This window comes from Papaver somniferum, chromosome 11, assembly GCF_003573695.1.
Source record: "Papaver somniferum cultivar HN1 chromosome 11, ASM357369v1, whole genome shotgun sequence".
Classification (NCBI taxonomy): Eukaryota; Viridiplantae; Streptophyta; class Magnoliopsida; order Ranunculales; family Papaveraceae; genus Papaver; species Papaver somniferum.
This window is the reverse complement of record NC_039368.1, coordinates 130,204,590-130,276,678: the sequence shown is the minus strand read 5'-3', so window position 1 is coordinate 130,276,678 and position 72,089 is coordinate 130,204,590. Positions and strand designations below refer to the sequence as shown.

General features: G+C 37.9%; 6 protein-coding genes across 9 annotated transcripts in view; 4 read left to right on the top strand and 2 right to left on the bottom strand.

The window, feature by feature from the left end:
• Positions 1-20,259: 20,259 nt before the first annotated feature.
• Positions 20,260-21,866, bottom strand: LOC113325168 (F-box/kelch-repeat protein At3g06240-like). The gene is made up of 2 exons (XM_026573386.1): positions 21,590-21,866; positions 20,260-20,912 (listed from the first exon to the last, which is right to left on the bottom strand). The coding sequence occupies exons 1-2, from the start codon at positions 21,864-21,866 to the stop codon at positions 20,260-20,262; spliced, it is 930 nt and encodes a 309-aa protein (XP_026429171.1).
• Positions 21,867-36,212: 14,346 nt separating this feature from the next.
• LOC113320540 (putative RING-H2 finger protein ATL21A) lies at positions 36,213-37,754 on the top strand. Its single transcript, XM_026568443.1, has 2 exons — positions 36,213-37,036; positions 37,134-37,754. Exons 1-2 carry the CDS (start codon positions 36,352-36,354, stop codon positions 37,550-37,552), a joined length of 1,104 nt encoding a protein of 367 aa, XP_026424228.1. The 5' UTR covers positions 36,213-36,351; the 3' UTR covers positions 37,553-37,754.
• A 346-nt stretch (positions 37,755-38,100) lies between these two features.
• LOC113320111 (putative RING-H2 finger protein ATL21A) lies at positions 38,101-40,617 on the top strand. 3 transcript variants are annotated; one of them, XM_026568051.1, is made up of 3 exons: positions 38,101-38,811; positions 39,314-39,376; positions 40,137-40,617. In XM_026568051.1, the coding sequence occupies exons 1-3, from the start codon at positions 38,106-38,108 to the stop codon at positions 40,256-40,258; spliced, it is 891 nt and encodes a 296-aa protein (XP_026423836.1). In that variant the 5' UTR covers positions 38,101-38,105; the 3' UTR covers positions 40,259-40,617. The 3 variants fall into 3 exon arrangements, with proteins under 3 accessions (XP_026423836.1, XP_026423837.1, XP_026423835.1); XM_026568052.1 differs by lacking the exon at positions 40,137-40,617 and adding an exon at positions 39,468-39,629; XM_026568050.1 differs by lacking the exon at positions 40,137-40,617 and having other exon boundaries at positions 39,314-39,892.
• Positions 40,618-64,918: 24,301 nt separating this feature from the next.
• On the top strand, positions 64,919-67,434 carry LOC113323165 (arogenate dehydrogenase 2, chloroplastic-like). 2 transcript variants are annotated; one of them, XM_026571435.1, is made up of 3 exons: positions 64,919-64,982; positions 65,905-66,015; positions 66,106-67,434. In XM_026571435.1, exon 3 carries the CDS (start codon positions 66,159-66,161, stop codon positions 67,272-67,274), a length of 1,116 nt encoding a protein of 371 aa, XP_026427220.1. In that variant the 5' UTR covers positions 64,919-64,982; positions 65,905-66,015; positions 66,106-66,158; the 3' UTR covers positions 67,275-67,434. The 2 variants fall into 2 exon arrangements, with proteins under 2 accessions (XP_026427220.1, XP_026427219.1); XM_026571434.1 differs by having other exon boundaries at positions 64,976-65,015; positions 65,905-67,434.
• Positions 67,435-69,915: 2,481 nt separating this feature from the next.
• On the top strand, positions 69,916-70,442 carry LOC113323052 (cytochrome c oxidase copper chaperone 1-like). The gene has a single exon (XM_026571297.1). The coding sequence runs from the start codon at positions 69,961-69,963 to the stop codon at positions 70,168-70,170; it is 210 nt and encodes a 69-aa protein (XP_026427082.1). The 5' UTR covers positions 69,916-69,960; the 3' UTR covers positions 70,171-70,442.
• A 630-nt stretch (positions 70,443-71,072) lies between these two features.
• Positions 71,073-72,089, bottom strand: part of LOC113325167 (ankyrin repeat-containing protein ITN1-like) — a 1,772-nt gene continuing 755 nt past the window's right edge. Inside the window, exons 4-5 of the mRNA XM_026573385.1 lie at positions 71,628-72,076; positions 71,073-71,504 (exon numbers count right to left, since the gene is read on the bottom strand). Of these exons, the coding sequence (XP_026429170.1) occupies positions 71,073-71,504; positions 71,628-72,076 (881 nt within the window). The remainder of the gene's footprint in view (positions 71,505-71,627; positions 72,077-72,089) is intronic.

Sequence of the window (72,089 nt, the reverse complement as noted above, 5' to 3'; positions counted from 1 at the left end):
TAGCCCAGGCATACCCAAAACATTACACCCTCACTTCCTATTTATAATCAGAACACCCAATTAGGGTTTTTACACCAAACCCCCAAATTTAACAAAATTAGGGTTTATAGGAATTTGCGAAAAACTCACCATACCCTCTGAATTTGCTGTCCCCTCTACAATTGAGCGCTGACCCATGCTTCAACTTGCTTCTGCTACTCGAACGCTGCTCCAATTTACTTCTTCTCTCCACTGTGAAACCCTAGTTCCATCTCTGTCTTGGATGTAGCACCTAAGAGTGGTGGGTGCTAAGAACAAGAAGGAGAGTAACTAGGGTATGGTTGTTCTGATGATGGTCGGCTGGGGAGGTGATGGTGGCGATGGGTGAGGTGAGGTCTGCAACTGTCGGGGGAGGAAGAGGTTTTTGGGGGAATGGAATTTTGGGGAAGAAGAAGGTGGGTGTTTTTTTTGGGTCGATGGGTTTGATGTTTAGGTGTTGGTCAGGTGCAGCGGAGTTTGATGAACAACGAGTGGAAGGCGTTGGATCATCAACTTCAGATTGAATCTAACGGCAAGATAGAAGAAGGCTCTGAGCGACCGTTGGATTAAGTGATACAACGAAGCTGACGGCTCCAGATGGAGTTAGGTACTATGGTGTTTGACAGGAGCTTTGGATTTTGATGCACAATGATGCGGCGACCGTTGGATGACAAGATGGATCCAATCTGACGGCTCTCATGGAAATGGGTATGGATAATGGAAATGGATTTGGGTAAGGATTTTGGGCCTTGGGTATGCCAAGCCCATATCTTCTTTAAGAACAATTCTTCCTCTTCAAGCCCACTTCTAATTGATCCGGCTCTTGCAAACATCATTCTTCGCTTCCTCCTAGCGGGAGTCTTTTCCGTTCCTTTGCTCTTTTCGCTCCATGAGATAACCAGGTTTATTTAGTACCTAAAAATGCAAAATTAATTAAGAAAAGTATTTATTCTTGAAAACAACGAAAACACAGAAAATGGGGTAAAATGTAGAATTAATGCACGAAAGATGAGTTAAATGCCAAGAAAAATATATAGAAATATGCACTTTTTAGCACTCATCAAATACCCCCAAACACGAATCTTACTTGTCCTCAAGTAAAACAAAACTAAGGAAATCCTACTTATACCACTGTCGCTGGTCTCTCGAATGCATTTAGCGTATGCAATAAGCCTTTTAAACCACTAAGTGTCCCTAGTGGACGAGTGAAGTCTCGTGAAGGTTTGCTTAGAACGTACCTACAAAGTTCTAGGACAAAATATAAGCTCAGATTCCATCAAATGTGACATGTGCAAGACAGTTTAAGCTCACAGCAAAATGGAGATGTCAATCTAGCTATCTAAGGCACAATCCTAGCACTGATAACAAATAAAGACATGCGATAAGAGTGTAAAGTGTATCTACACATGCGTAAAGAAAGATCGGATGTTATGACTACTAATCACCAAGAGATAGTTTCTCAGGCTAAGAACCAAGGTCGAAATCTAGCTAGCTGTCCGGACTTTACGAGAATTGTGAATGAGTTGGAGGTATTTCACAATTACTCGCGTTGTACATCAATGGCATACACACTTACTTGCTTATTACAATAAAACACAAAAGATGACTCTTTACATGACTCTTATTTACATTGACTACTCTCTTTTATTCTTGGAACAAGAGAGGATGGAATTGATAAATACTTGATTGATTTTTTGATTTTGATTTTTTTTTTTTCTGAATATATACATCATTTTTTTTTTGATAAGGAAACACTTTTGATACATATACAAAAGGAAACAAAAGATTACATGACACTTTGCAAGAGGTAGCCCTTTTTGATGCACCCAGTTAAATTCGATGGTTGTGTTTCTTAATGTAACCTCCACCTTCTATCCCAACCAACCAAAGAACAAGCTAGTCAAGTTTCGTTCAGTATTCTAAAGTGATTGGCAACTAAAACTTCCGATAGAACACCTCAAGGATGAGGCTATACATGTATTGGTAGATCGTGCGCGTGCAAGTTTCTTATCACTATGTGAATTGTGCTAGAATCAGGGTGCCTAAATATCTAGACTAAGACTCCTAATAAAAATACATATTTTCACAAGAGTCAACATTTCAAGGTAAATAAGCTCCATTTTTATGTTTTTTTCAATTTTTAATTTTTAATTTTCATTTTTTCATTTTTTTCAAAAAGAAGGAGTTCTTGTTTTCAATTATGGCATATTATCAAAGTATCTACTTTTCACCCCCAAACCTAAACTAAACATTGTCCTCAATGTTTCAAAATATGAACAAAATTATAATACAACATATAAAGAGGATCATGTTGAGTAGAGAAAAAGGAAAGAGAATACCCGATTTTGGCGAAAGCAAGATTAGAACTCCGTTATTCAAGGCAAGAATCCAACATATGTCAGCCGAGATCATATTGGATTAGCGAAATATATACAAAAGGAACAAAAGGGTTTTAAGAAATTTTATCTACTGAATTATATACAAAAAATTCACCATACACTAACAATCTAAAGAGTTGAGGATCAACCCAAAAGACAAAGTGTAGAGGTTTCAACAGCTTCACACAAATATAACAGGAAAGAAACGCAAGTGAAACTGAGAAACAAAATGAGCTACCCCCAAACCTGGATTTTTCAACGGATAAAATTTTGGAAACAAAATCTCGCAGTTTTGGGGGTTCATCATGTACAAGGTCTAACTCAAAGTGAACTGTGCTAGGGACGGGCAAACATGCTAATTCCAACTGTGGCTCCTCAAAGATATTATACTTAGATGCAAAATAGTCCAAAAGGACTTGGGAAGCACACAGTTCCAAACCTAGATTAGGGACTCTCAGAAAAGTCGGTTTGACAATATGGGTACAAACCAAATCTAGGTTGGGTGGAAGGCCATCAGATTGTGACTTATGTAGGAAGATAGGCACATCATTACTAATCACATCAACATCTCCTAAGTCTTCTACACGTGTCACAACATGCTCACAATCATCAAACAAATTGGCAAGATCACAATCAGAGTCATCAACATCATCAACAGATTTATTCTCATGCATCGGCAAATCAGGAGAAATATCACAATGTGACCTAGGTAGAGAATCAGACACATCAAATATATTTTCATGCATATTAGCATTAGTGTCTACAGAAGATTCAACTATTCCTATGTCATGCTCATCTTCACAGAATAATTGTACGAATCCCATGTCAATATCAAAATCATATGAATTACAATGAGTATTAGAAAAAACAACATTCATGAAGGTCGAGGGCGAGAAGCCATATGTTTTTGAACCAACAGGTTCCACAATATTTTCATGTTCTTTTAACATATCATCATAATCATCATAATCATCATCATGGTAGCATGCATATTGGTCCTCATTAACAGTGGTGGTGTCATTAGTCGATTCATGTTCCTCTAAATTAGGTTCATATTCAACATCATTTACAAGAATGGGACTAGACACTTCATTAGGGACAACATACATTTCCTCATGAATTTCCTCCTTTTGTAGGTGAAGCAAAATCTGATCTAAATATGCATGAATTCGTGATGTAGATCTATCAAAGTTTTGCTTGCTGAGTCTGAGAGCTTCTGTGGTGGAGTCTAAATTCATGGGAGTACAAAATTCTTCATGTTCAAATTGTGGTGAATGGTACATGTGTGCATGGTCATTAGGGTTTACAAAATATTGATCGCAACCCTCAAAGGATTTATTATGGTCCCAATGACTACCATTCTCACAATTTATGGGCATTTCATACCTTCGATTTTCTCTAGATTGCCTAAAATTATGCAAAATATGACAATTCTCAACAGGGTGGTCTAAACTACCACATGCGGGACATGCATAGATTTCAGGTTGCCTATGAAAATTAGATGTGACAGATTCCTCATATGATTGCATTTCTAAAGCTGCGATTCGAGCTTCTAATTGATCGATCGGTGATGATTGTGTGAGTGAGGCACTAGCAAAATGTTCATTTTCACGTTGTGGTGAATGATGCATGTGTGAATAGTTATTAAGGTTCATGTATTGAGGTTCGGGACTTTGAAAATGTCCATAATAATTCCTATAATTATTGACATCATGGTCTATGGGAGGTTCATAATGTGGAGTATGTAGGTTCAGTTAAACTTGTTTAGGTTGTTTGTTGGGTTTTTGAAACCCAAAATTTTGATAGGGACAATCCCACAGTTAAGCTCAAATACAAACCCAAAAGTTAAATTAAATTACAAGCCCAACAAAAAAAATGGAAAAAAAATTATTACAAGCCCACAAATTAAAAATGGAAGCCCACAGGTTGGGTTCTCTTAATGGGTTTAGGCTTACTTGCTTAAGCACAACCCAGCTGCTCAGTTTTGTTGCAAAAGCCCAGTTGGGCTTTGGATCACAGCAACAACAGCTCCAGCAGGAGGTAGCAGCAGGAGAAGCAGCTCAGTAGCACCACAAGTCCAGCAGCACCACAAGCAGTAGCTGAACAGGGGCAATGTTGCAGGCTTGGCAGCAGCAGCTCTACAGGTTCAGCACAGAAGCAAGCTGCACAGGCCAGCAGCACATGGAAGAGGATGAAAGTAGCATCAAGTGGCAGGCCCAGCTGCAACTCAATCAGCAGCAACAGCAAGGGCTCAGCCAAGCAAAACAGAGTCACAACAGCACAGCAACAGGAGCACCTGGAAAGCTCAACAGAAGCTGTTAAGAACAACAAGAACAGCAAGGGAAAATGATGCAAAGATGAAAAATTATGCAAAGATGAAAATGCAAGTTATGATGCACTAAATGCTTATACTAAGATGCAAAGACTTCACTACACGACACCAAGTCCCCGGCAGCGGCGCCAAAAACTTGGTAGGCGAATATTGATGTGTATATAAGATGAATAAATGGATGCCTACAGTGATACCGCAAGTGCACGGTGTTGTCGCAATGAGTGTACAAGTACGGGTCGAATCCACAAGGACTTGGGGTGTTATGAAGTTTTCCTAGCTAAGCTAGATCTCTAAGTGTAGCAGTGGCAGTGAGATAATGAAACAAAGGCAATGAGCCTAATGCAGTGAAGTGACAGCAAGGAAGTAAAGGGAATCAAATAAAAGAAAGAAACAGTAAAGGAAAGAGGGATTTTGGGTGAAGACTAGGGATTAGATTCCACCATTTCACCTATACTAAGTTATCCTAGTTCCACATAAATCTTGTCCCTTGTATAATTATCAGTGAGCTTCTTGGCTCAACTGACTAACTAGATGGCAGTGGAGGTTCTTTTCCTGCTGCTCATCAAAGGGTGGTTCCAGGAGGAAGGTTAATGTCACTAAGATAATTCTAATCCTAGTAGTAGCTGCCTTCTCACAATGCAACTACCCACAGAGAAGCCACTTAGATGTTTTAACAACCTAAAGGATGTTCTAATCACAACTAAAGTATTCATCCTAAGTACTAATTGTCTGATTTAGAGTACAATTAGTCAGAGGATTCATAATAGACAATTAAGCATGAGCTGTAGCACAATCACATAGTGGTGTTCTAACTACAATGCATACATGATATGCACTGTGAGAGCAAAATGTAAAGTGCTTTGATTAAGACTATCCTAAACATTTCAAGCACAACAAGAATTATGCTTATAAATGAATGAAACTTAGCAATGGATCAAAGGGTTTCCTCATCACCCTAGCTATGAGATTAGAACATGGAAATTACACTTGAAACAACATTGCATTCAAACAAAACATGAACTGAAGATAACACAGTTGAGGAACTGGCTAGTCCAGTCCTCTTGAGTGAAGCTCTGGCTAGCCCAGGCATACCCAAAACATTACACCCTCACTTCCTATTTATAATCAGAACACCCAATTAGGGTTTTTACACCAAACCCCCAAATTTAACAAAATTAGGGTTTATAGGAATTTGCGAAAAACTCACCATACCCTCTGAATTTGCTGTCCCCTCTACAATTGAGCGCTGACCCATGCTTCAACTTGCTTCTGCTACTCGAACGCTGCTCCAATTTACTTCTTCTCTCCACTGTGAAACCCTAGTTCCATCTCTGTCTTGGATGTAGCACCTAAGAGTGGTGGGTGCTAAGAACAAGAAGGAGAGTAACTAGGGTATGGTTGTTCTGATGATGGTCGGCTGGGGAGGTGATGGTGGCGATGGGTGAGGTGAGGTCTGCAACTGTCGGGGGAGGAAGAGGTTTTTGGGGGAATGGAATTTTGGGGAAGAAGAAGGTGGGTGTTTGTTTTGGGTCGATGGGTTTGATGTTTAGGTGTTGGTCAGGTGCAGCGGAGTTTGATGAACAACGAGTGGAAGGCGTTGGATCATCAACTTCAGATTGAATCTAACGGCAAGATAGAAGAAGGCTCTGAGCGACCGTTGGATTAAGTGATACAACGAAGCTGACGGCTCCAGATGGAGTTAGGTACTATGGTGTTTGACAGGAGCTTTGGATTTTGATGCACAATGATGCGGCGACCGTTGGATGACAAGATGGATCCAATCTGACGGCTCTCATGGAAATGGGTATGGATAATGGAAATGGATTTGGGTAAGGATTTTGGGCCTTGGGTATGCCAAGCCCATATCTTCTTTAAGAACAATTCTTCCTCTTCAAGCCCACTTCTAATTGATCCGGCTCTTGCAAACATCATTCTTCGCTTCCTCCTAGCGGGAGTCTTTTCCGTTCCTTTGCTCTTTTCGCTCCATGAGATAACCAGGTTTATTTAGTACCTAAAAATGCAAAATTAATTAAGAAAAGTATTTATTCTTGAAAACAACGAAAACACAGAAAATGGGGTAAAATGTAGAATTAATGCACGAAAGATGAGTTAAATGCCAAGAAAAATATATAGAAATATGCACTTTTTAGCACTCATCAAATACCCCCAAACACGAATCTTACTTGTCCTCAAGTAAAACAAAACTAAGGAAATCCTACTTATACCACTGTCGCTGGTCTCTCGAATGCATTTAGCGTATGCAATAAGCCTTTTAAACCACTAAGTGTCCCTAGTGGACGAGTGAAGTCTCGTGAAGGTTTGCTTAGAACGTACCTACAAAGTTCTAGGACAAAATATAAGCTCAGATTCCATCAAATGTGACATGTGCAAGACAGTTTAAGCTCACAGCAAAATGGAGATGTCAATCTAGCTATCTAAGGCACAATCCTAGCACTGATAACAAATAAAGACATGTGATAAGAGTGTAAAGTGTATCTACACATGTGTAAAGAAAGATCGGATGTTATGACTACTAATCACCAAGAGATAGTTTCTCAGGCTAAGAACCAAGGTCGAAATCTAGCTAGCTGTCCGGACTTTACGAGAATTTTGAATGAGTTGGAGGTATTTCACAATTACTCGCGTTGTACATCAATGGCATACACACTTACTTGCTTATTACAATAAAACACAAAAGATGACTCTTTACATGACTCTTATTTACATTGACTACTCTCTTTTATTCTTGGAACAAGAGAGGATGGAATTGATAAATACTTGATTGATTTTTTGATTTTGATTTTTTTTTTTCTGAATATATACATCATTTTTTTTTTGATAAGGAAACACTTTTGATACATATACAAAAGGAAACAAAAGATTACATGACACTTTGCAAGAGGTAGCCCTTTTTGATGCACCCAGTTAAATTCGATGGTTGTGTTTCTTAATGTAACCTCCACCTTCTATCCCAACCAACCAAAGAACAAGCTAGTCAAGTTTCGTTCAGTATTCTAAAGTGATTGGCAACTAAAACTTCCGATAGAACACCTCAAGGATGAGGCTATACATGTATTGGTAGATCGTGCGCGTGCAAGTTTCTTATCACTATGTGAATTGTGCTAGAATCAGGGTGCCTAAATATCTAGACTAAGACTCCTAATAAAATACATATTTTCACAAGAGTCAACATTTCAAGGTAAATAAGCTCCATTTTTATGTTTTTTTCAATTTTTAATTTTTAATTTTCATTTTTTCATTTTTTCAAAAAGAAGGAGTTCTTGTTTTCAATTATGGCATATTATCAAAGTATCTACTTTTCACCCCCAAACCTAAACTAAACATTGTCCTCAATGTTTCAAAATATGAACAAAATTATAATACAACATATAAAGAGGATCATGTTGAGTAGAGAAAAAGGAAAGAGAATACCCGATTTTGGCGAAAGCAAGATTAGAACTCCGTTATTCAAGGCAAGAATCCAACATATGTCAGCCGAGATCATATTGGATTAGCGAAATATATACAAAAGGAACAAAAGGGTTTTAAGAAATTTTATCTACTGAATTATATACAAAAAATTCACCATACACTAACAATCTAAAGAGTTGAGGATCAACCCAAAAGACAAAGTGTAGAGGTTTCAACAGCTTCACACAAATATAACAGGAAAGAAACGCAAGTGAAACTGAGAAACAAAATGAGCTACCCCCAAACCTGGATTTTTCAACGGATAAAATTTTGGAAACAAAATCTCGCAGTTTTGGGGGTTCATCATGTACAAGGTCTAACTCAAAGTGAACTGTGCTAGGGACGGGCAAACATGCTAATTCCAACTGTGGCTCCTCAAAGATATTATACTTAGATGCAAAATAGTCCAAAAGGACTTGGGAAGCACACAGTTCCAAACCTAGATTAGGGACTCTCAGAAAAGTCGGTTTGACAATATGGGTACAAACCAAATCTAGGTTGGGTGGAAGGCCATCAGATTGTGACTTATGTAGGAAGATAGGCACATCATTACTAATCACATCAACATCTCCTAAGTCTTCTACACGTGTCACAACATGCTCACAATCATCAAACAAATTGGCAAGATCACAATCAGAGTCATCAACATCATCAACAGATTTATTCTCATGCATCGGCAAATCAGGAGAAATATCACAATGTGACCTAGGTAGAGAATCAGACACATCAAATATATTTTCATGCATATTAGCATTAGTGTCTACAGAAGATTCAACTATTCCTATGTCATGCTCATCTTCACAGAATAATTGTACGAATCCCATGTCAATATCAAAATCATATGAATTACAATGAGTATTAGAAAAAACAACATTCATGAAGGTCGAGGGCGAGAAGCCATATTTTTTGAACCAACAGGTTCCACAATTTTTCATGTTCTTTTAACATATCATCATAATCATCATAATCATCATCATGGTAGCATGCATATTGGTCCTCATTAACAGTGGTGGTGTCATTAGTCGATTCATGTTCCTCTAAATTAGGTTCATATTCAACATCATTTACAAGAATGGGACTAGACACTTCATTAGGGACAAATACATTTCCTCATGAATTTCCTCCTTTTGTAGGTGAAGCAAAATCTGATCTAAATATGCATGAATTCGTGATGTAGATCTATCAAAGTTTTGCTTGCTGAGTCTGAGAGCTTCTGTGGTGGAGTCTAAATTCATGGGAGTACAAAATTCTTCATGTTCAAATTGTGGTGAATGGTACATGTGTGCATGGTCATTAGGGTTTACAAAATATTGATCGCAACCCTCAAAGGATTGATTATGGTCCCAATGACTACCATTCTCACAATTTATGGGCATTTCATACCTTGGATTTTCTCTAGATTGCCTAAAATTATGCAAAATATGACAATTCTCAACAGGGTGGTCTAAACTACCACATGCGGGACATGCATAGATTTCAGGTTGCCTATGAAAATTAGATGTGACAGATTCCTCATATGATTGCATTTCTAAAGCTGCGATTCGAGCTTCTAATTGATCGATCGGTGATGATTGTGTGAGTGAGGCACTAGCAAAATGTTCATTTTCACGTTGTGGTGAATGATGCATGTGTGAATAGTTATTAAGGTTCATGTATTGAGGTTCGGGACTTTGAAAATGTCCATAATAATTCCTATAATTATTGACATCATGGTCTATGGGAGGTTCATAATGTGGAGTATGTAGGTTCAGTTAAACTTGTTTAGGTTGTTTGTTGGGTTTTTGAAACCCAAAATTTTGATAGGGACAATCCCACAGTTAAGCTCAAATACAAACCCAAAAGTTAAATTAAATTACAAGCCCAACAAAAAAAATGGAAAAAAAATTATTACAAGCCCACAAATTAAAAATGGAAGCCCACAGGTTGGGTTCTCTTAATGGGTTTAGGCTTACTTGCTTAAGCACAACCCAGCTGCTCAGTTTTGTTGCAAAAGCCCAGTTGGGCTTTGGATCACAGCAACAACAGCTCCAGCAGGAGGTAGCAGCAGGAGAAGCAGCTCAGTAGCACCACAAGTCCAGCAGCACCACAAGCAGTAGCTGAACAGGGGCAATGTTGCAGGCTTGGCAGCAGCAGCTCTACAGGTTCAGCACAGAAGCAAGCTGCACAGGCCAGCAGCACATGGAAGAGGATGAAAGTAGCATCAAGTGGCAGGCCCAGCTGCAACTCAATCAGCAGCAACAGCAAGGGCTCAGCCAAGCAAAACAGAGTCACAACAGCACAGCAACAGGAGCACCTGGAAAGCTCAACAGAAGCTGTTAAGAACAACAAGAACAGCAAGGGAAAATGATGCAAAGATGAAAAATTATGCAAAGATGAAAATGCAAGTTATGATGCACTAAATGCTTATACTAAGATGCAAAGACTTCACTACACGACACCAAGTCCCCGGCAGCGGCGCCAAAAACTTGGTAGGCGAATATTGATGTGTATATAAGATGAATAAATGGATGCCTACAGTGATACCGCAAGTGCACGGTGTTGTCGCAATGAGTGTACAAGTACGGGTCGAATCCACAAGGACTTGGGGTGTTATGAAGTTTTCCTAGCTAAGCTAGATCTCTAAGTGTAGCAGTGGCAGTGAGATAATGAAACAAAGGCAATGAGCCTAATGCAGTGAAGTGACAGCAAGGAAGTAAAGGGAATCAAATAAAAGAAAGAAACAGTAAAGGAAAGAGGGATTTTGGGTGAAGACTAGGGATTAGATTCCACCATTTCACCTATACTAAGTTATCCTAGTTCCACATAAATCTTGTCCCTTGTATAATTATCAGTGAGCTTCTTGGCTCAACTGACTAACTAGATGGCAGTGGAGGTTCTTTTCCTGCTGCTCATCAAAGGGTGGTTCCAGGAGGAAGGTTAATGTCACTAAGATAATTCTAATCCTAGTAGTAGCTGCCTTCTCACAATGCAACTACCCACAGAGAAGCCACTTAGATGTTTTAACAACCTAAAGGATGTTCTAATCACAACTAAAGTATTCATCCTAAGTACTAATTGTCTGATTTAGAGTACAATTAGTCAGAGGATTCATAATAGACAATTAAGCATGAGCTGTAGCACAATCACATAGTGGTGTTCTAACTACAATGCATACATGATATGCACTGTGAGAGCAAAATGTAAAGTGCTTTGATTAAGACTATCCTAAACATTTCAAGCACAACAAGAATTATGCTTATAAATGAATGAAACTTAGCAATGGATCAAAGGGTTTCCTCATCACCCTAGCTATGAGATTAGAACATGGAAATTACACTTGAAACAACATTGCATTCAAACAAAACATGAACTGAAGATAACACAGTTGAGGAACTGGCTAGTCCAGTCCTCTTGAGTGAAGCTCTGGCTAGCCCAGGCATACCCAAAACATTACACCCTCACTTCCTATTTATAATCAGAACACCCAATTAGGGTTTTTACACCAAACCCCCAAATTTAACAAAATTAGGGTTTATAGGAATTTGCGAAAAACTCACCATACCCTCTGAATTTGCTGTCCCCTCTACAATTGAGCGCTGACCCATGCTTCAACTTGCTTCTGCTACTCGAACGCTGCTCCAATTTACTTCTTCTCTCCACTGTGAAACCCTAGTTCCATCTCTGTCTTGGATGTAGCACCTAAGAGTGGTGGGTGCTAAGAACAAGAAGGAGAGTAACTAGGGTATGGTTGTTCTGATGATGGTCGGCTGGGGAGGTGATGGTGGCGATGGGTGAGGTGAGGTCTGCAACTGTCGGGGGAGGAAGAGGTTTTTGGGGGAATGGAATTTTGGGGAAGAAGAAGGTGGGTGTTTTTTTTGGGTCGATGGGTTTGATGTTTAGGTGTTGGTCAGGTGCAGCGGAGTTTGATGAACAACGAGTGGAAGGCGTTGGATCATCAACTTCAGATTGAATCTAACGGCAAGATAGAAGAAGGCTCTGAGCGACCGTTGGATTAAGTGATACAACGAAGCTGACGGCTCCAGATGGAGTTAGGTACTATGGTGTTTGACAGGAGCTTTGGATTTTGATGCACAATGATGCGGCGACCGTTGGATGACAAGATGGATCCAATCTGACGGCTCTCATGGAAATGGGTATGGATAATGGAAATGGATTTGGGTAAGGATTTTGGGCCTTGGGTATGCCAAGCCCATATCTTCTTTAAGAACAATTCTTCCTCTTCAAGCCCACTTCTAATTGATCCGGCTCTTGCAAACATCATTCTTCGCTTCCTCCTAGCGGGAGTCTTTTCCGTTCCTTTGCTCTTTTCGCTCCATGAGATAACCAGGTTTATTTAGTACCTAAAAATGCAAAATTAATTAAGAAAAGTATTTATTCTTGAAAACAACGAAAACACAGAAAATGGGGTAAAATGTAGAATTAATGCACGAAAGATGAGTTAAATGCCAAGAAAAATATATAGAAATATGCACTTTTTAGCACTCATCATGAACAAAAAAAGAGTATTCCTTCATAGGTTTCAATCTGGTGGATCCAAATGTTGTGATCATGGATTTCCATCACGAGTATCATTATTATGCATGCGAAGTGACCTACTATATTAAAAGTAGACAATACGAAATACTTCGTTCATCTCATGCTCTACCGGATTGTTATTACTACATACCGGATACACGAATTACGGTAGCACTACAGCCAACAATCATTCCAACTGTTACAAGTTAGATTATTCTCTTATCCAATTACATAGTTTTTATGTCTTAATGACTGTTTATTTCTTTAGTTTGTTTGTCTTGTTTTCTTTTACATTACTGTGGGATTTAAATGTTTGACGTATTCATGGGATTTAAATGGTGGAGTATTCATGGGATGAAAATATGCTTGGATATTTTCATTATTATTTAATATATTTTAATTATCTAGAAAGATATATTGTAATTAATTAAGATGTTTTCATTTATTAATAATATTTTAGAAATATAATTGTTTATTTAGGGATTTTATATATTAGTTTAGAAATCTCGTATTTTAAGGAATAAGTATTTTGATTATTTATCTGGAAGTTATCTATATAAAGAGCTCCATGTTTTGATATTAGAGGGGAAGATTTTGATTAATTGAAAAGTAGTATTTTCCTTGAGAGTGGTATCTCGGAAATATGTGGTTTTAGATTTTAATTTTATTCAACGCTTCCGCTCTGATACCATCAGTTGGTTCAGAGACAGGCAACGCTCCTGCATCATGTTTCGAGGAAGAAATTATGATGTTGTTCGAAGAGCCGCTCTCAGCGATGAGAAAGAGAAAGCGGTAATAGATGATCTAGAACGGAAGGTTAAGGCGCTCACCCTCCAATTGGCTGAAATGCATCATCAGCAAGAGCCCCATCATGGTCCTAGCCTACAGCGAGTGGAGGAAGTGACCGGTGATGAACAAAAAAACTTCCTTGGCGACAAGGAAGAGGGATTTCAAGGAGTTTCACATGATCCACGAGATTCGTTGGAGTCCGGATTAAAGCTTGAAATCCCAAGGTTTGATGACATTTTTTCTTTTTCTGTGGTTGAGAAAAATAATGGTGGAGTATTCATGGGATGAAAATATCCAACGCTTCCGCCCTGCATCGGTTGGTATCTCGGAAACATGTTGGTCTGATACCAACTGATGCAGGGCGGAAGCGTTGAATAAAATTAAAATCTAAAACCACATATTTCCGAGATACCACTCTCAAGGAAAATACTACTTTTCAATTAATCAAAATCTTCTCCTCTAATATGAAAACATGGAGCTCTTTATATAGATAACTTCCAGACAAATAATCAAAATACTTATTCCTTAAAATACGAGATTTCTAAACTAATATATAAAATCCCTAAATAAACAATTATATTTCTAAAATATTATTAATAAATGAAAACATCTTAATTAATTACAATATATCTTTCTAGATAATTAAAATATATTAAATAATAATGAAAATATCCAAGCATATTTTCATCCCATGAATATTCCACCATTCTCCCCTTCTCAGAAAAAATTCGCCCTCGAATTTTGCCAGTATTAGTTCTTGTATAAATAATTCGTCCATGAAAATATTTATAATCCGTCGACTTAAATAATCTTGGCATAATTGCTATTGGAATCAAAAATATTTGCGCTTTGAAAATGTGAAGTTGATGTCGTTGATCCACCTGACTACATAAAGCTTTTAGAGAGTATGAATCAACATAACTAGAACATAATATGATCTCATCATCAGGATAAATATCATAAATTGGTGGTAGATTCCAATCCACGGAAACATTATTTTTCTCAACCACAGAAAAAGAAAAAATTCCATCAAACCTTGGGATTTCAAGCTTTAATCCGGACTCCAACGAATCTCGTGGATCATGTGCAACTCCTTGAAATCCTTCTTCCTTGTCGCCAAGGAAGTTTTTTTGTTCATCACCGGTCACTTCCTCCACTCGCTGTAGGCTAGGACCATGATGGGGCTCTTGCTGATGATGCATTTCAGCCAATTGGAGGGTGAGCGCCTTAACCTTCCGTTCTAGATCATCTATTACCGCTTTCTCTTTCTCATCGCTGAGAGAGGCTCTTCGAACAACATCATAATTTCTTCCTCGAAACATGATGCAGGAGCGTTGCCTGCCTCTGATACCAACTAATGCAGGGCGGAAGCGTTGAATAGTATTAAATCCAAAACAACATGTTTCCGAGATACCACTCTCAAATAAAACACTAATTTTCATTAATCAAAATATTCTCCTCTAATATCAAAACATGGACCTCTTTATATAGATAACTCCTTATCAATTAATAACCAAATATTTTATTTAATTATTAAAAATACTTACTATCTTATCTAATGGATATTTTCTAAACTAATAAAATACTAAAATAAATACTATTAGATACTTCTAAAAGTTACCTAAATAATAAAAGAGAAAATATCTTAATTAATTAAATATTATTTGCTAAATAATAATAATAAATCAAAGAAAAATAACAATAAACGAGTATATTCACTTTCTCTAAATACTCCACCATTTGGTGGAGTATTCATGGGATGAAAATATGCTTGGATATTTTCATTATTATTTAATATATTTTAATTATCTAGAAAGATATATTGTAATTAATTAAGATGTTTTCATTTATTAATAATATTTTAGAAATATAATTGTTTATTTAGGAATTTTATATATTAGTTTAGAAATCTCTTATTTTAAGGAATAAGTATTTTGTTTATTTGTCTGGAAGTTATCTATATAAAGAGCTCCATGTTTTCATATTAGAGGAGAAGATTTTGATTAATTGAAAAGTAGTATTTTCCTTGAGAGTGGTATCTCGGAAATATGTGGTATTAGATTTTAATTTTATTCAACACTTCCGCCCTGCATCAGTTGGTTCAGAGACAGGAAACGCTCATGCATCATGTTTCGAGGAAGAAATTATGGTGTTGTTCGAAGAGCCGCTCTCAGCGATGAGAAAGAGCAAGTGGTAGTAGATGATCTAGAACGGAAGGTTAAGGCGTTCACCCTCCTATTGGCTGAAATGCATCATCAGCAAGAGCCCCATCATGGTCCTAGCCTACAACGAGTGGAGGAAGTGACCGGTGATGAAAACAAAAATCTCTTTGGCGACAAGGAGAAAGGATTTCAAGGAGTTGCACATGATCCGCGAGATTCTTTGGAGTCCGGATTAAAGCTTGAAATCAAAAGGTTTGATGATATTTTTTCTTTCTCTCGAACTAAAGAATATGAAGTTATCGTGGATTGGAACTCACCACCGGTCTATGATGATTACCCTGATGATGAGATCATGTTATATTCTTGTTATGTTGGTCCATATTCTCTTGAAGCAGTATGTAATCAGGTGGATCAACGACATCAACTTAACTATTTCGATGCGCAGGTATTTTCCGGTTCAATAGTAATTATGTCAATATTATTTAAGTTGAAGGATTATAAGAATTTTCATCGAAGAATTATTTACCCAACTACAAATACTGGCAAAATTCGAGGGAAAATTTTTTTTGAGAAGGGGAGAATGGTGGAGTATTTAGGGAAAGTGAATATACTCGTTTATTGTTATTTTTCTTTGATTTATTATTATTATTTAGAAAATAATATTTAATTAATTAAGATATTTTCTCTTTTATTATTTAGGTAACTTTTAGAAGTATCTAATAGTATTTATTTTAGTATTTTATTAGTTTAGAAAATATCCAGTAGATAAGATAGTAAGTATTTTTAATAATTAAATAAAATATTTGGTTATTAATTGATAAGGAGTTATCTACATAAAGAGCTCCATATTTTGATATTAGAGGAGAAGATTTTGATTAATGAAAATTAGTGTTTTATTTGAGAGTGGTATCTCGGAAACATGTTGTTTTGGATTTAATACTATTCAACTCTTCCGCCCTGCATCAGTTTCAAACTCATCTCATTCTGTGCTATTATCACCCTACTAGGTTACCATTGTAGTCCACAATGGGATGGCATCTGGTTGTGTTTCTTATTATTATTCGGAATTGGATACTGAATTATCAATTGTTAAGATGTATTCACATGAATGTATAAGAGATGTATCAGATTAATTAGCCAATCTACATGCAGGTAACGAGTATAAAACTATTAATGCATAAGTCAGTGAAAGATTAATTGTCTGAATTTGTAGACAGTCATGTCATAAGGTCAGCCATATATATGATGTATTTCTATACTTATGGCGGAAAATTGCTATGCATGCTTTTCTTACAACGCGTGATTTTTAATCATGAGTTCGTGTAGTTAATGGCTATGATACTCTAGTTGTTGCAGAAGGCGATGTAACAGTTCCAAAGGACATTGGTGAATATGATGCTGCCGAGATTCTTGCAACAAAGAAAAATTATGACGGATTAAATGTTATCATCCATGCCATTACCCCATATCTTCAGCACCATGTGATTATGTGCAAACATTTTCCTTGACCGTATTCCAAAATGGTGGTTCAAAAGAAATCTGGTTCAATATTGTGGCATTTCCACTAATGGTACAAACAGTTGCCTTGACTGGAGACTGGACGGAGGGCACCATGGATGGAGGCTGGCTGACAACATGAGCATAAACTTGGCTGTAAACTGGACAACTGCCAACATGGCATTGACGGTTGATCAAAGATTGACCGGACTTTGACGGATGACTGAAATTTGTCCTTGACCACTGACCGGTCATTGACTTTGACCGATGCCTGTATTTGACTTTGACCATTAACCGGTCATCAACTTGATGAAAAAATGTACTAGTGGTAGCTATGTCAGTTGGCCGGATGATAAACTTGTATGATGGCAAAATGGTGGTTCAAAAGCAATCTGGTTCAATATTGTGGCATTTTCACTCATGGTACGAACAGTTGCCCTGATATAAAAAATTTGGTGAGGATGATCATCTTCCCGTGTGCCTCTAAAAGTGTGAACAACCTTGTGATTTTATTACTTTTGAGAGCTAACACCTAGAACTTTTGTCAATGGTAATAAAATTACTAGGTAATGACACCAATGACCTGAGTTCGAAACTCGCAGACATCAGATTCTTTATCGATAAAAAAACAAATTTACTAGATCAATAAAAATATAAAACCACCAAGAAATTTCTTTCCCTCAAAATACGAAAAATAGGAAGGCAAAACTTAACCATCTAGGGTTAGCCCCGTTGGTCTTAAATTATAGGAAACTTCAGAAATTCAATATCTTGTGCCCGAAGTACGTGCTCCCTGCTAGTCTTTATTATAAGAAACATCATAGGAAACTTCGGAAATTCTACAAATATAGAGGGGCCGTCAGGGGCACTATCGGGCAGTATGATATAGTTGGTTTATGGCACGTAGATAAAAACCGAACCCAATTCTTCCCAGAAAAACAGATTAAAAAAAAAAACAAAAAAACTAACCTAATCTTCCCAAAAAAAACTGATTAACAAAAAGAGTAAGCAGTGAATGAAGATGCGTAGCTCTTTGTATGAATTATCATCGTCCATCAAGCCACATCCACCACAACATGAACAAGAGCATCAAGTAGATTTAACGGAAGATGTTTTGTTCGAGATTTTTCTTCGTCTTCCTTTAAAATCAATATACAAGTTCAAGTGTGTTTCGAAATCATGTTTATCACTTTTGTCAGACCCATCTTTCGTTAACAAGTATGTTATGAAAAGTTGTGATGGTAGCATCCCATGGTCACTGGTTAACCGACATCATTTTAATTTCATGGATTACTCATTCGATGATTCCATTCATAAGCCTACATTCTTTGTAACTATGTCTACTCAACTTCATCATGAACTTATATTTAGCCAACCAGGTTTTTCTTTCGAGTTTTTAGATTCTTACATGCCCAAACAAGAAATAAGGGGCGTATTCCCTTTGGCTTCAAGTTATGGTTTACTTCTTTATTCATCAAAGGAATATGGCTCTCGAGATTATTTCATCTGCAATCCATTCACTAGACAGTTTGTCTCCCTCCCTCGGCCTACACCAAATATTGAAACAAAGGGTATTAATGGGTTTTTTTACCAATCTTCTACGAGAACGTATAAGTTAATACATATCGAAGATTCTTGTATATGTCGCAGTTTTAATCTCCAGAGTTTCTCATCTGATACCGGTGAATGGAGTACTCATCAAGTTACATGTTCTCACGAGATGCATATAAATAACTACCTTGACCCAAGATCATGTTATAACCGCATCCGCGCAACATCACACCTCCACATAGTTAATTACCATAGTGGAACATGGTATTGGATAGATGGTAGAGGATATCGAATGATTGCCTACTGCCAAAACGGTGGTGGTGGTCAATGCAGGCTATTTGACTTGCCTGAGGGGAGTAACAGGGTTAAGTTTGAGCAACAATGTCTTGGAGAGTCAAAAGGGCTTCTCTATTATGACCAAATTGAGAAAGTTGGAGAAGCAAGCACTGTCAGTGTCTGGGTGTTCCAAAATGGCTGCTACAGTAACGGATGGACTAGGAACTTGGTGTGCAAAGATACTAAAATAGAGGATCACATATATGTAATACCAACACAACGAACAAAAAAAGAGTATTCCTTCATAGCTTTCAATCCAGTGGATCCAAATGTTGTGATCATGGATTGCCATCATGAGCATCATTATCATGCATGCGAAATGACCTACAATATTAAAACTAGACAATACGAAATACTTCGTTCATCTCCGACTCTACTGGACTGTTATTACTACATACCGGATACACGAATCGCGGTAGCACTACAGCAAACAATCATTCCAACTGTTACTAGTTAGACTATTCTCCTATCGAATTACATAGTTTTTATGTCTTAATTTCTGTTTATTCCTTTAATTTGTTTGTCTTGTTATCTTATTACATTCTCAACGTAGTTATATTTACTCTTCAAATGGGTTTGAGATTCAAATCATAAGCGAAAGAATTCATGAATCGACTGGAGAAACAGTCAGTGTAATAAATCCCCTGGTAGGCTTCCTTGCTAGTATTACGAGTTCATGTCAAAGTTCAATTTTATTTAAAATTTCAATAAAAAAAAAGTTGATAATTAAAATATCATAAAAAAATAAAATGAAACCGAATAACATAAATAGTACTACATTTTTACTTTCGTCTTTTGTTCTTGGTGACTTCATTTGCATTCCCTTTCCGTACTCTTTGCTTCTTCGTGACTTCATTTGCATTGCCTTTATGTATTCTTTGTTTCTTCGTGACTTCATTTGCATTTCCTTCCCGTACTCTTTCTTTCTTCTTGATGTAATTACCAAACCCTTCCCGTGCGAAAGTACCTTTAATTGATACTAAACTCTCTACATAACTCAGCGGTAGACTTGATGCCATATCAAAACCGAGGATTTTCAGAACTTTTGTTAAATTATTCTTGGGGTCGTACAAAAGTTTATTATAGCCACCATCTATCAAGAATTCACCGTTTGTAAAAGACCATAGCACCTTCAAGGAACAATTATCCATATCCCAAGATTTAAAGCTGAAGTGTTTAGTCCAAGATTCTCTCACTCCATAATCTTGCATTAACCCGACATCAATCGAAGGTTTTTGTTATAATAATCATCATAAACAACCAAACACAGACGGTCTTCCAGGAGCCCCAGATGGTCAAATTTATGATTAGTAACTTCTTTTGGATATAAGAAATCCACAAATCTCTGGTTGCTGATATTAAAAGAGACTATAACTTTTGAACTTGTTGATTTGATAGATCCTGGCCAATGAAAAGCTCCATTTAAAAGCCAAACAGACCAGTTACTTGAAAGAAAATAGTACTGGTTTATGCTTTCGATAATTTTCCAAGAGTCGGATCCTAATGTATAAACCTCAACTTGAGAATAATCACGGCTGGTCAGATTGGCCACAATTCTTAACAATATGTAATCGTCAAGGTGGCAGTCGTAACCAAACCCATACCTCACTCTCAATTCTCCTTCTCCAGCCAGCACACGGCCGCATAATGCTAGCTTATGCTCACAAGTTGAAGGGTTCCAAAGACAAAATCTGTAATTTGATACGCATATGCAAATCACACCATTACAAGATCCCACTACTTGACTACCATTGCTCCACTCACGCTGGAAATCGTAACCATCCATTCGAATAGCTCCATCACATGTAACAGTTCTTGTAGACAATGATGATGACGATGACGATGATGATATTGAAGCGTAATCTATTGAATGACAAATAGGATCTTTCAAATGTTCGAGAGTTATAAGCATAAGCCTAGGGTTTCTTTTGTGGTAAAGGAGATGATCCTTAATAAATTTAGGGTTACAAAGAAGTTCGCACAAAAGTTTGCATACACGCCTACAACTTAAAATATCTTTTGCAGGTAACTTTAAAAGAATATATACCTGAATCTCTTCCGGCAGTAGCCTCAACATTTTCTTCTGTTCACTTCTCTTTCTTATTCCTAGCTAGGGTTCCATGAGAGTAGGAGGATCAAAATGGTGTGTATTATAGTCATATAGCAGGAGGTTAGGGTTAGAATGTAAAAAGGATTTATTACATTTATATTTAGAAGGATATCATTTGAGAATCCGGACAACCGGCAGCTGGACTGGAGAAAGATTTTATCCTATAAATATACGAATTTCTAAGCTTTTTCTATATTATTAGCAAAAGTATCAGGGTTAAATGATATATTGGATTACTAGTAAATAAAAACAGTTTGTAACAGAACTTATACAAAGCCTTTAGTTGGTAACTTAGCAACAAGCTGGGTTCCAACACCTCTTTGAATAGCAATGCCTAATTTATGAAAAATAAAATTACCAAAACCACTACTAGCATCGTTATTAACAATACAATTCTTCAGGCGCTTGAAAAAACACAAAGTATCTTCACCAAGTTCCCCAAGAGTAGAAAACGCTAAGACACCCAAACCATATCCAAGTGAAGCATACTTTTCCAAATTTTTAGCTTGCTTGCGCAAAACCGCCTTAGAAATAGCTTTATCTGGGACAAAAGAACGAATGTGTTCACCAGTGAAGGGCGAGACACCTTTGACAGCCATGCAAACATCTTGACCATTCTCCCAGTTGAGAACAAGGATATCAGTAGGCCTCAAGTCCTTGCCATCATCTGACACCATACCAAGAGAGACTTCCTTGCACGCAGGCATGTTAGCTTTGTAACAAATATCAACTACAACATCTCGATAAAAAGATCATGTCGAAACTTACTTCCACTATCTTTAGCACGATGAAGCGCATGGTCCCCAAAAATATCCATAGATTTGTTACAGCTAGAGCATAAGCCATTCTCAACAAAAAGTGGGATGCCAAGGCGATAGCAAAGTACAGCTCTGAACTGTCTAGACCCGAGGCATTGATTAAGCCCACTAATGGGGACAGCCAATAAATAATCCTGAGCATGCTTAACACGGTTACACTGCCACAAAATGGTATCTCTTGCAGACATAGAAAATTGGTCTGGGATTTGCTTCTTAACTGCATCAAAATAAGTGACTGCCAGAGAGTGCATGGAAGGGGGCAGTATCATCGACACAATAAGAAGGAGGTAATCCACATACCTGGATAAAATTCTGAAGAGTCAACTGATAAGCAGAACCTTTGCCTGTCAAGAAACAAATCCCAGAGCTGGAAACCTAACAAGCTAAGCTCCAACAACGTACTACTACATTAATTGAACAGGTTGTTGTGCTAGCCTACCAGCGGGCCTCATGGATAACCTAGCCAATAAGCCGAAACGGCGGGAGGGGGGCTAATATTAATATCATTTAATCCTAGGGTTGTATTTATCAGCGAAAGGTTAGAAATAGAGGGAGCTAATTTATGAGGAGGGAGGGAGGAAAATCTTCTGAGAAGATAATTGAGGAGAGGAACAGGTAGATGCTTTTGTCTCACTTCTTCATGGTTACGACCTATCAATATATTATTCCATTCTAATCCTTAGGATAATTGTTTGTTTTGCTCAGTTTGATTGATATTAAGTCGATACTGAAAGAATCTTGGTATAAAGATTAAAAGTATTTTACTTAGGGAGCGGGAAATAATTTAGGTATAAGGCTTGTCCCAGAATTTCATGGGACTTAATAAAACAATATAGCAATTTTGGGGAGCGTTAACAAGTCCTTCTCGAATTCTCATCACAAGCCTTCCCTTCCTGTGCGTTCTTTATCACTCATTTTTTTCTCTTTTCCATTATTTGTTCAGATGGCAGATCAATCAGGACAAGGACAACCACAGCCTACACAACTACCAAATTTTATAGATTATAACATGGTAATTTTGCTATTTCCCTTTTCATTATTTTCATTTATCTTCTATTAATATAATATAATATTCTATATAATAATCTTTTCTTTCTTTTTTTTCGTTATATGATTCAGATGATCCTGCACGCATTGATCGTCTTAGAGCCAAGATTTCGCCATGGCGCAGGTTTCTATCAAATTTTAGCTCAAATCGAGTTGTTATATAGTAAGTTACCACAATGTCACCCATCACAAGTGGAGAATTGGCTGAAAATAATGGTTACAAGTAAACAAGTTTTCAAACCAACAATGGATAGGTATATGATTCTGTATACAACTAAACTGCACAAAACGTTCCTAGCACGATTAGAGGAACAAGGACAAGAAGTACCACCACATGTGACAGATTATAATACGGTAATCTTATTAAAATTTTATTTTTTTCTCTTTTTTTTTCTTTTTTTTTTTAAAATAAAATAAATATATATATTGTTTTCTGAATAATGTTAATAATTTTCTGTATTTTATTTTATTTTATGATTCAGATGATCATGCACGCATTAATTATCTTGGAGAAACACAATCCCGATGGCTCAACTCCTTTAGAAGTTGAAAACCAAATCTGGTTGTTATATGAAAATATACCAGATTCGCATCCATTACAAGTGCTGAATTGGCTGATAATGATGGTTAGAAGTAGACAGGTCTTCAAAACAAGTATTGGTAGGTTTCAGATTTTGTATACATGTAAACTGTACAAAACCTGCCTACGGCTAACTGAAGTAAATAGATAGAGATGAGAGCAAATGACGTGATTTATCAGCTGTTCGTTTTCTTAGTCACAAATCACAAAAAAGTTAGTATTATTTTCATATATTACTTTGTTTGACTGGGTTCGGGCGTAGTTTGTTATATTTTTATTTAATTATAATTATCGAGTATCGATTGAGCAAAAGGATCCAAGACGAGGACCAAGGCTCGAAAAATGCAACATTGTGAACTCAAGTGTTACTCTAGGTTAAAGGTCAAGTCACGGTAGAGGTGTGAAAACCTTGAATTCAAATGGATGTCTTCTTATACAGTGGTTGTTTCTCTTTCGTAGTGGTTGATCTCTTTCATGACTTGTCGTATACTCGTATTCGTTAATCATATTGGTTTGATCATATAGTATAGCCTCAATTCCCTTAGAGCAACCACAGTCACGAGACAGACCAAATACCAAATTCCAGACTAAAAACCAAAAAAGTTTGGTATTCTCGGTGTTCAAGCGCAGTGGGTGACGACCAAAATTTGGTGAGGCGTAACTTATACATCCGCTTGAAGCCAGACGGAATTTATACTAACGTTTCTTGGTGGGCGTCTTTTTAACATGCGTCTCAGTGAAACGGATGTATTACGTGCGCCTGATTGAGGCGCAGTTTTAATTCACGCCTGGCATTAGACGGCGATGGAAAATGCGTCCCAGTAGACGGAGACGGTATGTGCGTCTGATACATACGGAGATATAAATTGCGTCTGCATCGGACGGACACAGAAGGTGCGTCTGAGTGGGGCGGAGATGAAAGGTCCGTCTATGTGGGGCGTTTATGGAAAGTCCGTCTGAGTGGGGCGTTTATGGAATGTCCGTCTGGGTGGGGCGTCAATGTAAAGTGCGTCTAGAAATATACGTTAAAGGGCAAGTCCGTCTGATTATCTCCTCTTCTCCTCCTCTTTTCACAGAACAAGAACAAAAAAGACGACGAAACCTAAGAAAAATTCTAGGGCAAAAATTCAGCTGCAATCTCATGTTATGAAGATTAATCTATGTTTCCGTGAAAGAAACAAGTTTTCTAATAGAGGTATGTAATCTAAAAAACGTGATTTTAGGCGTACATAATACATGGTTATCATGAAAATTCAGGTATGCAATACATGGTTATCATGAAAAACGTGAGGTATGCAATCTCATGTTATGAAAATTCAGGCGTACATTAAAGATACGTCTCACACAGGCGTGCATAATACATGCGCCCGGACCAGGCGTACATTAAAGATACGTCTACACACAGGCGCTCACGATACATGCGCCCGAACCAGGCGGTTTTTATAACTGCGCCCCACTGGGACGTACATTCTAATTACGCCTGCTGTGGGGCGTACGTATTATCTCCGTTTTGTCCGGCGGTGGTTATAAATACGCCTCACTCATACGCTCTTTATACATCCGCCCTAATTTCATGCGTTCTTTATACTTACGTCTGGTGTGAAGCGCTCACTATAACCCCGTCTGAATTCATACGCTTATATTAAGCCCGTCCCAGTATAACTGATTTTAGTCTGGGTCGGCGACCATTTTTGGTCTCAAACCCTAATTATCCGGACTAAATATAGCTTTAGTCCGTTCCATTGCGGCTGATACAGAGACCAAATTTGGGTTTAGTCTCCAAATTTGGTCGTGACTGTGGTTGCTCTTAGCCTTAGTTCTGCTAAAGTACACAAATACATAAAGTTCATGTCGTGCAACCTTAATTCTCCTGGTTTCTTTGTATTTTTGCAGAATAGCATTATTTACTTATGTACCCATCTCATTAACAGCATTGCTATCCTGCTTCCCCAAAGTTTTTACTATCTTCCAAATCGCTTCCGCGGGTTTTAGTAGTGTCCGGGACACTTGCGCTAAAACTGCAACGGTATCCAAATTCGCATGATGTATTTTTTGACTGAACAGACCTATTGGCTAAGATTGAGAATCACAGGCACAGAGTACCCGGGTCAAGAAAGTGATAAGCCTGAAATTTTTAGTTTTCAGCCAGACAGAAAAGCTAGCGTAGAGGAGAATAAACTCTACAGAATCACAGATCTTAAGAATCTACCACCGCTGTTGAGTCTTAAAATTAAACAATTAATCTCATCGTAATAATTTATTAATTTGAGCTTATTCTTTTCTTCAACAGAATGACAACTTCGTTCATTACTTCATTCCAAGAGTGTATGCTTGCTCATGGGGCCAAAAGTGGCCAACTCCCTAATCTTTTCTACGACTTTTTAAGAAACATCAATGAAAACCAAAGCAAAGCAATGGTTTGAGTTTGATTTGCACCTTGATGTAACTTGGATTATAAGTATAATGTTAAAGTAGTGTCGACTGATCTTAGGAGGCAAATTAAATTAAATTTATCTTTCATTCATTTCACGTGTTTAACACCATCAGCTAATGAGCTTGCTAGTGGCCACTATGATAATGTTAGTTTAGAATTTTTGCAGCTAATTAACCCTTTTATAGATAGTTTGTTCCACTTTTTCTCTTAAATGCGTGACATTTATAGAACCAAATAAAGATCATTGAATTTGAATGTGTAAATCCACTAGTGAATTTCTATTGTTCATTTCTAGTTTAAGAGAGATGGTCTGACCACTTTTGGTTTATTTTTTAGGATATGACCCTTCAAGAAGCCGAAACAGTTGCTCTTTCGATATTGAAGCAAGTGATGGAAGAGAAGGTGAGGTTTCTGCATTTAAAAACAATAACATGTTTTAAGATGACACCTCATGATAAGAAAGTAATGATGTTTTAAGCAATGCTCAGCAAAGAGATTCACCCTGTTTGCAAGAAACTTATGCAAGATGTAATGGTTCTTCACTTTTTGGTTAATATGCAGTAGTTGTTTGTTTGATGTTTTTACTGTACTCTTCGGGTGCTTTTAAAAAAATTAGCTTCGCATGTTGACATCAGAAGTTATCCACCAAATCCCATTTTTTTATAAAATTAGCTTCGTATGTTTTTACTGTACTTTTGTGACTGCTGAGTTGTAAAAGGCCAGAATTTTTCAGGCCTTTTGGCATTAGGCGTTTTGGCGCCTATTCCCCTATTTTTGACCGAAATCGGAGTTAGTTCTAAAACAACATTAAGCTTCTAATATGGTTTACATACCTTGTCTTCTCTTTCAGCCGATGGGAATCTGTGGGGATGATGAGCCCGAGCTGACGTTGCATGGTCTTGTTCAGGTATGTGTCATCAGTACTTTTGAGCCCTTGTATTGTGACATTCTACTAGTATAAAAAATGTGCATAACCTTATCCTGAATTTCCTTTCAGCGCCATATTAAATTGAGCAACCTGGAGAGAAATCGCAAGTTGAATGACCTGGACTCCAACCAAGTTGTGATTTCCGTCAAAAGTGTGAGCAGAGTAGCTGAGTTGAACATTGGCATTGCATTTTACTTTTGGGTATATAAGGCATAGAAGGCAAAATGATGAGTGCATCAAGTGAAGCATAAATGGTGAATTCTTGTAGTCTAAGTGCATAGTGAAGGCCTGTAAGCTTTTAGTTAAGCATTTAACTTTTTGAACTTAGTATGGAAGTTTTTAGATTTTCTTTGGACTTGAGATACTTTTTAATGGACTAATACTGATGTTTTGATCTATCTTGTTGAACTTATCTTGCTCGGTCAAGTATAGTAAATCTTCTGGCTTAGAGCGTCTCCAGTGACGACTATAACCCCAGACTATACCCATACAACTTTAGCCGTATTTTAGTCAAGTGCAGTATAATGAATGACCCACTGCAGGGCGTCAGCTGTAAAAATCATATCGTACTATCTCTGAATTCTCTGCATCGATTTCATCAATTAAGTTTGAAATACCAAATTGAAGTGAGCTTTTTCAAGCATTTTCTCCAACCCTGTCACGGGCTATATCGACCATGGTCAATGCTACTTACTAGAATCACCCCATAACTCTTTTGGAATATCCCTAAACCCCTATGACCGCGGACTGGTTTATCCATGTACATGTCGGACCTAACTGATTTATTATCCAGAATTTCAACCTCGGAATCCTCATCTTTCTTCTTTTCTATATCGTCTATAACGTCACGTATAGTATGAAATTGTAATTGAATTCAACTTTTCACTTCCAAAGTAATTATTAATTTTAACTATAAGTCTTTTTCAGTTTAAGATTCAGCTGGGCTTCTTTCTTTTGTCAAAGTAGTGGATGATATAGTTAGCTGTTGCCATCAAATTATCACCCCACCATTGCAACAAAATCCCATTAGTGGATGATAGTTTGTTTCCAAATTCCTGAATTTACAGACAGAGCACCGCTAAACTTGTTGAAAATTCGTTTCTTCTTTTCTATTTCAGAGAAAAATATCAAATATCAAGTACTTATTGAATAACCGTAGCTAAAAAAGCTTGATTGCTTGAGAGTGTTTCTTAAGTTCTCACTGCTTTTGCACACAATGCATCAATTATTCACATTAAAATAGCATAGTTGTTTCACCACTAAGAAAGTGGTGGTCAAGTTCTTGCCATTTTTCAAAATCAGTTTAAGAAAATCAGTTCCAAAACTCTCATTTTGGTCGATAGATTGCCTATATAACCACACACTTTCTTCATATTATTTTGAAGAATAACCACACTAACACTCTTTCTGAGTCAGTGTTGTTTGAAGAATGGTAAAATATCAAACCAGAATGAGAGTTTGGATTTTGAGTGTATTCATCTTGGCAGTAGTGTTCTTTGTTGATTCAATTGAGTCAGCGCATCAGGTACTTGATCAAATATGCCTTGATTTTAGCAAGTTCTTTTAAGAATACAGTAACACGTGCTCTTAGCACGTGTTGTCTTTCCATCCCAGACATCAATATTAATTGTTTTTTTTCCCTGTATTTTCTAGTTTCTTCTTTTTACATTTTTCTCTTTCTCCCTGAATTCATTTTCTCGGTGGATAAATATATCTAATATCAATCGATCAATGTCTAACCGATTTCTGATGATGATTTCAAGTTCGGCTGATTTAAGTTTTTTGGTTTTTTAACAATTTCGGATTTATCATGTAGATTTCTGAGAGATCATCATTGTTGGAAAGTATTATTGGAAAGGATTTTGGATCTGGTAAGTATTCCTTCAAAATTGATGTATTGAGTTTAAATTATAGTTATTAGGTTCTGTTGATACGAGATTTTGGCCTGGTTTAAGGGAAATGTTTATTAGCACTAATAATGTCATAGTGCAAGATATAACTGAAGTGGTGCAGGATAGGCCTTGTAGCAGTGTAGGATAACACTCTAAAGTTCTCACATGTTATTCACATGATCAGCCAGAGATTTTCTCTATTCAGTCTACACGTGTAATTTAGGAATAAATCAATTGTCGAATTCAATCTAAGTTTATTTATTGGCTGTAATGAACTCTCTCTCTCTTTGTAATGAAGCTCAAGCTTCTCTGAGACAATTTGATAATGGAGATTACTATTGATGCTATGTTAATATGGTATCAGATAGGTTAGAGTTAGTTTCAACTCTATATCGATCCAAGCTTCCGATCTGTTTGTCACTCGACTCTCCTTTATACATCCTTTCATTTCAGAGAAGCAACTTTGATCGGTTGATTCACTCGATCCATCTGGGTCTTCTTTTCTGCTCAATTCTGCTCAATCTATTACCCTTACTGTCTTCTTCATTGAAATCTGTTTTCAATTTCTTCAACACCCCGTTCATCTATCTGCAATTTCAGATCTGAAATTTTTCTTTCTCATCAACAATGGAGAATCCTACCTCCAATTCCTTTTCCAACATTCCCCTCAATCAGTTAAACAACTTTGTCCATCTTAAACTCAAGGAGGACAACTTCATCACCTGGAGGCATCTTATGCATCCTGTAATTCATAAATACAAACTTATGAAATACCTTGATGGTTCCTACCCTTGTCCTCCACAGTACACAAATGCAAGGAATCAGCTGAATGGGATTGAAAATTCACTATACACAGACTGGATTGATGAAGATTCTTCCATTATGATGTGGCTTCACTCCACCATCTCAGAATCTGTCATTCCCTACTTTTCAAGAGCAACAACTTCTCATGAGCTTTGGGTCAGCATTGAAGAAAGATTTGCAAGAGCTTCTTCCACTCACAACATTCGATTGCGTACAAAACTGCTCTCTGTCACTCAAGGTAACAAACATATATCTACCTTAATCAATGAAATCAAATCACTCTCTGATCAATTAGTTGTTGCTGGTGAGGTCATTTCTGACAAGGAATTAGTAGTGATTACACTAAAAGCTTTGAATGTTGATTACATACCCTTTGCTACTTCTATGAGACATCGAAATCCTCCTATTACTAGTATTGAATTGCACAACAATCTGCTCAGTGAAGAAGTTGTTGTCAATGAAAGAGCAGCTACACTTAAACTTGAGACTGATACAAAAGCTTTCATGGAAAATAGTGGCAGACCTGCATATATAGGTTCTTATAATAACTCTAGAGGTAACTTTAGAGGCATAGGTTATAGTGGTGGTCGTTATCCAAATCCTGCAACCTTTCACAGGCCAAATCCTGGTAGAGGCTACACTCCACCTGTAAAACAAGCTTGTCAACTCTGTCTTAGAGAAGATCATCTGGCACCAAATTGCACATAACGACTCAATTTATCCTACAAAGGAAGACCACCCCCGTCCAACTTAAGTGCAATGTTAGCTGCTGTTGACATCTTTAACACAGAAGAATGGATTACAGATAGTGGAGCAAACAACCATATTACTCCAAATGCTTCTAACTTGCAAGAGACCACTTCCTATGATGGCGGTGAACAAATTCAAATTGATAATGGTGAAGGTATGCCTATAACTCATAAGGGACACACTAGTAAGCACATTCATGATCATTCATTTCATCTCCATAATGTCCTTGTTGTCCCCAATGCCTCTCAAACTTACTGTCCATTCATAAATTTACTTCTGACAATAACTTCTCCCTAACTCTTGATTCTCATGGCTTCCTTGTGAAGGATCTGAGCTCTGGGAAGACTATTTTCCAAGGACCACATAGAAATGGCCTCTACCCAATATCCTTCAACAAGTCCAATTTTTCTCTCTCCTCCACCACTAGTGAAAGTGTTCTCCTCCATAGAAGATTTGGTCATCCCAGTTTTCAAACTCTTCAGAAACTTTGTAATTTGCTGTATTTCAAATGTTTTTAATAAGTCTTTTTCTTGCTTAGGTTGCAAACTCTGTAGAAGTCAAAAACTTCCTTTTCAGATTTCAACTACTACTGCAACTAAACCACTTGAGTTATTACACATGGATCTTTGGGGTCCTTGTCAAGTAGCTTCAACTTCTGGAAATTAATATTATGCTAATATTGTTGATGAATTTACTAAGTATTGCTGGGTTATTTCCTTACATGCCAAATCTGATTTTAAACAACTTTTCTCTTCATTTGTGCATAGAATTGAAAATCTTCTTTCTCACTCAATAAAAACTATAACAACTGACAATGGAGGAGAATTCCTCAATAAGTTCTTAGCTATCTTTTTTGATCATAAGGGTATAACCCATGAACTTTCTTGTCCACATGCACTTGAGCAGAATGGTGTGGCAGAAGTTAAACACAAACATCTGCTAGGTATCACTAGGACTTTGTTGTCTCAATCTGGTCTTCCTCATGAGTTTTGGGTTGATGCATTACACACTGCAAACTACTTAATCAATAGACTTCCCACTAGGTCTATTCAATACTCATCTCCCTTTCAACTCCTCTTTGACAAAAATCCAGACTATAATTTCTTAAAAGTGTTTGGATGTTCTTGCTACCCTTGGCTTAAACCCTATACTACAAATAAACTGGAACCTAGAAGCAAAGAATGCATCTTCTGGGCTATAGTCTCCAACATAAAGGCTACAGATGCCTAGACCCTATCTCAGGCAGTGTTATTATTCTTATCTTTGTAAATCTCATCTAGTAGTTTTATTATTAGGTGAACGAATTGTTGATCCATCCATTGGGGTGAGTGTAATTTAGGCAAATTGTTATCCAAGTGCTATATGCACCTTGAAGAAGAGTGTATCCCCAAATTGGGAGAATTGTGTGTAACCCATTGTTTGATTATAGTGGAAGATATTCCCGTGGTTTTTTACCCTTCACCTTGGAGTGGTTTTTCCACGTAATTGCCGGTGTTGTGTGATTGCTTCTTATATCTTCATAGTTGTATTATTTCCGCATTGTATTTCATTGCTTGTGTGGTTTTTGTATTGAGCATAACGACTCGGATTTTGCAAGTCTCCCCCAACACCTCCGGCATAGACTTATTTATTTTTATAAAACTGAATTTAATAGTTCATCTTTCAGGCCCAAGTTTAATAAGCTAGTCCATAGCTGATCTAGCATTATTTTTATTTTTTTTTCTTCTCAAAACCGTCAAAAAACCAGGGTTCAAATATTTTCTATTAGAGCATCTCAAAATGACTGTAGTGTGCTTCCTACGTGGTTGATGTAAGAAGACATCCTTTGAAAATTTAAAGCCTAATATTTCCAAAATTTTAAGAATATGAGAAAGATAATCTGAAATTAGAAAGCCAATGCAACAACAAAAATGGGAAAAAAAATCAATTGGTGAAAAAGAAATCTCTGAAATAGAAGAAATCAAAGAAATGATGAAATTGAGAAAGTAAGTTATGATATGGACTCAATATACTACTTTATTTTGTTGTTTGAATGTTAGTCAGAAAAATTGAAATTGCGGATTGTTGTTCTATGGTCGTCATCGTATCTCTTCATCTACCTTGACGAATTTTCATGTTTATTTATAGTCGTTATCTTCGTAAGATGAATATTATGACGACCTTTTTTTCCTCTTAAAAGTAACATTCACGGAGTCGGTATGGTATTCATACAATTACCTTGATGATTGTCGATGTGGAACGACAAATCGTCAGGTTTTAAAAATCTAAACCATGACGACCAGTAACTGCCAAATACTTGTTTTCTTGTATTCAATTAAGTTATTAGTCATCAAGGTTTTGAAAACCTGGTTTGCTGACTACGTGGTGGTTGTAATTTTGGTGCAACTTGGCGATTAATAAGTGTCAAATACTTGTTTTCATGTGTTTAGTTGTGTACTTAGTCGTCATGTTTCCAAAACGTAACATGCTGACTAGGTGTTGGTCGTCAAATTGGTGCATTTTCGACCATGACGACGATGAACTGTACAAAAAAAAAAACAATGTTTCTTGTGTCCCATTTTTTTTAAAGTATATGTTCATTTTTCTTCTGGTCGGTATGCTATTTTTTATAGAGCATGGGGACTTTTCATTCATGGAAATCCTGAAACTGTTAATTCCTAATGTTCAATTTCATCTTGTGAAGTGTTTGACTAGAATATAATTCATTTTTGTTACAAATTTTTCAAAAATCAAAGAAAAATTTTACCAAAATTTATAAGTTAAAATCTAACCAAAAAAAAAAATCAAAATGTCCACTCACCAAATTTAACCCAAAACATTATTAACATAACTAATTTAATAGATGAGTGCTAATTGATCGGAGGGCACACTAATCATTGTTAAAGATACATGGATAAGGAGTTTTGGGTTTTACTATCAAATGATCTTATTTTGCCTTTATTACCTTTACCCTATTAGTTCGGGTTACTCTAATACGGAGAGTCAAAAGAACATGATTAATTTCCTACCTGAGATCAACAATAATTTTAAGGCTTGAGTTGGAATGCGCTAAAACCAACTAGATATTAGGGGTCAGCAAAAACATTCAAACCAGTGAATTTGATCCAACTTGATCCGCATTTTGGCGGGTGAACACAGGATCCATTTCTTAGCCGATTGGACACATGTGATTTTTTTAAACCAATCATTTTCATGGGTGAGATGCGGTGGAGCATCACCCATCCGTTGGACACCCGATCCTAAGAATAGTGATAATATAGGTTTATGAAAATTATTATGCAAAATTAGTAGATAATATATATAGTTTCATATTAAGATGCATTAAAGTTCCTCAAAGATATTAAAAAAGTATCAATTTTATATTGATCGAAGGCCCTTATGTCAATAAATATTATAATTTTGGTTGTTGGAAAGATATTATGTTACTCTTGTTATGTTAAATATTAATATTATTCATCTTCGACTTTACTTGTTTTCGCTTGTATCTTTTTTGAATCCGCAAATCCATCCGCATCCAATCCGCTCATCCATTCACCTGCAGGTGTCAAATCCAACGGGTAATGATTTGGACGTTGATCAAGATCTCAAATCCGCCATTTAGACGAACTGGACGCGAATGATATCAAATCCACCCATCCATTGCTCACCCCTACTAGTAAATATGTAAGTTTAAAGTTTTGGTTTGTGACTGGTTGAAGCCTTAAACTAGGAGAAGCCCAATTTTAGTTTCGCTGTACATTAGATTCAAACTGTTATTTTCATTTAACATGGCATCAACCTGTACATAAGAAACACCTTACATTTTTTAAATGTTGAGGCTTTATCTGTGTTATACCTATTCGTATGCATATGTCAATCATCATTATTTGGCACTTTACTACCCATTATGTGTATGCTAAAGTACCAAACACAACTCTTATATGCCAGGAATGGCACATAGGCATAGGCGATGGAGTTTCCATCGGGTGATAGAGACATACTCCATCACTCGATGGTATTTTCGTCAATCCATGGCCTTTCTATCTCCAGCGATGGCCTCTTTATCTCCGAGTAATTTTATATATTATATAATCTCGCATTCTCTCTTACCTTTTCATTTTTTTAATATATTTTTATATCTAAAGAGTCCCACTGAATATATTATAATACTAATATTTTTATAAATACCCCACCACACAAACATATATATATATATATATTTTCTTCAGTAGGATCCCTCCCAAAACAATTAAATATATATTTTTAATTAAATCTTCTATATCTACCATGGTGGGAAAACTCATTTACACATGGTATGTCAAACAATGTTTTTGACATGGAGCATAGGAATAGGCCTTGTAAACGGAAAAATATTGATTTTCAGTTAGTCCAGTTTTTCTTGAGCAGTCTTTCGTATTTCCCAAGGTAGTTAATATCGGTTGTACATGCCGATATTACACGTTTTTATCGCGTATCAGAAAATATCTATACGACATTGGAAATATCGGCGATACAAAGATGAAACGATATTATCGGTTGTACAGGCCGGTACAAACCGATAATTGGTTTTACTTATACACCGATAATATCGTTTTCGGTAAATAAATTTTCCATCAACATGCATCTAGTCTTTACAACCAAGTATAACGTCAATTGGAAATGGTAATAGATCCTAATATATTTATGATATAAAATCAACGAACATACGGTAAGATATAAGATGGAAACCATATTTCAATTGCAAGGCAGGGAATGTAAAAGATAAAAGTGAAGCATAGTAAGAAAGATTTGCCGGCATAATGGGACGACAATCACAATGTTGGCTAATAAACCACCTTGTAATTTGGAAATTTGAGATATATGCATGATTCTTATTATTTTTTATTATGGTTTTATAAATATTTGAAATTCTAGTTATAATGACGTATCACGGATAAAAACCGACATTATCTTTTGTATAGGTGTATCGGACCCGGCCGGTACGAGACTGATACGCGATGTTAACTACCTTGGTATTCCCGACAGAAAGAGTTTTTTAAAAAAAATAGTGTAGTCATTTACTTAATGATATTAAGGGAATTTTCAGAGAAAATTTTCTAATATTAATTTTCCTGGCATTTTTAGGGGCTACCCCAAAAGAATTAGCGGCGATACAAACAGACAAAATATGTTGAAAGTACTTATATGTTCCTTCATAATCAGTAGTTTAGAAAGAAAAAAATATCTACCGATTGTGACTATGTTTTTCTCTTCCAAGCTTTGTTTTGAAATAATTAAATTTGGGGCTACTACCATAATCGATAGGCAATAAACATCATGAAACTACCGATTGTACAATCGATAGGCAATAAACATCATGAAACTACCGATTATGAAAACAAATAAATCCAAAATTCCAGTGGTTTTTGAAATTTTCGAGTTTGGGGCTACTACCACTGGAATTTTGGTTTTCCAGTGGTTTTCCAAATAAATCCAAAACTACCGGCCGGTACCAAAATTTTGCCAACCAGGCGGATCGAACAAAGTCGGTTTTCCACTGTTTTTTGCCCAGCCATGCGGAGGAACATTATGGGAACCCCGTTTAAAGCAAACAAATTTGGTTACCCAGTTAGTCCCACAAAACCGACATAAGTTTCTGGGACAATGGATGAAGTCATCTTGTCACGATGAAATACTAAACCGTGGTCCAAAGTGCAACCTACTTGATATAGAAAGCAACGGTTTCATTGTCCATTTGACTTTCCAATATCCTCTGTATTTGCTGATGTATTTCCAATGTATATGAAGGTTTCAGAGAAAATTACACCTCTAGGACTTATTCATACGAAACTAGAATATTAGAACCGAGCAAAACACATAAATTCCCAGATTACCACAGTACGCAATTCGTGACTATTAATATACGAACTCGATTTATCAAAATTGTTATTGATCTTTACTGCTTTCGGACATAATTCTTCATGGGTTCCTTCCAAAAATTAGTCTTCGTCTTCTTATTCTTTTCGTTTCAAGATTTGGTTACAAGTGTTGAAGATAATTGTCCAATTGCTAGCTGTAGTGAAAATTCATTAACTCCAACAGTTCAATACCCATTTAGTATTCTTAAAGACAATAATCAACGCAAAGAGATCAGGAAAGATTGTGTTTATCCTCATGGGTTTGATCTATCTTGTAGAAACCGAAACGAAACGATACTCAAACTCCCAATTTCCGGGGAATTTGATGTTCGAGATATAAATTATTTTACGCAAAGGATACAACTCTCTGACCCCGGTGAATGTCTTCCGAGACGTTACCTTCAAAACATAAGTCTATCTGGTACACCATATGTTAGTGAAGCGTACAAATTTTATATTTTCAGCAATTGTTCCACCGAAGGGTACTCCAATCTTACGCAAACATACGGGAAAATGTCGACTTCGATTTTCTACCCAATTGATTGTCTTAGTAGTTCAACGCACACAGTATTGGCGACAGTTTCTACGAAAAATATGAGTATCATTCATTCGATGAACACAAGTAACTGTAAGGTAATCGATTCCAATGTTACTGCTCCATCAAAGTCGGACTGGTCCTCCAATGGAGATTTTCATCCGTTCTCAGATCTTTATCTTACGTGGGTTTTACCTGAGAAAGAACGTCGAGGTAAAAATTTATTCTTGCAATTAAAATATTATTTTTACCATTTGAATAAATAATTTACATATACGCTGTGATTTGATGAAGAAATTTCTGTTTGCAGATCTTTCAAAAGGACTTCTCAGTCTTCTGATCATTGGTGCCGGACTACCAGTTTTTATTGGCGTTCTTTGGTGCTGTCGATATGGATTCACAGGTTACGGTTACAACGATCCCAATGACCACCAAACACAAACTGAATTATCAACATCTGGTCTTGTTAGGAATGGTCTTGACGAATCTATTATACGATCATATTCGCGGACAATTCTTAGCGAAAGTCCGAAATTTCTTGATCCAGAAAATACAGTGTGTTCTATATGTCTTGCAGATTATAAACCTAAAGATACACTAAAAAGCATGCCTGAATGTAACCACTACTTCCATGTCGATTGTATCGATGGATGGCTTCGTATGAATGGGTCGTGCCCTGTTTGCAGAAAGTCTCCTCTTCGATCTCCACTTGTTGTTCCTCCAGCTTAGACTTTTTCGTTTTAATGTTTTTTATTGCTTTATTTTTTTAATGAAGGTATGAATATGAATATATACGGACGGAGTGGTGTTCATGCAGAATTCTAGCCTCGCAAAAAAAAATTCTTAATTATATTAATGTCTGATTTTGTAAATATTATTAGTATTATAATGAAATATAAATTATTATCTCAAACATTTAAGTTTCCTTGAATATTTGTTACTACCAATTAGACAAAACTGAGGGGGAAAACTCATGGTTTTACCTTTAAGTGACGGTTCAGAACTGTGGTTTAATCTTAGGCCACAGTTGAAACTGTGGTTAATACTTTTGTCACAGGTAACGATGATTATGTAGGTTACATTTAACTAAGGCTCAAACCATTTAATTGTCCTGTCGACATAATTAAGATTGTAAGATATACTATTATATATGTTCTGCCCTTTCAGAATCTAAAATTAGTTAAAGAAAAGTCATAAGCGACTGATTCAAATTTAATTATCACCAACCATGTAACTTAATATAACAATAATAATATCATTGTTTGCTATCAGATGGATCTTCATGGATACCATACTAATTTTCTCCATCTTTTTCTTCATCTTCTCCTTCCTTTGCTTCTTCTCAAACACATTTGCAATGGATAATGAATGTTCGATTTCTAAGTGTGGGGATGATCATGTAGTTGTAAAGTATCCGTTCCGTATAACACAAAACCAACACCCAAACTGTGGCTACCCCGGATTCGATCTTTCCTGTACTAGCTTTGGTAAAACAGTTATTCAACTACCATCTTCCGGTGGTGAGTTTTACGTAAGCGAAATCGATTATGTCAAGCAAGAGATTCGCATACATGACAGGGCTAATTGTCTACCTAAACGGCTTTTGACGTTGAATCTTTCAGAATCTCCATTTCAAGGTATTGAACTCCAAGACTACACATTTCTAAATTGTTCATCAAATTATACAACAACAAAAATATCACCGATTTCATGTTTAAGTAGTTCCATGAACAAAGTTTTCGCCACAAGTTCATTGGAACTAGCTGGAATTTTATCTACGCGCTGCGAAATCATTGATAACATAAAGGTTCCAATTGTTCCGCAACAACTTCAAAATGAGACCAAAGGGTATTCATCTGAGCTCGATAATGATCTTATTCTAACTTGGAAAGAACCAAAGTGTAGCAAGTGCGACCAACCCGGTTGGGGGTGCAAAACCTCGATTGACGACGGCAATTATATAGGATGTATGCATGCTGATCAAAATGGTAATTCTTTCTAGCTTCTTTTTATCTTTGTTGCCAAATATCTTTCCTCTATGATGATAAACGAAGTCACTGGCAAAGTAATTTTGAAATGAAGAGTTCTATTTAACCCCAAAAACTGTCCAGTTTTATTTCAAAAATGATTAGCTCCCCCAGAAAAAAAAAACAAGATTATTGTTAAACGCAAAATATATGATTTTTACAGAAACCAACTTAAAATTACGCTGTAAAAATATTAGAATTTCTCTGGATATGCGCGTAGAGCATTTGATTTATGTTAGATATATTTAATTAAAGATTAATCGGATTTGACTAAATAACAATTATTGTAGTTTTGTTGCTATCACCACTTCTATTTGTTTTTGTTTAATTTTTAATATATCCCAATGTCAACTTACTTAAGAAACCTGCTTCACCCCTTGGATCAAGGGTAACACCCACAAGTTGGGATTTCTTAATTCACAATTTGCTTATTTATAATTTGTGTTTTCCTGTCAAATTTCAGATTCAACCAAGAACGTGCCAAGCATCTATAATGACGGTAAAGACAGTTTCAAGATGGCATTAGGTATAGTTTTACCAGCATTCATCTTGACAATATTTCTGATCTTATACATGTGCTTTTGGCTTAACCTTTGCAACTGCGACCGAAACCGTAGCCGAAACCACCACCACCACCATGGAGACCCCACAGTTTTAATGGTCACGACAGTGGGTCTAGATGGAACCACTATTGACTCCTATCCGAAGATTACCCTCGGTGAAAGCCGAAGAATACCAACTCCAAATGATGGGACGTGTTCGATATGTATCTCAGAGTACTGTCCGAAAGATACTGTTCGAACTATTCCAGATTGTAAACATTGCTTTCATGCTGAATGTATCGATGAATGGCTTCGAATGAATGCTTCGTGTCCTCTTTGCCGAACTTCTCCTTCCCCTCTTGCCTCTCCTATTGCATCTCCGATCGCACAGCCAATACAAATTCATCTGTAATAATTACTGGATTTTTTTTTTGTTGGTATCTAGTAATATACATGTACATACTTAAGCATGAAATCAACCTTTTCATGTTAATTACTTCTTTATATATATGATTGAATTTGTTCGATGAATTATTTCCTGAAATTTTTTCAATTTATTATATGATAATTCCTAGCAAGAGCTCCTTTTCAAGGTATTCAACTTCAAGATTACGCTTTTCTGAATTGTTCATCCAATTATACAACTTCAAGAATATCACCAATCTGATGTTTAAGTAGTTCCGTGAACAAAGTTTTCCTCACAAATTCATTGTCTCTTGCTGGAATCCTATCTATTGATTGCAGGTACACAAAATAGGCTCGCCACGTGGACGCACAGGAAGGAACGAAATAGAACTGAAGAATCTCATTCAAAGATCCTGATCAGTGACTTGTCAAATCAAATGTCAGAATTACCTCGTCACTAATTGGTAACACGAAGCACTAAGCGGAGACATCCTAAAACGAAGTAACTCGCATAAGGAATTTAAAACACTAACGAGTCGAATTGGAGTGCTCAACAAGATACTGACCACGAAATAAAGATAGGCGAAGTAAGGTTACTTGGTAAGAAAGATAACATGCGAAGTCAATAAGTTATGGAGCAAGAAAAGAGACAGTTGTCCCGACAAACTCCCAAAGTTGTCAGCGAAAGAAAGGGGAAAGCTTTATGGAAAAAGATCTGGGCGAAGTGTAAAGCATCTCCACGAGATCCAAACGAAGTAAAATGAGTCGTAAGCCATTAGGGGCGATTGGTCTATAAATAGGGTCCTTGGGCAATGTAAAGGGGGACGGATTCTTTGGAGAGGGGAGAGCTTTGCTTAGAGTGAGAGATTAGGGTTTCCTTGTACTCAAGAACTTGTATTTTCACTACTTAAAGTGGTTAATCAATAAATAATTTCTTATCCAAAACCGTTATCATGTCCTAGATCTGTTTCTTTTCTTACTTGGGTGTGATACTGATTTCCGGTAGTTACATTTTGGCGCTCAGAAACAAGGACTTAGATCGGGGATTCATCCTCATCTAAGAGTTTGAGAAAGGTAGAAATTACTTTAAAATTGTAGAAGTTAGAGATTTTGACGAGTTGTTCTAAAATTAGGGTTTTGTAGATCTTAAACGATTCATTCGTAGTGAAGACTAGAAATCTAGGAGAGAGACTGATCCTTGGGTATTGCATCGGAAGATTAAAGGCAAGAAATTAGTCGGAAGAGATCGAACCAAGGATCAGTTGATGTCCATAACACCAGATCGAGCGAGGCACTTGATAGCAACGAGAAGATGCAAACGTTTGGAAGAAAAGAGAGGAGGAAGAATGGAAAGGGGAGAAACATCGATTGCAGGGAAAAGACAAGGCGTGAACCAATGAAGGAATAATCAGACCGATGAAGATGACTTTAGGGAAGGCTCGGTACACACTTCTGGCACGGACACCGCTGTAGAGGAAGAAATGACCCATGAAGAGTTGGAAGAAAACATTGATGCGGAACACATGACGCTAAGGGAGACAATTCTCCTTGAACGGGAACGAGACAGAAATCTAGCGGAGCAGCATGCTCGATTGATGAGGCAAAACCCTATGTTGGCACTACAAAATCAAAAACTTAACGAGGAAGCAGCGGCAGACGCCATGGACTCAAAAGGAAACACGATATCGTCAGGAGAAGAAGAGACACGACAGAGGAGGTACGCCCGCGAGGACGACGGAGGAGAGCAACGAAGAGAAAGTAGTGAAGAAAGAAATCTGAGAAGGACGTTAGAGGAAACGAGATGGGAAGATCAAATACGAAGGTATGCAGAATAAAAGAGGAATGAAGACGAAATGAGGCGAGAGGAGGAAAGGCAACACGATGTAAACTGGAGACACGAGGAAGCAATCAGACGTGGGGAGGGAAGGCTTAACATGATGAGAGGCGACCATCACGAAGGAAATGGAGGAAACCTGAACCAAGAGGTCTTGAATGAGCTATGAGATATGAGGACGCTGATAAAAAATTCGCGAAGATGTGGCAGGGTGGAACTGGCAGAGGCGATAAAGGAGGCAGATAAATATCCATTCACCTACGAGATAATGTATACGGACATTCCTGACAAGTGCGTGCTACCGACATTTTCAAGCATACTCGGTGGATCGGAAACAGTTGTGCAGCACTTGAAACAATATACTTTATCATTGATGCAGTGGGGACGAAACGAAGCGGTACGCTGTAAGTATTTCCAAGCGATCTTGACCGGCGAAGCGTTGGCATGGTTCGACGGACTACCAGAAAGGTCGATTTCGTCATTCAAAGATCTGAAGAGAATATTCCTAACAACGTACATAAGTAACAACCTGCTGAGGCCAGGAATCGAGACCTTGTGCAACCTAAGGCGAAGACCAACGGAAAGTTTGCGAGGACTAGTGACGATATGGAGGATAGTGTGTAGCGAACTCGCGGGATGATTCACGAGAATTTTTTATCCTAGCCTTCGTGAACTCCTTATTCCCGACCGACCTGTTGTACACCCAAATATTTATAATGCAGAAGTCCTTGACAATGAATGAATTAAGAGAGTACCAAAAAGAATATATAGTGTTGGAAGAGAAGCAGAGGCAAGTCAGCGAAGTAACACCATTTCCAGCAAAGGAAGAAAATTCAAGGCTATTACCAAGAACAGTGCATGTCGTGGAAGATGATCCGAAACATGAGAAAGGGGAACCTTCAACCCCAGTTTCGGCGAAACTTGTAGCTGTGTCAAAAGGAGACCAGGAGTGGATCAATCAACAAAGGTATGATGAGTCAAGACGATGGAATTATGAGCCACGAAGCCATAGCACAGGATATCATCACAGAAGCAATCAAGGACCTAGGTTTGGAGAACGAAGACCAAATGCACTGGCCTTTGATGTAAAGCTTCTCATACTCAATACAACCGTGGAGAAGGTATGGGAAGCGATAGTACTGACAGAAGAGATTTCGCCCCACCAAATCTGGGAAGAGAACCACCTTCGAGTACTAGGAGTCATGAATTTTGCAGGTATTATCGATTTCACGAACATCATACGAAAGACTGCCGAAACATCCGAAGGATTATACTTCGTCTAGTGGAACAGGGGAAGCTCTCCCATTTTCTAGAGGGATATGTACAACCGCCCCCACCCCCACCTCGTGACAATCAACAGGTGTACCGAATCGAAATAGATCGAAGAACTCACAAACTGGATTGTAATTCGATAATACATTCAGCCAAGAGCATTCAAAATTTCCATGATAATATACTTAAAAGAGTGCATAAGAGAGACTTCGAAGGGAATGAGATATTCAGTTTGGAGAAGAAGGAGCCATTAGAGGAGTGGAAAAAGAGGGATATAACATTCTCATCAAAGGACGTACCAGAGGGAGGCGCTTCGCACACAGATCCATTGGTCATAACCTTAAATTTCGGGAAATACTCAAAGTGGGAGGATGACGAAAAAAATTTGAACAATAGACAGAATCCTGGTGGATACGGGGAGCTCGGTTGATATTCTATTTTATCATGCATTTAGAACCATGGGGTACAAAGATTCAGACCTTGTACCATCGACATATAATATATATGGATTCAACGGGGTTGCATCAAAGCTGGAGGGAGAATTAGTCGTAAAGGTTTTCACGGGCGAGTTGGAAGCAAAAGTTACTGTTTGCGTAATAGATATAGACTCACCCTATAACGCTCTCATAGGTTGGCCATGGATACATGGGATAAAAGGGGTTGCATCTACGTATCATCATACCATACGGTTTCCCATGCCAAGCGCAATAGGAGAGATCTAAAGGATGCACGAGATTGTATCGAAAAGGATCTCCACAACTATGATGAAAAACTGAAAAGGAATATAGAACAAAAAAAGAGGGTATGCGAAGGAAAAAGAGCAGAACAACTGATGGTGTTCACCATTGGGATAAGCGAGGAGAATATTACAATACAGAAAAGCATGGAGGAGCCAGATAAGATGACGACTGTCAATGATAGGGATCGCGAGAAAACTCCGGAGAAGGAAATCCAAGTTGAGATAAAGCAAAGTGGAAAAACGAAGAAGTGAAAAATAGATGAAGGAAGCGAAGTAGTGAGAAGCGAGAAAGAAACCCCCGTCGCCAAGGAAAAACGAACCCCACAAGGCGGAGCAAAGGCAAACAACTCCAAGCGCAAGAAGTTATCAATACAAGAAGCTGAGAAAAGTGTTGAATTGCCTGGTCATTTCTGTAAGGAAAATGAGGCATGCGACGACGGCAAAGAGATTGGGAAATTAAAGAAGGAACTCTACCAAGAAAGATGAAGGAATGAAGATTTGGTAAGAGAACGAATAAGGCTACAAAGGAAAAACGAAAACTCTTGATTAAGAACAATCACCTAAAGAGAAAACAAACAGAACATAACACCCAAAAGAGAGAAAATACTTCGGGAAAGAAATTGGCAACTGAAGGACGTCATGAGTATTGGCGAGATAGAAAGGAGCGAGGGGAAATAGATGAACGAGAAGATTTGAAAAGAGCCATAGAAAGAAGCAGGAGGGAGTTCAGGGAAAAGGAATATCGTATGCAGCAATAAACGGTGACAAGGAGAACAGGCGCAACGAGCAATGACCCAATGACATGGAGAAAATCTGGAATGTGGGAAGAACTAGAAATGATGAAAAAATGTGCGAGAAGTGAGCCATGTAAACCATAAATAGCGGCACTATTTTCGGCGAAACAAAGGGAAAATGAAAGATTGCGAAGTATTGTGGCAAGGTGGGATACGATTTGCAAAGAACTAAATGGAAGGCTATCGGAAGAAGATTTAGTACGATCGTTCATTTATGCACTGTCGGCCAGACACTCCTTATTTTCAACATTGTTCAAGATCAGGAACGAGGTGAAGATGAATAAGTTGAAAAGGTACCAGTCTGAGAACATCCACCTAAAAGAAGAACGCTGATAACAAGGAAAAATCATAGAGACGAGAAAATGTACTTGTGAACTTATCATTTGGCGATGTAAGATTTACAAAATAATAGCAATGGTATTTTGAAGTTTGATGAATCGATTCAAAGATACAAATTTTCATATCCATAAGGCATTTAAAACGAAACAAACCACAACACAGGAAAGTAAGACCTCAGATTAGGAGGAAAATAAGACCCACGAAATAAATGGTTTCTAGGGAAACTTAAACCCTTCGCCTAGGAAGAGCTGAGAATCCACGACATGCACTCTATTTCGCATGAAAGTTCAAGAGGCAAGACCTAACGCATGTCGTGAATAACTCTCAAAAAGGAAGCTAGGGGAAATGATAAGACCTATCCGCTGAGGGTCCCTTTTATGACGGCCTTCGGTAAGGAGTGAAGATTATGACCAAGGCGCCAACATATTCGGTTGAGCTGGGGGTGCTTGGGACTTCTGGAGCGTTATCGGCCATGACCGTATGGAAAGTCTTGGCTACAATGCACTCGATCCCAAAGAAACCTCACTTAGGGTGTCACTTCGTAACCTCAAGACATATCGGCGAAGGGGATAAGGAGTCACGAAAACAACCGAATGTCGTAATAACTGGATGGGAGGAGACCAACATGCATGTTAGGGTTAACCTCCTTGAAGGGGCAATTAGGGGGAATATAAAGGGATGGCACCCTCCAGATTAGGGAGATATGTCACCAAAAAAGACGACAATATAATGGGGCTAACATTCATGGGAATGGCTAAGCCTGTCGCATTGTCGCAAAATGGGGTTCATAACAAATGTTAAGACGAGGTAGATGGATTATTACTTGAAAGAATAATAAGCGCTTGACACTTCTTCAAATTAATATCCTTCAAAAAGAATGAGGCACCCTAAGACCTTAATTAGGAGGCACAATAAGACCTTGGAAAGAAACACATGAATGAGTAACACTAGAACGATATATAAAGCAAAATTACCATGGAATGAGTAAAAAGACAAAGGCAGGTAAAGGACAATGGATAAGGGTTAATCAGCGAAGGTAAGGACAACATGAGAAAAAATAAAGAAAGAATACACTATGAGGAAAGTAACAAGGTTCAAAGCTTGTGCGCGAAGTGAACTTAGCGAGATACCAACCTTTCATCTCATACCTTGGAAATACACAAAAGAATAAGAGGAAAGTATACACTTTAAATTTTGTTATTCTTTTGAGTATTCCCTCGGTGAGTATATACTTGGAGAAATGAAAAATCATAATATTGATATAGTCAACAAAAGTATTAAGAATATACGAAAGGAGTCAAAGTGTTTTTCCCCCCAAGCTTGGGAGCGCACAGATAACTAAAGTTGAAAACATGGGAAGAGGGAAACTAAGATTGTTGCTGAAGAGGAACGCCATGAGTGGCTGCTGCCCCAGGGATTTCACCACCAACCCCATCAAGACCATCACCAGTATCTGCATCAAGATTTGAAGGTTGTCCCGGATAACTCGTGTAAGCAAAGGCATTCTTGGACTCTTCCTCCTCGTCACCTTCAACAAGCCTTTCTTCTCCACCTGAGATAATTCCGCGATTAACTGGTTGTTCATCGTCAGAAAAAACTTCCAGAGCAAAAGTAGGATGAGGAATGCCTTGGTCGTCGCAGTAGTTGTTGAAGAGAGAGACCATGTGGTTATGGGTATTCTTGCGACCTAACTTTGATACTTTCCCAGAATCTTTTATCATCTCATCAATATCAACATTCAAATCCTTAACCTCATCTTTGAAGGTAGAGACTTCTTTACGGAACTCATCCCTTTCGTGGGAAAGGTGAAGAACTTGATTCTTGTAATGCTATTCGGACTCTGCAAAAGCAAAACAAGATTATATCAGAAACTTGAAATTTGACAAAACCGATAGTATCTCGCGTTGCACCTAGAGCTACTTACCATCTGTAAGATAGTGGTATTCAAAGTCTCTTGGATATCAGAATACAAATGATCCATCCTGGATATTTCTAGATATGACTCTTGGAGTTGAACGCACATCTCGTGATATGCATTATCCCAACCTTTAACGTGACCAGACTTCGAAGTATCTTTGCTAGGTTGAATGACGAGAGCACCCTTGTTCTTGCGAAGATCCGCAGACTTGGTTTGGGAGGAAGATTTGACAGACTTCGAGCGTGGGGAGTTATCCAGCTGAGTCTAAATAAATTCCACCCTTTTCTTCAGACAATCAATCTCCTCGTTTAAGACAGCTACCTTTTGGTGTGAAAATGGGGAGCACACAAAACACTTGCAAGTATACAAGGCCAAGATTTATAATATAGTGATGAGTGGGTTTGTCCACAGGGAGAGGAGCATACAAGAAGTCTTCCTAGCTAAAGTGTGTAGTGAGCTAAGGGCAGTGAAGGGTGACAGTGACAAGTTTCGAGAGTGGTAATGAAACAAAGGAAGCAGCCTAAGGCAAGGGTATTGAGCAATAGTGACTGCCAAAGAGAAAAATGCAGAATTGTGTGAAGTAACTAAGGCAATTGAATCCACCTTGTGCCCTAATCAAGCAATGCAATCTAGGTTTAGTTGGAGTTCCTAAGCATACATCTAGAATGAGATGAAAGTCAGCTTGCTCACTGATATGCCCCTAGAATTGATTGTCTTTTGACTTCACAATCAATCACAGGCATGCCAGAGCACTGAGTACTTCTCATTGCTCAAGCAAACAGGCAATAAGAACACTATCCTAACCATGCATCATCCAACAGTGCACTAGGCTTCATCAGAGCCCTAGTTGCAGTGAATTAGCTCATGCTAGACATGAGTATAACCAAAGCATTCATCCAACAGACTAAATTCAAATGTAACATACATACAAGATACACACATTCAACTGTTGCTAAACAGAAATTGGAAAATTGAGAATTGATTCAATAAATTGTTCACTGGCTAGCCCAGAGAGCTTTTCTACCACACCCATAACATCAATTTATAGTTTTTACAAGAAAACTAGATTTCTACAAACCCTAATTGGAAAATCCCCAAATTAGCAGGATTATGGTTTCGAGAAATAATAAAATTAACTCACCCTCTGATGCAATTAGACTCGACCCATGCTTGTACTTCTCCTCCTCTGCTAATCCTCTACTCGAACGCTGCTCCAATTTCCTTCTTCTCTCCACTGTGATACCCTAGCTATGTTTGTCTTCTTGGTAGCATCAAAAATTAATGCTAAGAACAAGACAGACACGACTAGGGAAGATGTAGGTGATGGTGGTGGTGTCCTTGTGGTCGTGGTGGAGATGGAGACGGCGGAGCAGACATGGCAGTGTCTTCCATGGTTGGGGGAAGAAGAGAAATTTGGGGGAAATGAGTTTTGGGGAAGAAGAAGGTGGGTGTTTGTTTGGGTCGATGGGTTTGATGGCTAAGGTGTTGAGCGGGATCATCTGAAGTTGATGCGCAGCGAGGAGATCCGTCGGATGATCAGTTACTAATTGAATCGAACGGCACGATGTAAACAAGCTCTGAGAGACCGTTGGATTAGGTGATACAACGAAGCTGACGGCTCCAGATGGGGTTAGGTGCTGTAGTGTAAGGCGGAGATATCAAACTTTGATGAACAGCAAGGGAGCAACCGTTGGATTCAACTACCATCTAATCTGAAGGCTTGGAATTTCAGCGCTGTGGTGCTTGGCAGAGACTTCAGATTTTGATGCTCTATGAAGGAGCGACCATCGGATGCTTCTGAGAACTGATCTGATGGCTGAGAACGGAGGCGTTTTTGTGTGTAGAAAATGAGGTTGTGCGTACCATTCTTCGCGGCTTCCTTGCGTGATTTCTCCCGGCTTTTCACTACTTTTCTGCTCTTTTTGATCCGCAAGTCATCCAGACTTTATTTATTACCCTAAAAATGCAAAATTAAGTAAGAAAAATATTTATTCTTGAAAACAATGAAAATACAGAATATGGGATAAAATGTAGAATTAATGCATAAAAGATGAGTTAAATGCCAACAAAAAGGGATAAATATATACAATATTTGGCACTCATTAAATACCCCCAAACCTGAATTTTACTTGTCCTCAAGTAAAACAAAACTAAGGAAATCCTAACTATACCACTGTCACTGGTCTCTCGAATGCATTTAGCGTATGCACTAAGCCTTTTAAACCACTAAGTGTCCCTAGTGGATGAGTTGAAGTCTCGTGAAGGTTTGCTTAGAACGTACCTACAAAGTTCTAGGTCAAAATATAAGCTCAGATTCCATCAAATGTGACATGTGCAAAACAGTTTAAGCTCACAGCAAAATGGAGATGTCAATCTAGCTATCGAAGGCACAATCCTAGCACTGATAACAAAAAAAAGACATGTGATAAGAGTGTAAAGTGTATCTACACATGTGTAAAGAAAGATCTGAAGTTATGACTACTAATCACCAAGAGATAGTTTCTCAGGCTAAGAACTGAGGTCGAAATCTAGCTAGCTGTCCGGACTTTACGAGAATTGTGAATGAGTTGGAGGTATTTCACAATTACTCGCGTTGTACATCAATGGCATACACCCTCCTTGCTTATTACAAAAAACAACAAAATGACTATTTACATGACTCTTATTTACATTGACTATTCTCTTTTATTTTTGGAACAAGAGATGATGGAATTGATAAATACTTGATTTTTTTGTATTTTTCTGATATTTTTTTCTCTTTTTTTTTTTTTTTCTGAATATATACATCGTTTTTTTTTTTTTTTTTTTTTTTTTTTTTTTTTTTTTTTGCAAAAGGAAACACTTTTGATACATAACAAAAAGAAACAAAAGATTACATGACACTTTACAAGAGGTAGCCCTTTTTGATGCACCCAGTTAAATTCGATGGTTGTCTTTCTTAATGTAACCTCCACCTTCTATCCCAACCAACCAAAGAACAAGCTAGTCAAGTTTCGTTCAGTATTCTAAAGTGATTGGCAATCGTAACTTCCTATCAAACACCTTGAAGATCGAGGCCATACATGTATTGGTAGATCGTGCGCGTGCAAATTTCTTATCACTATGTGAATTGTGCTAGAATCAGGGTGCCTAAATATCTAGACTAAGACTCCTAATAAAAATACATATTTGCACAAGAGTCAACATTTCAAGGTAAATGAGCTCCATTTTTATGATTTTTCATTTTTTTAATTTTTTTGAATTTTGATTTTTAAATTTTTTTGGAATTTTTCAATTTTTTTTCAAAAAGATGGAGTTTTGTTTTCAATTATGGCAAATTATCATGGTATCTACTCTATACCCCAAACCTAAACTAAACATTGTTCTCAATGTTTCAAAGTATGGAAAGAATTATAAAACAATATATGAAGAGGAACATGCTGAGTAGAGTAAAAGGAGAGAGAATACCCGATTGTACGGCGAAAGCTCGATTAAAACTCCGTTATTCAAGGCAAAAATCCATCATATTAGGAGTCACAATGGATGAGCACAAAATATATACAAAAGGAAATTTAACTAACACATTATCTACAAGAAAATTTGGTTTTTTAATGGGATTGGATTTTTTGGGAAAAATTTGGTTTTGTCGGGAGACATTTGGTTTGGATGGGAAAAAGAAAAATTTTGGTTTTTATGGGAGAAAAACATTTGGTTTTGACAGAAAAATTTTGGTTTTTATGGGAAACATTTGGAAAACTTTTTGGTTATTTAGCGAAAGAGTGGACCAGTTTAGTCCACATAGACCGGGTCCTCCAGGTTGGTTGTTTCAATGTCGGGTGGGAATGGTTCAAGGAATGGTTTTAATCTCTGCCCGTTGACTTTGAAAACGTTCTTGTTGGAAACATCCTCCAGCTCTACAGCTCCATGAGGAAAAACTGTGTGTACTAAGTATGGACCATTCCATCTGGAACGCAGTTTTCCCGGAAAAAGATGTAATCGGGAGTCATACAGCAAAACTTTCTGACCAGGAGTGAAGGATTTGCGCAGAATACGCTTATCATGAAACATCTTCATCTTTTGCTTATATAACTTGGCACTATCATAAGCCTCATTTCTCAATTCTTCCAACTCGTTGAGTTGAAGTTTCTTTTGAATTCCAGCTTCGTCCAGAGAGAAGTTCAGCTCCTTTATTGCCCAGTAGGCACGATGTTCTAATTCCACAGGTAGATGGCACGGCTTTCCATACACTAGACGATAGGGGGACATGCCAATTGGTGTCTTATAAGCTGTTCTATAGTCCCACAAAGCATCATTCAATCTCAATGACCAATCTTTCCTAGACAGGTTGACCGTCTTCTCCAGAATGTGCTTAATTTCCCTATTAGAAACTTCTACTTGTCCACTAGTCTGAGGGTGGTACGGAGTAGCAACCTTGTGAGTTATGCCATACTTGCGTACTAAAGACTCAAAGTACTTGTTACGAAAATGTGAACCTCCGTCACTGATGATAGCTCTAGGGGTACCAAAACGTGCAAATATGTTTTCCTTTAGAAATGAAAGTACCACCTTGTAGTCATTTGTTCTGGTTGCTATGGCTTCTACCCACTTAGAAACGTAATCAACTGCGACTAGGATGTACAATCTACCGTCAGAAATAGGGAATGGACCCATGAAGTCGATCCCCCAAACATCAAAAATCTCCACAATCAAAATGGGGTTCAATGGCATCATGTTTCTCCTCGAAATGCTTCCTAGCTTTTGACAGCGTTCACAAGCAACACAATAATCATGGCAATCCTTGAACAATGATGGCCAATAGAATCCACACTGCAAGATCTTTGCAGCGGTTTTCTTGGCACTGAAATGGCCTCCACATGCTTGGTCATGACAAAAAGATATCACATCTTTCTGTGCGGTGTTGGGGACACATCTCCTAATGATTTGGTCCCGGCAGTACTTAAACAAATATGGGTCATCCCAAAGGAAATGTTTAACTTCAGCCAAAAACTTATAGCGGTCTTGTCTCGACCAATGTGAGGGCATCCTACCTGCATCAAGGTAGTTAACGATGTCGGCAAACCAAGGAAGGTTTGACACAGACATCAATTGCTCATCAGGAAATGATTCTCTGATTAGCATGGACTCATCAATAGACTCAATGGTTAATCTAGACAAATGATCAGCAACCACATTCTCACAACCTTTCTTATCACGGATTTCGAGATCGAATTCCTGTAATAAGAGTATCCATCGAATAAGGCGAGCTTTAGCATCCTTCTTGGAAAGAAGATACTTCAAAGCCGCATGGTCAGTGTATATGATGATCTTAGATCCTATGAGATAAGATCTAAACTTGTCTAATGCGAAAACGACAGCAATTCCTTCTCGGTAGTTGTGTAATTGAGTTGAGTATCATTAAGGGTTTTGCTAGCGTAGTATATCACGTATGGTAGTCTATCAACACGCTGTCCTAAAACAGCACCAACAGCATAATCAGAGGCATCACACATGAGTTCAACGGTAGTTCCCAGTTGGGTGGTCGGACTATAGGAGCGGCGGTGAGAAGAGTTTTTAATTCCTCCCATGCTTCACACAAGCATCATCGAAATTGAAGGTAACATCTTTGGAGTAGACTACAGAGGTCTGAGATTTTGCTAAAGTCTTTGATGAATCGCCGGTAAAAACCAGCATGACCTAAAATGATCGATTCCTCACAGAGCGGGGTTTGGTAATGTCGATGAGGTCTACTTTAGCTTTATCTACTTCAATGCCTTTTTCCGAGATGATGTGTCCTAGAACTATTCCTGAATTCACCATAAAATGGCACTTTTCCCAATTTAGAACAAGGTTCCTTTTCTTACATCTGGACATCACAGGGTAAGATGTCTTAAACATTTATCAAACGAGAACCAACACAGAGAAATCATCCATAAGATCTCGAGAAAACTATCTATCATGTCAGAAAAAATGCTCATCATGCATCGCTGAAAAGTAGCAGGTGCATTACACAACCCAAGGGCATGTCTATAAGCAAATGTCCCAAAGGACACGTGAACGTAGTTTTTTCCTGATCTTCTGGTGCAATGTGAATTTGGTTATAACCGGAAAAGCCATCTAGAAAACAGTAGTGACTGTGTCCAGACACACGTTCTAGCATTTGGTCTGAAAGGGAGCGGGAAGTGATCCTTCCTGTTACTGTGTTCAACTTTCTGTAGTCGATACATACTCGCCATCCTGTGGTTGTACGTGAGGGACTAATCATTCTTGTCGTTCTGAACTACAGTAATGCCTGACTTCTTAGGCACAACTTGAATGGGACTAACCCATTTACTATCGGTATTGGGTATATGATACCCGCATCAAGTAGTTTCAGGATTCTCCTTTGACTACATCTCTCATGTTAGGATTAAGTCTCCTTTGCATTTCCCTAGATGGTTTGGCATTCTCTTCAGGTTAATGTGGTGCATGCAAATGGTGGGGCTAATTCCTTTGAGGTCTGAGATGGTCCATCCTAAGGCCTCTTTGTGTTCCTTAAGTACTTCTAAAGCTTACTTTCCTGTTCCGTGTCTAAACATGATGAAATAATGACAGGTAGTATCAGAAGAACCTAGGAATGCGTACTTCAACGTACTAGGCAATGTTTTCAATTCAAGCTTGGGTGGCTCAACAATGGATGGAATGAGCTTGGAATCAGAGAGTAAGGGTGGTTCCACTTCATATCTTCCTTCAGTGACGTCCATTTGAGGTACAGATTCGAGCAGAGATAGGACGTCACTACAGTATGCATCATCATAGGAATCTGAGTTAAAGTTCTCCATACATGCTTGAAAGGGGTCGACGGATAGAATGTTAGTCAACGAATCTTGTATTAATCCTTCAATCATATTAACTTCATGCACATCATCATCATCAAGATTCACAGGTTGTTGACTAATATCGAACACATTCAATTCTACCGTCATGTTGCCAAAAGACAGTTTCAACACTCCATTACGACAATTAATGATCGTTGGACGTAGCCAAGAAAGGACGTCCTAAGATGACAGGAATGTGACAGTCTGGGTTTTGTACAGGTTGAGTGTCTAAGACAATGAAGTCTACGGGAAAATAGAATTTGTCAACCTTGATCAAAACGTCTTCGACCACTCCACGAGGAATCTTGACAGATCGGTCTGCCAGTTGTAGAGTGATAGATGTTGGCTTCAACTCCCCAAGACCTAACTGCTCATAAACAGAATATGGCAGTAGGTTAACACTTGCACCTAGGTCTAATAACGCTTTATTGACCGTGTGTTCTCCTATAGTGCAAGAAATTGTTGGACATCCTGGATCCCTAAACTTGGGTGGAGTTTTGTTCAGAATGATGGAACTCACCTGCTCAGCTAAGAAAGCACGTTTTTGCACATTGAGCTTGCGCTTTTGAGTACACAAGTCTTTGAGGAATTTAGCATAAGCAGGGATTTGCCTAATTGCTTCAAGAAAAGGAATGTTGATGTTGACTCTCTTGAACAGATCTAACATCTCATTATAATGGGTACTTTTCTGTTGATAGATCAATCTTTGAGGAAATGGGGCAACAGGAGAATGAGTTGGCAAAGGGACATTCACAGCAGTAGAATTGTCAGGCTTTCCAACTTGCTCAGATTCTTTGGTTTTCTGGGGTTGTGGAGACAGCGTGGAATTTGTATCAGATTCATTAGGTTCGCCCACGTTGTTCTCGATGATTTACCACTTCGGAGGGTGGTAATGGCATGGACTTGATCGGGTGAGGTTTCAGTGCAGGATGTTGTGCCTGTTTGAAATATCCTCTTTGGATTTTGTTGGGGTTGGCTAGGAAGTTTACCCTTTTCTCTCTCATGGAATCACATTTGATCCATCTTTTGATCAAGATTTTTCTGACTTTGCACAACTCTGGAACATCTCCTCTAGGGTGGATAATCTCTTGTCGGTATTGTGTTGAGGATATGATTGTTGAGAGTTTGATTGTTGTTGAGGGTTCCTAGGATATTGATAACCTTGATTGTTCTGATATCCCTGATTGTTTTGATAGCTCTGATTGGGTTGAGATGGTCCTCCCTGAGTGGGTCCTTTGGACCATGAAAAGTTAGGGTGGTTTCTCCATCCTGGATTGTAGGTCTGTGAATAGGGGTTATGCTCTTGTTTTTGAAACATGGCATGTGCCTGTTCAAGCCTAGATTCCTGGACTGCAAGCAAATCGGGGCAATTTTGGAATTGATGGTTGGGATCGTTACAAGCGGCACATACAGACGAAGCGACATGTTCTCGGAGAGTAGTGGTGGAAGGTTTTGAATTTTTATGTAGTTCTAACTCTTCTAATCTCCTAACTATTGATGCCATGTTTGCTCTTCCCTCGAAATCTGCTTCAATCCTAAAAGCCTAGCTTCGGAAGTAGTCTTTCTGGGTTCACGGATGGATTCCCACTGTTGCGTCTTTTCAGCTACTTCAATCAAGAAGTCCCAAGACGCATCAGCAGTTTTGTCTACGAATAGACCATTACACATTGACTCAACCGTTGTTCGGGTGGACACATCTAGACCTTCATACAAAATTTGCACAAGTCTCCATTTTTCAAAACCATGATGGGGACATTGGAGCAATAATTCATTGAATCTCTCCAGGTATCTAGCTAAGGTCTCACCCTCTAATTGCACAAAGCTATTCAGACTTTGACGAATTGTCGCAGTCTTGTGATTCGGGAAAAACTTTTTGAAAAACTCCTTTATGAGGTCATCCCATGTCATGATGGATTGAGGCTGTAAAGCATACAGCCAGGCCTTTGCCTTATCTTTCAGGGAGAAAGGAAAGAGCCTTAACTTTAGGGTTTCGTCGGACATTTGAGTGAAACGCAGAGTTCCACAAATTTCCTCGAATTCTCTCACGTGGTGGTAAGGGTTTTCATTCTCAACACCTCTAAAAATAGGAGCATCTGTATTGTGCTTGATTTCAGCTCATAATGGCCATTAGCCTCGGGTAGCACAATACAAGAAGGTTGACTGGCTCTAGTTGGGTACATATAATCCTTGAGGGTACGGGGTTCTCCCATTGTTTCAGATTGGTCCGGTGTGTTTTCCTCAGAAGTTGTGGGTATGTCAATTGGGTCTATTTGATTTACTCTAACTAGTCTATTTGATTGGTCTCTAAAGGTTACAATCATATCCCACTCATGAAATAACAAGCCCACAGATAAGGAAGAAAACAGGGCCCATAAGGATTTGGTTTTGAAAGGGTTAAGTGGAATTTGGTTTTAAGGAGTGGAATTTTGGTTTTAATAAGGGATTTTGTTTTTGGTCTAAAATTGGGCTTTGGAAGAGTTTTTGAACTAAACCTAGCATAAATTAGCACAACCCATAAAAAAAAAAACAATAATAATAATTACAAGCCCATAAAAGAAAAATAAAAGAAAATAAAAGAAAAAGAAAATAAAAATAAAAATAAAAACAAAAATAATTATTACAAGCCCAAATTAAAAATAAATTAATTATTACATACCCAAATTGAATATTTAATGAGGCCCAAGTGGGTTACTCATGGTTTTAGGCTTACTTGGTTAAGGAGGGAAGCCCAGTTAGGCTTTTGTTCCCTTTTAGTTGCACAGCCCAGTTGGGCTTTAGGATCGTCCTACACAGCTCTCGCTCAAGCCCAGCAGCAGCAGCAACAAAGCCCAGCTCACAGAAGACCACGAGCCCAGCAACAAAAGGAGGCAGAGCCCAGCAGCACTTGGCAAGCCCAGTTCAGTTGAAGTTGGTGAAGCCCAATTCAGAAAAGTACAAGCCCACCAGAAGAAGGCAGATCCCAGCAGCTTCACTTCAGTTGGCAGCCCAGCAGCTTCACTTGGCAGCAGCAGTTGCTTTGGTTCACCAGCAACAGCAGCAGCAACAGCAGCAGCAGGCTTAGCAGCAACAACAAATAATGCACAGCTCCAGCAGCAGTTAGCAAGTGAACAAGATAGCAATTAACACACACAACTATGCAAGCACAGCAAGGCCACAACAGCTATGAAAACTTCAAAAATATGGCAGCCAGCTCCCCGGCAGCGGCGCCAAAAACTTGGTGTGAAAATGTGGAGCACACAAAACACTTGCAAGTATACAAGGACAAGATTTATAATATAGTGATGAGTGGGTTTGTCCACAGGGAGAGGAGCATACAAGAAGTCTTCCTAGCTAAAGTGTGTAGTGAGCTAAGGGCAGTGAAGGGTGACAGTGACAAGTTTCGAGAGTGGTAATGAAACAAAGGCAGCAGCCTAAGGCAAGGGTATTGAGCAATAGTGACTGACAAAGAGAAAAATGCAGAATTGTGTGAAGTAACTAAGGCAATTGAATCCACCTTGTGCCCTAATCAAGCAATGCAATCTAGGTTTAGTTGGAGTTCCTAAGCATACATCTAGAATGAGATGAAAATCAGCTTGAATTGATTGTCTTTTGACAGCACAATCAATCACAGGCATGCCAGAGCACTGAGTACTTCTCATTGCTCAAGAAAACAGGCAATAAGAACACTATCCTAACCATGCATCATCCAACAGTGCACTAGGCTTCATCAGAGCCCTAGTTGCAGTGAATTAGCTCATGCTAGACATGAGTATAACCAAAGCATTCATCCAACAGACTAAATTCAAATGTAACATACATACAAGATACACACATTCAACTGTTGCTAAACAGAAATTGGAAAATTGAGAATTGATTCAATAAATTGTTCACTGGCTAGCCCAGAGAGCTTTTCTACCACACCCATAACATCAATTTATAGTTTTTACAAGAAAACTAGATTTCTACAAACCCTAATTGGAAAATCCCCAAATTAGCAGGATTAGGGTTTCGAGAAATAATAAAATTAACTCACCCTCTGATGCAATTAGACTCGACCCATGCTTGTACTTCTCCTCCTCTGCTAATCCTCTACTCGAACGCTGCTCCAATTTCCTTCTTCTCTCCACTGTGATACCCTAGCTATGTTTGTCTTCTTGGTAGCATCAAAAATTAACGCTAAGAACAAGACAGACACGACTAGGGAAGATGTAGGTGATGGTGGTGGTGTCCTTGTGGTCGTGGTGGAGATGGAGACGGCGGAGCAGACATGGCAGTGTCTGCCATGGTCGGGGGAAGAAGAGAAATTTGGGGGAAATGAGTTTTGGGGAAGAAGAAGGTGGGTGTTTGTTTGGGTCGATGGGTTTGATGGCTAAGGTGTTGAGCGGGATCATTTGAAGTTGATGCGCAGCGAGGAGATCCGTCGGATGATCAGTTACTAATTGAATCGAACGACACGATGTAAACAAGCTCTGAGAGACCGTTGGATTAGGTGATACAACGAAGCTGACGGCTCCAGATGGGGTTAGGTGCTGTAGTGTAAGGCGGAGATATCAAACTTTGATGAACAGCAAGGGAGCAACCGTTGGATTCAACTACCATCTAATCTGAAGGCTTGGAATTTCAGCGCTGTGGTGCTTGGCAGAGACTTCAGATTTTGATGCTCTATGAAGGAGCGACCATCGGATGCTTCTGAGAACTGATCTGATGGTTGAGAACGGAGGCGTTTTTGTGTGTAGAAAATGAGGTTGTGCGCACCATTCTTCGCGGCTTCCTTGCGTGATTTCTCCCGGCTTTTCACTACTTTTCTGCTCTTTTTGCTCCGCAAGTCATCCAGACTTTATTTATTACCCTAAAAATGCAAAATTAAGTAAGAAAAATATTTATTCTTGAAAACAATGAAAATACAGAATATGGGATAAAATGTAGAATTAATGCATAAAAGATGAGTTAAATGCCAACAAAAAGGGATAAATATATACAATATTTGGCACTCATCACCTTGTTGCGAGATTTACGAAGATCAACCACAATCTTATTTTTTTTCTACTGATTACGCGCTCGTTATCCTCCTCCAGCCTCTTATAGGCTGATAACGACGAGGTATGAAGATTCCTCGAAGTAGTAAGGGAATCGTTAACCCGCTGAAGTTACATCTTAAGGCGCTCGTTCTCGTCATGAAGATGAAGATTCAATACTTCGTTACGAGAGCAATCAATAGACAGGCGGTCCACTTGCGAGAAAAAGGTCTCGACCTTCTCATTTAAAATCGAGTTCTCATCCACATAACAATCATTCTGGGTCACGAGGTTTGGATTTTCAGCACGAATATCTCCCAGCGAGGCAGACACTTCGGAAGCATCCATTTGGCGTTGCATGCATAGGGCTTGACGAAATACGAAATAAGAAAATAACAGAAGAAACGACAAAGGCAAGGAATTGATCTGTAAGAGGAAGGAACTTACTTAGAAGCTTCTCCATCTTCTTATCTTGCTTGCTGGAATACTCCTTATCCCCTCTAAGCTCCTTCGTCAAGGACTTGATTTGAGCATCATCCTTCTTTGCTTTCTCGCGAACAAGTCTAATCTCTACGAGGCTAGCCATGAGACGATTGACTTCCTGCGAATCAAAGGACCGACAGTTAAGAGTATATCTCGGCATGAGGATAAGGCATAAATGAAAATGCATAAAAGACTCACCAGGTTCATTAAAGGAGAATGTTGTTGGAGAGACAAATTCATAGAGGCATTCAACAGTGTAGATGCATCTTGAGAAAGAAAGTCGTCAGCACTAAAAGTCACCAGAGATTCAAGAGCATGATATCTCATGGCCGGATCTTCACGAGCCTTGTGGTAAATATCTTGCAAAAACTTCATATCAGGATCATAAAGGGGATTAGACGAGACAGAAGAGACCCTTTGGTAACCCTTCTCACAAGGGGAAGGCTTTTCGGGGGATTCTTCAACATGAACCACCAAAGGAGGAAGAATGGGAGAATCAGTAAGCTTTGAATAAGAAGTTGTACGAGGTGGAGGAGGTTGATGCTTGAGAGGAGTAGGTTGACTTGGAGCAGTAACAGAGCTCCTAACTGCGGTCAAAGCAGCCAAATCCAAGACCATGCGTCGCCTTTTAGGCTTGCTAGAAGAAGGAACATGTGGAGCAACAGTCTGCGAAATAACAAGTTCAGTAAAGTAGATAAATGAAAGGGTCAAAGTATACAAGATGATAATTTGGACGAAGTAAAGATACGTGAGCAGGAGAAGGAGGCGGAGTAGGATGATCACGCCTTTTCCTTCCCTTAGTTAACTCATAAGAAGGTTGCTTGACAAGGGGAACGTTATCCTGCGAGGAATAGAGGATTATAGAATTTAAGGTTATCACGCCTAAGAGAAAGTAATGGGCGAGGTGGCTACTTGTTTAAGAACAGAAGATTCAGCAGTAACATCCCTCTCCTTTCGATCTTTAAGAAGACCAGCGACACGCATTTCGTACTAAACAAAAGAGGAAGAGGGGTAAGAGAACCAACATAACCCAGAACAAAATAAATACTTAAGAGACATGATAATACCTCAGCTGGCACGGACCATCGAAGCTTCCCAGGATTGCAACCCGCAAGATAACAATGTTGGGTAAGAGGACCCTCACGAGGAACTCCTTTCTCATCAACACCCCAAATGAAGGTCCCCCCAACCACTAGAGGAAACGTCGTCCATTCATCATTGCAAGAAAGAAAAAGTTGGTCATTTCGCCCAAGCTTGAAGGGATCCAGGTCTAACAGAAGAGCTTTGGAGGGAGCAGAAATGGCATTCCGAATGAGGTCGATGCCCCACTCCTGGTACTTCCTATCGCTGATAAACCTAGTCGAATAGTTAGCCACGAAAGAATGCACATTGTAATCGCGAGAGTCATACTTATCAACTCGTGACGAATCTTGCGAAGTGCCGCCATCGGAGCAAACCAAAAACTCATTAGAGATACGAATTGCATTACTAGAAAGTTGGAAAACCCCGCACTGAAGCTTATTCAGAATCTCTAGGAAGATAGGGTTAGAAGGGTTGTAGAGAAGAAAAGATAATCCAGCTCTCAATTGACCAGCAGTAACAATCATCTTGTCTGCAGACCAAGTATCGGACTGAATCCATTTATAGTTCAGATCCATGTCTTGAGTTGCAGAAATAGGAGGAGATACAGAAGAATCGACGACAGGGGTTAAAGTTAGACCCATCATTTAAAATCTGCCTGGAATTCCTCAAGGGTTTTGAGGTTCGCAGACATAGAAACATTCTTTGAAGCCATGACGATGAAGGAAAAGTGATAAAAGTAAGAGAAAAGAAGGGTAACAATGAGGGTAGGAGCAAGATCAAAAGAAGTAATAACTTGAATTTACGGAAGAGAGAAGGAAGAAGAAACCTAAACTAGGGCTAAAACGAGATATTTATGGCAAGTGGAGGATTACCTGTAGAGCAAGTTGTCGACACGTTCGAGGAAACTCGACCGGTAATAGCCGGTTACCAAGTGAACATGGTCACGTGGAAGCAAGAAAGTGGAGAACGTGGCATCCAAGGAATCTCAACCGGTTCTTATTCCATTCTCATAAGTTTCGAACAAAATAAGAAAAGGCAAAATGTAGGCACGCAAAATAGGCTCTCCACGTGGACGCACAGGAAGGCACGAAATAGGACTAAATAATCTCACTCAAAGATCCTGATCAGTGACTTGTCAAATCAAATGTCAGAATTACCTCGTCACTAATTGGTAACACGAAGCACGAAGAGGAGACATCCTAAAACGAAGTAACTCGCATATGGTTAGAGTGAGAGATTAGGGTTTCCTTGTACTAAAAAACTTGTATCTTCCTACTTAAATTGGTTAATCAATAAAGAATTTTTTATCCAAAACCGTTATCATGTCTTAGATCTGTTTCTTTTCTTACTTGGATGTGCTACTGGATTTCCGGTAATTACACTGATTGTAAAATTATAGATAAAATAATGGTTCCAATAATTCCACGACAACTTCAAAATGAGAAAGATTTTTCGTCTGAACTCGATAATGATCTTATATTGTCTTGGAAAGTTTCCAACTGTAGCAAGTGCGGTGAGTCCGGTCGGAGTTGCAAAAACTTGACCAACGACGGCGATGGTATAGGATGTACTACTGTTCTTCAAATTGGTCATTCTTCTATCCTTATTGTCCATTTTCTTCCATAAATCGTTATAAAACCATCATAAGCAAGGTAATTTTGAAATAGTTGTTTTTAAACCCAGAAAAATTGATTTGTTCAGTTTCATCTCACCAATAAATTATATTACTAATAATTTGGAGCATGTCTAATGAAGGCAAACAAAGTTTCAAGAAGACATTAGGTGTAGTTTTACCAGCATTCATCTTGACAGTAATTTTCGTTTGTTACATGTCTTTTAGGCTTAAATTTTGCAAATTTGACCGGCACCGTACTCAAAACCTTCCCCGACATAAGACCGCCATCATCAAGGAGAGCCCACCATTTTAATGGTCACAACGGTGGGTCTAGATGGAACCACTATTGAGTCTTATCCGATGGCTACCCTTGGTGAAAGCCGAATGGGACGTGTTCGATATGCCTCTCAGAGTATCGTCCCAAAGATATTGTTCGAACTATTCCAGATTGTTTGTTTTCATGCAGAATGTATTGATGAGTGGCTTCGAATGAATGCTTCGAACTTCTTCGCCGAACTTCTCCTTCCCCATTTGGATCTCCAATCACACGGCCAGGACATATGGAAAATGAGTAATTTGTCCAAATATTTTTAAAACATGGTTCAAATGGACGAGTAAAAATCGGTACGGATGAAATGGACAAAAAAGTTTTTGCGATGATGAAATTAGATTCATCCTGGCTTAAACCTACAAAATAGCGAGGATGAAACTGGATGCATCATGTGTAAATTAAAAATAAGAAAAAGTATTTGAAAATTGGCAGGATGAAACTGTTTACATCGTGACTATTTTTACATTTTTGTCCATTTAAACAGTATCAAAAACTAAGTGTCCTTTTCACCCATAAATTATTGGTTTTGGTCTTTTTAACCAATTTTGTGAAATTTATACGTAATAATTACTTGATTTGATATGTTTTCGTAATGTACATCTATATAATTAAGAATGAAATTAATTTTCTTTTCATATTAAATATGCTATATAAATACATATGTTGTTGAATTTGTTTGATAATATATTTAATTCTTTATAGGAGTATCTTTTTTTAAATTTATTCTAGATCGGCGTTCTAAAATTCCAAAATCAAGTCTGGAGAGAATGCAATGCAACAATATGAACAACCAATTCATACCTAACATCGAACTTAGTTGAACAAGATGATATTAGCAAATATAAATAACTCAGGAGAGAAATCTTAATAGTATCCACGCAGGTTAATCTAATTGTGCCGTGAAAATCTGTTTACTTGACGCAAGTCTTTAAAAGCCAGATCAACTCTACATCTCTGAGAAGCCACGCGAAAAAATGCAGTGTTTTACGTCATTAATTATGTGTAAACCACCGTGATCTTACAGTTAAGAGGATGTTTGAATACACATTCAGATGAAACTCTTCGACCCTTGTAAAGGCAGAATGGCTATAAGCTTGAGATTAAAATCCAAAATTGATTCCGCTCAAAATAAAAATAAAAATAAACTATGAAGCAACATTTTTTTTGTTTTTGACTTTCTGGATCGACTTATATATTTTTGTAGAAAGAAAAACATTTCTAGTTCACTCTTTTGTATGGGCCCATATTGGGCCAGGCTTACTTAGCTTGGCGAAGACATTGTTATAGATTTTTTGGGGACCATGGATTTTTTGGGGGACCATGATTTTATTTTGGGTAAAGACATTAGAAGTAAATCTAGGTCACCCCTTATCTAGATATTTATATTAATACCTAAATTACCCTCCTGATTAATTTTGGGTGATGATTAGTTAGTGTTAATAATAGTTAGTGTAATGATTAGTGAGATGATTAAGTTAAAGATAATTAGTGAGATTAAAAATCAGATGGTTTTGTTTTTTAAAGAAGTAGAATTATTGAGAGAGTAAAGTTAGAGAAGATGAAGAAGGAAAACATGAAAAACGATGGATTTTACCAACCACAACCGGAGGAAGGGCATCTGGGTACCCAGGTAGGCTTCAAACTTAGATAATGTTGGTTGAATTGCTCCAAACTTTCAAAAAAAAATGAAATTTTTTATGTAGATTTGGGCCAGTTCGGTTACCATATGTCAAGAACATGTAACCGAACATACCTGAAAGTGTAGTTCGGTTACGTTTTCCAAACACGCAGGTTACCAAACTCGCTCGTTAATAGAGGTTTTGGTCGTACAGTGTAATGTTCGGTTACCTAGGATAAAATGGTAGGTAACCGAAATTTGAGCTTAACAATTTATTTGGGTACATCTTGTGTGTTCGGTTAGTTCGCAAACTTCAACGCAACCAAGTTCCCAACTGAACTGTAGGTTAAAAGTAACCTAGTGTTAGAAGTTCGGTTGGTTCGCAAACTTCAACATATTTTGTGAATCAACCGAACTGGGCTTATATATGCATATATGCATTAGGCAAACGTTCGGTTACTACGAATTTATTTCTTGGAGAATTAGGTAGAGTTCGGTTACGAAGTTTCAAAGGTAGAGTTCGGTTACAAAGAAAACTTAACATTTTTGCGAAAGAACCGAACTTGTGGACTTCTCATTATTTTCGTAAACTAAAGTTCGGTGATATCCTTATTTTGCGAAGGAACCGAACTTATGGACTTGTGTTGTTCTAATACAAGGAGTTCGGTTAAAAGTATTTTTTTGCGAATCAACCGAACTATGAGTTCGGTTAAGAAAAAATTAATTCTTGATAACCGAACTTTTCTCTGAAAGAAAAACCCTCCACTAAACCTCTCTGCAACTTCCATTTTCAACTCATTTTAATGATTACTTCTCATTTATTCAACCAAAAACGAATGACAAGTAATAGGTTTGTGAGAATATTTTTGTTAATGTTTTTAAATTAAGCAATATATATATATATATATATTGGTGGTGGTTGGTGGTGGTGGTAATCGGAGGTGGTGGTGGTAATCGATGATTGGTGGTGGTGATAATCGGAGGTGGTGGTGGTGGTGGTAATCGGCGGTGGTGGACGGTGGTGGTGGTGATAATCGGTGGTTGTTATCGGCGATGGTGGTGGTAATCGGCGATGGTGGGAGGTGGTGGTGGGAGAAGGTGGTGGTTATATATATAGGTGGTTATTGGGTTGGTTTTAAATTAAATTAGATTAAGGGTAGGTTAGTCATTTCAATGCTTTAGGACACCCCTTATAACTATAGGGTAGGTGGCCTAATAGGACCATGGTCCCAAAAAAAAACCATGGTCCCAAAAAAATCGTTCTTGTTATAAATATCAGCTATGCGGCGTCCCCAAAGAAACATTTCTAGGGTTATATTTGCGCAAGAGAAGGTGAGTGAAATGATCATTTTTACTTTTAATGAAGTAAGCAAATAATTTTAACATAACCAGTCTTTTAGAGCATAATCTGTTTGAGTGTAATCATCATTGAGTGTGACTATGATTTGGTTTTTCTTGTATTTATCTGACATCGGATTAGCTTTATAATGATATTGTTGTGTTCACTGATGTTTCTGCACAGAAACTGTTTGATATAATGCATCAAAGAGAGAAAAATCCATGGGTTCTCCTTTGCATCCTTGGAAACAGGCAAGCTGGGAAACCAACAAAACTCATAGCTATAGCTAAGTTTGAAACTCCGAAAAATAGTCGTTGTTTTGTTTTCTGTCACAGCGCACTGTCTCAATTGATATTGTTCTTCTCCTTCACTTAGTTGACTATGAAGTTCTGCGTAGATCTTATAAATGATTTCTGTTGATGACTTGATGTTCAGCTCATTCAGTAAGCAAACAAGTCGATTGTTTTACTAATAAAAAAAATGTTATCTTGATATAATCCATTACCTGTTGTGTTAGTTGGTCGTTGATTTTGCATTTTGTGCATTATTATTCCTATTCCACACTTAAAACATGACTTCAGTTAGCTGCAAATATGGATTTTGTTATACTGGAGCATAGCTGAAATACATTACATCGTCGCTACCTCCTAGATTAAACAACATAGGTATACATCAAAACTTCAAAACCTCTGGCAATTGACTTCACTTGCTCACATATGCTACACCTGTATATGATACACCATCACACTTATTTGCTAGTGCCTGCTAAGAATTGTTCATTTCTTTAGTATTGCATCTTGATATATAAGCATATAACTTTGCAAATTTTGTGTATCTTAGTTCCATTACTCCCAGTTTTATACTATGAAAATCATGTAGATGTGCTTATATCTTATTCATTTTTTTTTTGTGCAGTAATCATCACCACAGAATCTCACAGAAGACTAGCCGGCATTACTACGAAATAGGTGGCTGGATTCCTTAACTAGCTACAAATTGCACAAGCACTCGCATATTGTTACTCGCGTAAGTTGCACAAACCCATTACACTTATCCACCATTCTTTGAAATCATAGTCTCCTTTAGTTGTGATTGTTAATTATTCTGGGGTTGCAGGAATTTGATATTTTTAAATCACCTTCTTTAGCTGATCCTCAGAAAGATAAAAAATGTTCTCATTTACTTCTCTCCAATCCTCCAAATTTAGATTACCTCCTTTTTCAAATCCGAGTTCAATCCCTCACTCCCTTCGTCGATCCTCAATTCTCTCCTGCAATCACCAAAAACAGACTTTTAAGTACCGAAGTCTCTGCGTTAGAGCTTTAGATGCAGCTCAGCCATATGATTTTGAAGCTATAAACAATGATCGTTTTGAAAAGAGCAAAAAAGTAAAGATTGCTATTGTGGGTTTTGGTAACTTCGGTCAATTTCTTGCAAAAACCCTAGTTCGTCAAGGACACAAGGTTTTAGCGCATTCTCGATCAGAATACTCTGATATAGCTCGAAAATTAGGGGTTCAGTTTTTCACTGACGCTGATGATTTATGTGAAGAACATCCTGAGGTAGTACTTATTTGTAGTTCTATACTATCTACTAAATCAGTTCTTGAATCATTACCATTACAAAGACTAAAAAGAAGTACTTTATTTGTTGATGTTCTTTCTGTCAAAGAGATTCCAAGAAAGCTTTTTCTTCATATTTTACCACCAGAATTTGATGTTTTATGTACTCATCCAATGTTTGGACCAGAAAGTGGTAAAGATAGCTGGGAAAGTCTTCCTTTTGTTTATGATAAAGTTAGGATTGGGGATGATGAATCTAGGATTAGTCGCTGCGAAAAATTTCTGAATATTTTTGCTCAGGAAGGTTGTAGGATGGTGGAAATGTCTTGTGCTGATCACGATAGAGAAGCTGCTGAATCACAGTTTATAACACATACAATGGGAAGAATTCTAGAGAAATTTGGGTTAGAGTCGACGTCGATAAATACAAAAGGATATGAAACTTTGTTGAATCTGGTGGAGAACACATCTGGGGATAGTTTTGAACTTTACTACGGCTTGTTTTTGTACAATAAAAATGCAATGGAACAGTTAGAGAGGTTAGATATGGCATTCGAATCACTGAAGAAGCAACTTTTTGGGCACTTACATGAAATTCTCAGGAAACAGCTTTTTGAGAATGCCGAGGGTTTCGAAGAATCTAAAAATATAAAACCAGTGTTCCCTAAACTGCTTCAAAATGGCGGAGATGCAGTTGAACCACCTTCAGAGAATATAGGATGAGGTCTCAGTGGAATCCATTTCATCGCATTGACTATGAGTACAATGAGTTATACTACATAATGGTGCTTTTTTTTTTTTTTTTTTTTTTTTTTTTTTGTATCGATGAATGGTTTTGAATAAATGTTTCCTGTCTTTTTTCATCAAACTTCTCCTCTCCTTACATCCCTTCATATCTACAATTCCCTTGTAATTGCTAGTAAGCTTCTTGTGCAGTTTTTATTGGTGCTCGACTCCTTTCTTTTCTAAAGTTTCTTGTAGTTTTTTTTTCCCACCTTTTCCCCTAGTTGCAATATTTGTGCATCCTTGGCTCTGTGAAGCATAGGACTACAACAAGGTCATAGTATCAGATTTATGAATGAGTAGAACATATCTAGCTGGGTGCACATCCAACAAAATCACCAACATATGATGCAATTTGGACGGAAAAACAAAATTCACTGAAACTGGAAAGGAGGGTGTGCCATTGCCTCAAATCAGGAGCAGAGCCACGTCTACCTCAAAATTCAGGGGTGGAGCTACATGTAAGGGTGGGTGTGCAAATTTCCCACGCCCAGCTGGCTCCGAGACGCATGAGCCTATAATTTGTCCATGTGATTTGGAAGGAGTCAGATGTCAAAAAAGATTCAGATCCGATTCGGATACGAACAACCAACGTGTCAGCCAAGTCTAATGAGTTATGAGAGCAGGCTATTTGCGACGAGTTACTTGACCGCGCCTTTATTCCGCGTCATCCGATTTATTATCCACGTGTTAGACCCAATGAGACTACACGTGAGGAGGCGTGTTGAGATTATTAATCCCACATTATTGGATTATCTAAGATCCAGCGGTTTATAATCTCTTAGGGCCTCTCCACTCATTGTCAATTGGTTTTGAGTTGGATGCCCGTATTAAGGCGTGTAAGTATTGGAACGAGATACACAGCAACTAGATTTGATATTAAGGATCTGGAAAAAGAGTTGGGGAAAATCAAACTTATGATCAGGATGTTGAAGTACGTCTCAAATTGAGGGGAGTTAGATATCAGGAAAATGAAAATACAAATCAGGAAACATGAGCCGAGTCAGACACCTAATTAAATTCAGATTCCGACTCAGAACCATATATTTGTGGTATCCCCAAGCCCAACGTAATAGCTGTAGTGTAGTACTACTGTACTACTACCACGTACAAACTACGCAGTACGACAAATTTATAGGGTTTAGGCTTCTCCTCTTTTCTGAAGAAAGAAAATTACAATAACAAATTTCGGGGGAAACCGGCACGCGGGAATTTCTTTCGATCCAAGAAGGTGAGAAAACTTATTTTAGATTCCGTCAACTGAATGATTAATCTTTCTCTTATGTGGTTCAGGGGGATTTGTAGCTGAATTTTGATTATAGTTTAATTTAGAAATCTTGCATATAAACTATTGGATTGATTGATTTGGATTCAGAAACTATTGGATGATTAAATGTTCGATGAAATGCCTGAGTGAGTTCGTATGGACTGGAAGTTTGTTTAGTGTTTCACCCAATCAAATAATCAATCAATCCTGGTATCCTACAGTTTTTGTTTGCTTGATTTGTGTGTATTTAGTTTCTTTGTACTTTGATTGGTATGTATGATTTGTTATAAATTGGGAGGGGTTATGCATGAATTCTTATTCGATGATTATTTCTTATCAATCAATCCTAGTATCCTGTCATAATGAATTCGATGCTTATTAGCTCGATAGAAAGTGTTTCAGTGAGTTCATATGAATCGTTCTATAGAAATTTTGTAATCCTGTATGAGATTTAGGTAGTGTTTTAGACTCTCAATCTATCCTAGAATCTTAAATTGTTGTTTGTTTGGTTTCTCGGTACTTCAATTGGTAGGTGTGATAGAAAGTGATCCAGTGAGTTCATATGAATCGTTCTGTTCAAATTTGGTAATCCTGTGTGACATTCATGTAGTGTTCCAGGCTCTCAATCTATTCTAGAATCCTAAATTGTTGTCTGTTTGGTGTCTCTGTACTTTGATTGGTAAGGTGTCATTTGTTATAAAATGGGATTCATAATGAATTTGATGCTTATTTGGTTGGATAGAAAGTGTTTCAGTTGATCTTTGAATAGAAACTTGGTAATCCTGTATGAGATTCATGTAGTGTTCCATGCTCGCGATCGATCCTATCATCCTAAAGTTTTGTTTGTTTGGTTTCTCTCTACTTATATTGGTTAGGTGTCAGTTTATCATACATGTTGGAGCAAAATATGTAGGAACTTGTAACAGCTTGAATTTAGTGAAAGAGATTCGGAAGGAAAATAGATGTGGTATAAGTAGAATGAGTGACTGTGATTCAAGTGAATTTTATATTCTGTGATGTAGCTTGGTGATTGTCCTGCAAAATCTAGATGTCACGGATATGCTTAGTCAGTACATGAATGTATGAATTATGGAACTTTGAAATTTAGTGCCTTATTCATTGTACCGATTTCATAGGCATGTGTGCTGTATTTTACTTCCTAAATGCATTTTGAATGACATTGTGTGCTGAGAGTTGAAACCGAATGGTGAGAATGAAAGTAGGTGTTCGCTTGGGCCTCATGTGACCTAATTTTAGCCTGTTTTGATGCACGATTATCTTTACTAAAACCGTAATACATCTTGATTCTTGCAGAAGAGTTCATTGGTCCTCGCAGAGTTTAGAGCATAAAAAAGAACCATGTCTTCACCACCCACGCAGCAAAAAGAAGGGTCAGCAACCTCGGCACCACCAAGTACAGATACAAAGCCTAAGAAGAAGATTTGTTGTGCGTGCCCAGAAACTAAGAAGCTGAGAGATGAGTGCATCGTGCAGCATGGTGAAGATGCTTGCACCAAGTGGATTGAAGCTCACAAAATTTGTCTTCGGTCAGAAGGTTTTAATGTCTGAAAATGAAAAATAAGAACACATACACACTCATATGGAAAACTTAGAATGATAAAATAATTTTTGACAGAGTTGCTATCAATTTTATTTCACTTTTGGGTTTCGATTCAGAAATCCCAATTATATTTACCTTATTTCCAGGAAAGTGGACCTATGCTATACTGCAGTCTGCAGTAATTCACATTTGTGCAGTAATTTAAGACAGCTTTCAGTTTTCAATTGGAAGTTACTTTGAATTGAATTTGTTGAATATTGGCCGAGTAATTTACCAGTCACCTGAGTTCTATCGTATCGGTTTTAGTCTTAAGAGTGTAGGCATAGTGTAATGTTTTAGTCTAGCTGTTGTTAGTTCAAGAATTTTCATTTACCATGCTTTGTGTTTGGGTAGACATTTCGTAACCATGTAAAAATGATCAAACTACTCTGTATCAGACACGATACAGACAACTAATTTCTATTGATTTGACACAACTAGTATCGGAAGAAGGTTCTGATCAATTTACCTGATACTGTTTTTGTTTCTTTTACTGTAAATTTTTTTATTTTTTTATTAATGAAACGAAAAAAAGGACAAAAAAATGCTTCCAAAAATAATTTATTAATAAATCAACTTTGGCCTACACAAAAGCAACAATAGTACCAATAGAGTAAAGTAGTTCATTCTATTACATCTTTTTCTTTTGGTAATTGATCTTCTTTTTTCATTTTTCTTGATTGGTTGTCATTTTTCTTAGCCGGGAAACCGATATATTTATGCTTTCCAAAGAGACTACCCCAATATGTAGACCGAACCATTTCAACAAACAGTGGCAGTTGCAACCACGCAAAAAGGCCCAGAGGACAACAACTAAACAATGTAATCGGAATTAAGGCCTGCGCAAATCTGCTTCCAACCACTATGAACATTACACCATAGATATAAAGAGAGTTGCAAGGCCGATTATCAATTTTTGTGGTAGAGACTTCAGAAAATCCAATTCTGCGAATCTTGAAGTATATATTGCTAAGAAGATGAGCACCGATGTGATTGAAGATAATAGAGCCAAGGCATCTGACACCACAAACACAGTAAATGAAGATTTACCCAGAAAAACTGGAGTGCCATTCATAAAACTGTTACTGTCGCTGATGTTACCTCCAGGAACAGTAAAAGCAGCTGCAAATGTTACGATTGCAATTAAGGAAGCAACTATCATGCACGATCCAGATGTATCTTTCAAACAATCTCGTCCTTCCTTCACTAAGTCCTTGTGTGCCTCTGTAAATATGAATTGAGCTGGATCTCCTTTTGTATTTCTGGTAAACCTATCACTTTCACCTAACATACTCTCTACCCCCTGCATGAAAATGAATCACTTTACTATTACGGTGTTATAACACTTAAACACAAACAAAAAGAAAGCAAGAGAGTTAGATAATGGCAACCAGTAATTCACATTGTTAAACTAATTAACCCTTACCTTATACCATTGCATTTCTCGTTGTATTTGGAGCACTGCACCTGAAACCAAATTGAGTTGAGCAAAAGGCGCTAACTTGGCAGCGTAATGCAATATGTTATTTTTGTCCGCATCTCTTCGAGAAAGAAGATCGATCTTTTCTCCAATCTTGTCACCAGATTTACATATGAGCTCCACTATCATTTCTTTCCGTTCTTTAATAGCCAATTGTATCATCGATCCTTCTCCTGGTATCGTACTAAAAATTAGATTATCATTCTTCTGAAGACACTCGGATACAAATTCAATGATCCCATGCTTTATAGCTATCCTCATGATGTTTGGATTATCGCCCAAAAACCTAGATAACGTAGTCAACTTACATATCTCCATTAACATTTGTTTGATCAATGCAATTGCTTGTTGGTGCACCAGCTTTTGGTTATATAATCGTTCGAAGATTCCAGTTGCTGAAATTAGTGT

Excerpts from the sequence above, each read along its gene's own strand:
- LOC113323052 (XM_026571297.1), top strand. The coding sequence starts at position 69,961 with ATGTCTTCACCACCCACGCAGCAAAAAGAAGGGTCAGCAACCTCGGCA.
- LOC113325168 (XM_026573386.1), bottom strand. The coding sequence starts at position 21,866 with ATGCCTGCGTGCAAGGAAGTCTCTCTTGGTATGGTGTCAGATGATGGC. Across the intron at positions 20,913-21,589 it reads TTCTACTCTTGGGGAACTTG|ATTACGCTTCAATATCATCA; the intron begins GTGAAGATACTT and ends GTCATTCAATAG.
- LOC113323165 (XM_026571435.1), top strand. The coding sequence starts at position 66,159 with ATGTTCTCATTTACTTCTCTCCAATCCTCCAAATTTAGATTACCTCCT.
- LOC113320111 (XM_026568050.1), top strand. The coding sequence starts at position 38,106 with ATGGATACCATACTAATTTTCTCCATCTTTTTCTTCATCTTCTCCTTC. Across the intron at positions 38,812-39,313 it reads TATGCATGCTGATCAAAATG|ATTCAACCAAGAACGTGCCA; the intron begins GTAATTCTTTCT and ends GTCAAATTTCAG.
- LOC113320540 (XM_026568443.1), top strand. The coding sequence starts at position 36,352 with ATGGGTTCCTTCCAAAAATTAGTCTTCGTCTTCTTATTCTTTTCGTTT. Across the intron at positions 37,037-37,133 it reads ACCTGAGAAAGAACGTCGAG|ATCTTTCAAAAGGACTTCTC; the intron begins GTAAAAATTTAT and ends TTCTGTTTGCAG.